Below are 72,089 nucleotides of genomic sequence, written 5' to 3'. Positions count from 1 at the left end.
TTCACATTGTCATTATGGGGTATTGTTTGTAGAATTTTGAGGAAAATAATTAATTTAATCCATTTTGGAATAAGGTTGTAACATAACAAAATGTGGAAAAAGTGAAGGGCTGTGAATACTTTCCGGATGCACTGTAAGCTGACTTGTCAAAAAAGCAGAAGTAAAGTTAATAAAAATGTCAAATTTGTGGGTCAAATAACCTTGAACAGGGCCACCCTCAAAGTACCCTGACAGCCCATTCATGAAGGGTGAATTCACTGAGCTGACAGTGGAGTCATGGCCAGGAGCCCCAGCACTCAGCTCAAAAACAGACATCAACAGCGGAGGCCTGAGTGGCAGAGCAGAACACTGGTCCTGACGGAGTCTCCCTCTGGATACAGCATTTCTCCTGGTCTTAGGCAAGACGTGTGCTGACTGCTGTCACTCAAACACTGATTACATAGATAAGTGCACATAGTCTGCATGGCCATATTCATATTGAAGAACACTGTTGCATTTCAGTAACTGAAAAGACTTGAAATACCATTTGAGCAAAAGTGATAAAGATAATTGAAATAAAACCTACAACAGTCCAATAAACGTTTTCCAATGTCAGTGAGATATGAAAATACAAATGCACCTTTGACATAGTGATTATATCCATATCTGTCACAGGAAAGGTCTTGTTGGTTCCTTTGAATTGAGATACTGATTGAGTCTCATTGAACTCCAAATCATTTCAATCTTGAGATTTACTAGTTTTTTTAATTTACTGCCTCAGTAGTAAATACATCTTTCACTGGGTGTTTTTTCACTGGCTTTTTTTTTCTGCCCCATTTCCTCCACCAATTTGGTCAACTGCTAGTTCAATTCTCAACCACGAGCCAGCTCTCCACTGTCATACAACAAACAGGGAATGATAAAGGCTAACATGTGCTTCCACTGAGACATGTGGACCCAGCCAACTGCATCCTTTAAAATGCTACAGATGACTGCTGCAGGGTCAGGATTCAAACACACGGTCTCTTGACAACAGGGCGAATGCTTTCCTGTTGCGTCACCAGGCAATACCTTCTTTTTAAAAGTCCACTTTGTAATGTTTTAAAAGCATTTCTAGGAATTTATTAGTCATATAAATGGTATGCACTTATATGGCGGTTCTACAAAGTACTTTACACTGGTTCTCATTCACCCACACACCAATGGTAGCAGAGCTGCCATGCAAGGCACGAGCTTGCCATTGGGAGCAACTTGGGGTTCAGTGTCTTGCCCAAGGACACTTCGGCATGTGGAGTCACCCTACAATTAGTGGACAAACCGCTCTACGACCTGAGCAACAACCGTCACACATATAAATTCAGAGGCATCTTAGAATGAGAACAATAATGAACTTGAGTGATTGAGCTGAGGTTGAGGAACTGTCAGAGACAGAATTCACTATCTCTGGGTTTTTCCCCAGTGTTAAACACAACAACAACATCAACAACAACAACAGCAACAACAGCAACAAGACAAACACCCTTCCAGTTTTGGCCACAACCAACTTTTTCAAGTTAAAAGTCTAAAGTATACAAAAAGTACTACACACATACAGTATACACAACAACAGGGTACATACAACTAAGTGTGCAAGGTATATCAGGGAATTGAGTATCCAAATTATTGAAAGTTTTACAGTGCAATTCCACAGGTGTGACAGAGTCATCCTATACTGAGCTGTTAATGAGAGCTACTGCCTGTGGGAAGAAGCTCTGAAGAGCTGACGCCTGATTATTCAAGCAGGTGGTGACCAGGATGGAAATGTTCTGAAATACAAAGTGATCCTGTGAATTTACTTTAAATTGTTTATGTGCCAAAGGTTTTCACAAAGCCAAACAATATACTGTATTAAAATGCCATTGTGATGATTTAAGCATGACGCTTTACTCGCACCTATGATATTTCATTCCTTTTAACTCCAGTACTAATAAAAAAAAACAAACCTGCCTCACTCTGAAGAGCTGCATCACTCTGCATGTTACACATGTTAGTCATAGTGAGCATGCCATTATATCAGTCATGCGCTTGTCTGAGGTAGATAAGAGACTGATATATTACTTTCTCTCTCTTTGCATGTCATCGAAACAAACTTTATTGAAAATAAAGACGACACTGCTGATGTGATCAGCGTCACTGCGAGCCGCTGATAAGTGATCATTAACGAAAGGAGATGAAAATAACTCCTGCTGATTATTTTGCTTGTTACTCATCCACTATGGAATGTTCAAGTTACATCAAACACCCACCTCCACAGCAGCTGTTTCTAAGTCATTTTATAAGTCATATATTACATGGCCATGCAGCTGCAACACTAATGAACACAGTTTATTCACATTTCTTATTACATAAATGCACATTTCTGTGAGTAGGGGATGGTATTCACAGGCATGGTATTCTAGTAGTCAGATAAAAGAGAATGTTATGTGTTTAACAATTGCAGCCCACCAGACTGATGGGAGTCTATGGTCTGGTGAATAGGGTAAGTGTGTGGTGCATACTGATCTGTACTTGACTCAAGAATACTGTAGAAGCAAAACAGCTATGGAGGGACACTAAAACAGCATAATTACTAGCAATGTCTGGCAATGTGTTTATGCTAGCACCACTTAATAAAAGGTCCATTTCTAAAATATAATGAGCCAATAATCAGTGATTGCTGGTCATAATATTATGATTGACCATGGTTGACCCTGCGCTCTGACCCCAGCTTCCTAACATGCTGGGATATGCGAAAAGAAGAATTTCACTGTGTTGTAATGTATATGTGACTAATAAAAGACTCATTATCATTATGATTAGTCCTGATCATTTATTTTATCTTATTAGATGGGATAACTAACAGCTATTAACGGCTCAGCAATGATACTATTAGGGTTGAGCAATACATAATAACACGAGATCTCATTGCTGGCATAATACAAATGATGTGGAGCACATTATTATACACACAAATACTCAAAGGCAGTAATGCTCATGATTTCTATAATTTTTAATGGTTTTAGGGGTTCATGTCCATAAAAATTTACTGGGTTCATGACATGTTTTTCTCCAAATACCAAACACAGAAAAGTTGTAACTCACTGTTACATGAAATTCATGATTCTGTTGTCTTTTTGAGTAATTTGTGCTTTCATTGGATAGTGCATGCTTAGTCAATCTACTTTTAGTTTCTTTTCCAAAGCAGGCATGTTGGGAGAAAAAGGATGATAGAGTAAATAAAATACCTTGATCATGTTCATTACACCCATTAATGTATTTCACATGTACATTCTCAATCACTGCTGATGATGTGTTACCGTTGGATCAGTGACATGGTGTGGGGAGATCAAATATAGAGGGTCCAACTCTAGAGCCCTGTGTAATCATCTGAAAGCTGATAGGCTGCATAAATCTACAGTCTCGGTTAGAAAGAAATCAGCCCCAGCCCCACGTCTTCATACCACTCTGTGTATGACCATTGGTGGTGATTTTGGCTTGGACCTCCAAAAGTTCAAAATGATCTAAAATTAATTGTGATTTTGATGCCTTGTAGCTCTGAAAGATGTGGGCTTAACCCTTCTAGCAGATTTATATGATGGACTTCTGATGAAGGTTGTGAGTTCAAATCCCAGCACTGCCAAGCTGCCACTGCTGGGCCCTTGAGCAAGGCCCTTAACCCTCAACTGCTGAACTATATTAATGAGTTAAATGTAAGTTGCTCTGGATAAGGGTGTTTTCCATATGCCATACAAGTAAATGTAAATTATAGCAACCGCCCCTGCTGATAATAAAGTGTCAGCTTGTAACTAATTTAATGTCAAATCACTGATACCTGGGTATTTACAGATACATATTATTTGGTCGATTTCTCCCCTTATATATGTATGCTCAAAATAAAGTAGACAAAACAACTCAAAATGTGACCTTCCAAAACCATGCATTAAACTCCAAATTCATGCCAAACCCCAAATTCAAGTAACAACATACCAACATCTTTAATGGACCAGTATTGAAACAGGCTGGTTTTCATAAACACTTCTTTACCTATGAAAATAAGTAAATCAATTAACAACCGACTCATGCAAAAAATAAGTATAGAAGTTTTATCTAATATATATTTACCATACTGAAAAATTATTATTTATTACGTTCTTATTTATAAAGTAATTGTTTATTACATATTTATACTGATACACCAAGACCATTTCACAATTTAATGTACTACATGTCATATTAACATCCCACACACACATACATTTAGGTACATGTTTTCTGTCATATAAACTATACGAATATAAAAATATTTTGGTATAGTTTTATTAAGTTCCAACAAGTAAAAAAAAAAAAAAGTGCTCAGTTCCCATTTGCTATTAAGATATGCATAAACATTGAGACTAAAAGTTAATGATAGCGTGTTAGTCAACCAAGCTAGCATTGATAGCTAGTATAACAGACCACAGTTTCAGTGATATGATGGCTAGATGAAGCAAGCTTGCATGTTCATAGCTAGCAAAAAACTGTCAGCTTGTTAGCTAGGTTGTTAAAAACATAGCTTGTTAACAAGCTAGCTAAAAACTGTTAGCAAGGTAGCTAAAAAAATCATTATAATGTTATGTTATGTTGTAGTCATTTCAAATAATAGCTATTAACAGCTATTAATAAATTAGTTAGCTACCATATGCTGTGGCATTTCAATAAAGAAGTGGTTCAGAAAAGAGGCTGCAAATGTCTGTTACTGTGCTAAACATAGACACACTGTCAAATTACGTCAACCTACGTCAACGTTCTAAAAAATCAAAAAGATTAAAAAAAAAAAAAAAAAACAAGTCCGCTTATCTTAATTCATGAATTAATCACCTGATAGCAGAAACATTTCTAAATTTAGTTATCTGTGAGGTAGGGAAGTGTGAAGACACTTTTCACAGCATGTTCGTTGTCATTTGCTACTTAAGTCATCCAAAATAATTGGATGCTGAGCGGCCTGTAATTCAGTTAAGGCTCCATTAAAATCCTCCCTTCAAACTTGATTAATAGGATGGCAACATATTAATGTCAGAATGAGAAGAAGTTCACGCATCACGAACCAGTCACTTTTTACACACATACAGTAGATAAGATCAGGTAGTGCCACCGTTCTGCACTCTGTGAAAAGTAAACATGAGCTGGCCGCAGTGGTTAGAAGGACTGACTGTTTTTAAATAAGTCAGTGTGAAAGTTACAATTAATTATAATTTACAGCTCTCAAATAAGCCACAATCAAGGCCACTAATTTTAACTAATTATTAACTTTGTGCTTGTTCTGTATTAGATTGCCTGGCAACATAATCGCTTATAATCAAGAACTATGTATCTTTGATACAGAACTGTCAGTGATTATGCCTAGAATTTCTTTTTCTTTCGATTCAAGTGAAAATATACAGGAAATGTGGACCTTTTTTTAATTTTTCTGAAAACAGAAGTGCTCAAATAAATCATGGACCCTGTGAAAAGCTTTAAGAAGAGCAATAATGAAGCTTTCAATCACTGCATGGTGTCTGTTGCATCAGTGTGGTTCACTGACTACAGATTGCTATGTTTCTTACAGCATCAGCTATCTAGCAGCTCTGAGATTAGGGTTTTGCCATGACTGCAATGTAATCCTTGCAGGGACTTCTATCACGGATCCATTCTCATTTTCTCAATGGGAACCGAATGATAAATCAGAGAAGTGCATGCCTCATTCCCACTGCTAATGTTTTATAGTGGTGCTCAAGCTTAATTACTAGAATGGCATAGCTGAGTGGTCATCTTACTCCTGAAGCTCTCCTCAGCAGAGAGCTTATAGGTAGCTGCACTTAAAGGCCTCAGTGCTGGCCTTTATGTACATTTTATTCAGATCCATGCAATAAGGTGATATTACATTCTTTACATTCTGTGGAGCAAATACAATGGATATAAAAAGTATACACACCCCTTTTCCACAGGGCATCTGATTGAGACCAATTATGAACTCAGGGGAAGTAGCTGAGGTTGAGGAACTGTAGAAGTTCAGAAAATGAATCAATATGATTTTTGAATGAAAAATGACTTCTTTTCTTCAGTGTTTTCAAGGGTTTCTGCCCATGTTCAGTTTAAATACAGATGTGAATATTTGGAGATACTGTATGTATAGTGGCATTGTGTTGCACCCCTAATACCTTTTCTGTCATAACATTGAATTATTCTCAAACCTGCCTTTTTAAACTTAAAATTCTGAGCCGCCTAATATTTCAAGATATTAATGAACAGCAAAGAAGAGATCATATAACATGTCTCCATTGTACCATATATTACAAACATCCAGCGGTCACTTGATTAGGAACACCTGTACACGTGCTCATGTATGCAGTTATCCAATCAGCCAATCATTTGTCAGCAGTGCAATACATAAAATCATGCAGATACAGGTCAAGAGCTTCATTTAATGTTCACGTTAAATATCAGAAAAGGAAACAAAATTGTGATCCATAGCATGTTTGCTGGTGCCAGATGGGCTAGTGTGAGCATTTCAAAAACCGCTGATCTCCTGGGATTTTCACACACATTTACATTTACATTTACATTTATTCATTTAGCAGATGCTTTTATCCAAAGTGACGTACAAATGAGAAAATACAAGCAAAGCGATATCAAGCAGAGAACACTACAAGTAGTGCTACCATACAAGATCCATTAACTGAGTTCCAGAAGAAGCAATTCTGTGGTCCGGATTGAGGTTGGAAGTTCATTCCACCACTGAGGAACAGTTAGTTTGAAGGTTATTGAAAGGGACCTTGAGCCACGTTGAGTAGGTACTACTAAGAGTTGGTTGTTGATTGATCACAGATTGTGTGAGGGAACGTAAGCCTTCAGGAGAGAGGGTGCTGTTCCAGACAAGGTCTTGTAGGTGAGCATCAAGGCCTTGAATTTGATGCAGGTGGCCACAGGAAGCCATTGGAGGGACATGAAGAGGGGTGTGACATGGGTTCTCTTGGGCTGGTTGAAGACAAGGCGTGATGCTGCATTCTGAATCATTTGAAGTGGTTTGATGTAGCTAGCTTTACACATAAGTAAAAAAATATATAAATCCCATGACTGAAACACTTTATTGCTGAAAGAGATCAGAGGAGAATGACCAGACAGGTTTGAGTTGACAGGAAGTCTATAGTAATTCACATAAACACTCTTTACAATTGTGGTGAACAGAAAAGGATCTCATCAGGTTCCATTCCTGTCAGAACAAGAATCTGAGAAGAACAAGAATCCGAGGCTATCACTGGCACAGACTCGACCAAACTGGACAGTCGAAGACTGGAAAAATCTTCTTTTGTCCAACTTGGATGAGCATCTGCCCAGGATAGCCTCAGAATCTTGTTCTTAACTGACACTATGTATCCTTCTGAGAAAGAGTGATTACTGAGTTACTATATCCTTCCTGCCAGCTGGAACCAATGTGGCCATTTTCCTCTGACCTCTCTTATCAGCAAGGCATTTCTACCCACAGAAATTTTGCTCACTCAATATTGTGTGTGAAAATCCCAGGAGAGTCCCAGTTTATGAAATCCCAGTTTATGAAATATTCAAACCAGCCCATCTGATACCGACATCCATGCACTGATCAAAGTTACGGAGATCACAATTTTCCTTCATTTTGCTCTTCACATGTATCTGCATGATTTTATGCAGTAAACTGCTGCCACATGATTGGCTGATTAGATAACGGCATGAATGTGCAGGTGTACAGGTGCTCCTCATAAAGTGGACGGTAATTGTATATTAATGTGTTTGGTACTAGACACCTTAATCAAGGCAGTTCATGTACAAACCAGGAGAAGAAAGAGACTGAGAAAAATATTAGACACATGAGTCGATTCCCACTGAGATTCAAAGAGGAAGAGGCAGTTAACAATATGGAGAACACTAAGAGGCTGAAGGTGAGTCAAAGCTCACTACCATCAGAGACAGAGTACCATCACTCTGTTTAATTAGGCAGAAAACAAGCAGTACTTAAAGGATTATCCTAAGACACAACAAGCCTCCATTAAGATATCTGACTCCACTATGGCCCATATGTCCAGCCATAGGTGATGGCTTTGGTCCAAGCAAACCAAACAAATGATACAAGAGAGGCTGTCGTACATCTAATGAAAATGAAAACAGCATACAGTAGCTATAACAAGCAGGTCAGAATGTAATGCATTCAAAACATGCACAGGCATAATGCTGACAATATGGCATGCTTAAAATTAATTATGTAATGTGTGCCACTATACACCTATTGGCAGGGGCAGACATAGGCTGTTTGGAGGGGGGCCTACACACAGTGTGCTTAAAAAAAAACAGTGTCACCTGGAGAACATCAACTCATGTTTTTTCTACTATCAAGGCACATAGGAGCACCTAGCAGGCCCTCCACCTAATTTTCTCACATGTAGGAGAACCCTATAGGGTACTACATCTCATTTTCCCCACTGTAAGGGCACCCAAGAGGGCATTTCATCATATTTCTTGCATGTAGGGGAACTGTGTAGGGCACTGATTCACATATTCTCCACTCGAAGGGCACCCTAGAGGACAATACAACATGTATCCTCTCCTGGAAGGGAACCTTAGAAGACACTTCATCATATTTCCCACATGTAGTGGCATGCTTGAGGGCACGTCATCAAATATTCTCGCACATAGCAGCACCCTTTTTCCATTTGAAGAGCATCATTAGGGTACTTAATCACATTTACTCTACTGTAAGGGCATCCTAGAGGGCACGTTATCATCTTTTATCTACATCATTCTTATTATGGAGTTAAGACTTTGTGAAATAATGCATTGCTAAACCCTAGTTTCATTTATCATTCCTGCTGATTGATATTATATTTTAGCTCTCCTAACCTGTATCACCACTAGCTGTCACTGTCATCATATATACAGTATAACTTTGTATATACTGTATACAGTTACTGATTGTATGAGTTTGTCCTCCACCCTTTACTCCACCTATCAATGGAAAGAGACCACCATAGAATCACCACTGACTAGATATTATTTGGGTAGCAGTTAATTCTCGGCACAGCAATGACACTGACATGGTACTGAGTCTATCAGGCACATCGGTGTTGATTGGATTTTTAAGCACGTAAATGTCAATGACTTTTCTGTGAGGTGCTTGGTTAAAAACAATAACCCAGAGATCAGTCTCTGCCAAACATGGCATTAAAAAAGACCCTGCTACCTGAATGGGAAGAAAATCTGGAGACGTGAGAAGTTCCTATTTTAAATTTCCATCTTCTAACCATAAAGTGTTCCAGTGACATTTTTGGCCTTGACCATATCTATTAAAACAAAAACTTATCTTTGATCCCTCAAAAAATCGGTCAAAAAAAAAGCAGACAGACCACACAGATAAAATGCAGTAAGCTAATTATTGCATAATAGAAATCAAGTTTTTTTTAAAAAAATGAGTCCAAACATTAAGAATGTTTGAGTTAATATGATGATATAAAGAGAACAAGAAGGAAAAGATTTCCTTTTTTTTTTTTTTAAATCCAACACAACACAACTCAAATATATTGAGAATATATTAAGGCTGATTGTCATAAATAGTCCTAGTCGTGATCACATTCATTTGTCTTAATTTAGCAATCTGGATTCTACCCACAATAATTTGGCTGCCAGCCTATAAAACTAAAGTTGACAAGACAGAAGAATACAGCATATCCTAATCCTAACAATGACAGATTTATTTATTTATTTATTTATTTATTTATTTGTAGATGATCTGAAAGTGCTCCAGTGAGAATGCACCACTATCAGGTACAAACAACACCAAACAGCATACAGCTGAGAGAGATTAGTTGTACTAGATGTTTGCCTGACAGGCCATGAAAAGATGTTTTTGTAAGCAGCACTATATGTGGCCAAGATATTAAATCAATTCAATCAACTTGTAACATTTGCACCCAAAGTATCCTGCAAAAAAAATAAATAAATAAATCTTAGAAGAGAGGGTATCTGGATATTAAACCTATTTGTACTAATTTCAAACTTGGAATAGTCTTGTTCTATTGGCAGATAATTTGTAATAATTTTAAGCATTTCTTTCGGGAAAAAACAAAAATCATCTGCCAATAGAAGAAGACAATTTTGAAGCAAGAAATTAGCTTTAAAAATGTCAAGAAACTAGTTTATTAATCTTTGTTTAACCATATAATAGGAAATACTATAACCCCAATTCCAAAACAAAGTTGGGATAGTATGGGAAATGCAAAAAAAAACACACAAAAATAGTCATTTGAAAATTCAATTCACCCTGTACTATATTGAAAACACATTATTAACTAATTATTTGATGTTTTACTTTGTGAATATAATTTATTTTTGAAAATATACACTCATTTCAAATCTGATGACTGCAACACACTCCAAAAAAGTTGATGGATTACCACTGTGTAACATCACCTTTTCTTTTAATAACACTTATTAAGCATTGGGGTGATGAAGACACCAGTTGGTTAAGTTTAGCAAGTGGAATTTCCCCCCATTCATCCATTATGCATTCTTTAGCTGCGCAACTGTACAGAGCTTTTGTTGCCTTATTTTGCGCTTCATAATGCACCACACATTCTCAATCGGAGACAGGTCAGGACTGCAGGCAGGCCATGCTAGCACCCGCACTCTCTGCTTATCCGGGCAGTATGTGGTTTGACGTTGTCCTGCTCTGGATGGCAGCATATGTATCTTGGACCTGACGCTGATAACAGCTTGGATGGTCCTTTTCCTCTTTGACCTGGAGAATATGACGGCTGTTTTATCCAAAAACTATTTGAAATGTTGACTCGCCAGACCACAAAACACGATTCCACTGTGCTACTGTTCATCTCAGATGAGGCCGAGCCCAGAGAAGTCGGGGGCACTTCTGGACAGTGTTGATGTATGGCTTCTGCTTTGCATAGTATGGCCTTAACTTGCATCTGTGGATGCAGCGGCGAATGGTGTTGACTAACAAAGGTTTACCACAGTATTCCTGAAGTATTCCCACGATCAGAGATCACACGCATTCAGAAGTGGTTTTCGGCCTTGCCCGAGATTTGAATAAACTTTTTTAATCTTTTAATGATATTGTGCACTGTAGAAGGTGAAAAGCCCAAAATCCTACCGATTTGTCTTTGGGGAATGTTGTTCTCAAAGTGTTGGATTATTCGCTGATGCATCTGTTGGCAGATTGGCGAGCCTCGACCCATCATTGCTCTTGAAGGACTAGGCCTTTTTTGGAGGCTCCTTATATACTATGATTAGACGATTGCCTCACCTGTTTCACATCACCTTCTTATTTCAGCTTGTCACATCACTATTAGACCTAAATTACCCCTATCCAAACTTTTATGGAACATGTTGCAAGCATCAATTTCAAAATAAACATTTATCTTCAAAAAACGATGCAGTTTATTAGGTAAAACATCAAATACCTTGTCTTTATACATTTTTATTTTTAAATACAAGTCAAAGTACATTTACAAACCACTCCTCTTTGTTTTTATTAGCATTTTCCACACTGTCCCAGCTTTTTCGGAATTGGAGTTGTAGATAAATGTGACTATATTCAAGACTAAGATATTAACTTTACAGTGCACATTTTGAGCGTTAATTTTTTCATGTTCTGGTTAATTTGTTCTCTCCACTAAAACATGCATAGGTTCTAAAAAATAAGATTTTATGGAAGTTTCTGAATAAAATTGTATCTGAATCCAGTACAGTTTGTAGATGGAAATCATTAAAGATGGCTTCAGGACTTTTCTTCTTGTTGAGTACATTGAGTACATCTTGCTTTGGTTCAACATAAAGCCAAATCATTGCTTTATAAATAGCCATGTTGTGTGCCTTATGCTTATTACAATCAGAAACTAAAATTATTATCAAATTATTCCACATTTACTTGTGTAACTGAACCATGAGATGATAAATGTTTTCGAAGCAGTCCTCTGACCCACTTCACAAACAGCCATTTCTACTTCTCACACAGTGATTGCCTTCATATGCCTAATTGCTCCTGTTTGTTCAGGCTTGTTTGAGCTCTGCGTGTTTCTTAATTGCTCTTTCTGTGTCTGATAATTACGCATGATTGGCCAAATGATAGTCGTCTTATAAAGCTAACAGACCTCTTAAGAAAAGTCAAATGAAAAGAAATCGCTTCTATTGGCAACCTGATCAGTGTTTGTGAGGTTGCTGAACATCCCGTCCAGTGTAAATTTGCAAAAAAGGGGTCAGTACAAGCTCCACTTCAGATGGAACACAATGGAGAAAGTAGGGGGAATTAGCACTGCAGATTAATTCCAAAGTAAACACAAGGCTGCTTTTGCAGATGAGACAATGAGAATAGGCACAGTTTGAAAGCTCTGTTGTCATGACTTGTCTTTGGTATACAAGGGGAAAAAATTAGACCAAAAATATGGCTGCCTGGTAGGGTGGTACATCCCTGGACAGTGTTTACCTTTATCTCTGTATCGGGGATTGTGTCCTTTACAAGCTTTTCACTTTCCCTTAATTTTCTTTTCTTAATGCAGTTACCTTAATAACGATTCTGCATCATCTGTTCAAACTTCTTGGATGAGTGTCAACTACTTGACCAGCTGACTATTTTCTTCACCGGCCTTATTTTCTGAAACAGATGCGCCTCACCCTCATAGCCAAATTGCCCACTTGGTCATTACACCATGGCCTGCTTCATCTCCCATGATCCTCACGCAAATCTAAATCACAGCTCTGAATATAAACAAGGCTGCTTGATACCTCCCTAAGGGCTCCGCCGGCTCCAGTAAGCAAGCCGCAAATATTACTCTGTCAGTTGTGCAAAATGAGCTATTGTGGTTATGCATCAGAGAAAGGATTATACACTCGGAGTGGAGAGTCAGTCCATAGTAGGAAATAGAATATGCGCTACAACTCTGATTAGTGCTAAGAATGTAATCATAAACCTGCCCACATGGATTACAGTCGCTGGATGCAGGAGGAAAGATCAGGTGATAAAAGAGAAACTGCTGAATATTGTAGATGATGAATATGAAACTAGGAGATGGATTACAGATGCAGATCACATTTATGCTAATGTCTTCTGAGTGCTACTGCCAAATTGCGTTGGAACTAAACTCTTTACTATATACATATAAATCAGCACTAACCGAAAACGTCATAGAGGAATAGATCAGACAATAATGAAAATATAATTTACCCTAAAAGCCAAAGCCAAAGTTTGGTGAATGAAGGTAAATGAGGTTTATAGAGTGATATGAACACCGCTGGTCTGGACACAGCCAGGGGGTCTTTGTGACTCACTGACTGACCGTAGTGGGTATGTTCATATTGCTTCTCGCAGTGGTGAGCCATCAGGAAGAGCACATCAACACACTGACCCCTGCTATGTAGTCCAGTGAAACTTAGATGGCATGCTGGTCATAAACAATGATATGAATGAGAACATTATAATGTACTTTGAGTGTTTATTGATTCATAACTGAGGAGCATAGACACATGAGACAGACTGATATGAATATACTAATATTGAAGGAAATTACTTTACTTACTTTTAAAACACATACAGTAACATGCAACATTCTAGATAGAAATAAGTCAGTTGACACATTACTACATGTTTAATTCCCTGTTGAGTCCATCAGACGTTTGCAAACTGCTAAATTTTTCATTTTTAAATTAAATGTTCATAAAGGACAATTTGTGCCAGGTATCCTAGATACAGTAACTTATCATTTAAAATGATGCCTGCTCTAAATTTTTCAGAAAATGTCTGTTATTATACTGCAAATACAACAACAACATCAACAACAATAACGACAACACATTGTTGGGGTGGGGGGTCGAATCCTGCCTCCACCCTGTATGAGTTTACATGTTCTCCCTGTGCTTCGGGGGTTTCTCCAAAGTCCAAAGACATACGTTGTAGGGTGATTTGCATTACCAAATTGTCCGTAGTGTGTCAATGTGTGTGCTATTGTGCCCTGCAATGGATTGGCACCCCATCCAGGGTGTCCTCCGCCTTGTGCCCTGAGTTCCCTGGGATACACTAAGTGGTATGGAAGATGGATGGATAATAATAATAATAATGAGGTTGGTAAACATGTATTAAAAGTACAATACTGTAAATATAATAATATAAAGGTAATATAAAAGTCAAATGGCAATGAAAGTAAGGCAAGTAAAAAAAATAAAAGCGAGTGTTTTGTTGTTGTTGATGTTGTTGTTGTTGTTGTTGTTGTTGTATTTACGTGATAGATGAAGCCTGACGAAGGTTTATCAGTAATGTGTAAAGGTTAATTGATCCATAAAAATGAACTATGCATTCCCTGAGAGTGTAATATACTTATCATGGATCCATTGGTTTCACTTACTGAAAGTCGTGGGGAAGAATTGTCTTTAGCATGTTATACTGTAATCTTATCTGCAAAAGGCCAGTGTGGGTGCAGGTTTTCATTTCAACCAAGCAGGAGCTACACCTGATTCCACCTGTTTAAATCAATTGATCTTCTGGACTATCAGGTGTATTTTGGATCACTCACTTCCATAATTTTCATAGGAGGGACACTTTTGTGCCACAAGACATACCTCTCCGGCATAGCATAGAACCACTGCCTTGTATATTTTTAACATGGGCGGTTAAATTCTAATTATGTTCTACTATGAGTTTCTCAGCAGGAATAATTAAAGCAAATTCAATTGCATATTGAGATAAATTATACATTATTTTACCACAAATTGCAACTTTGTGAACACATATCATAAATACTGCCCGTTCATGAAAGCACACAACCTCCAACTCTTTATGCTGTGAAGTAATCATAGTCAAGCACACTCTGAAAGTAATAAAATAAAGTTAAGGCATAGAGCATGGGGAAAAGCCCAAAATTAAGGCTCTACTGTCTTGGAATGCGGTCTTCGGGGGATAATAGAGATCGGAATGGGAACAAGCAGACATCACCAATGACCTTTAAAGTTTGTCCAAATAACATAAAGCAGAACACTTTGCTCCTCAAAGCTGTCACTGAACATGACATGTTCCTCTCAGTTGCCACCCACATCCCAGCCCACACCACACCCACATGCTGATTCCTCATCTCATGCATAGGCCTGCCGTCTCATCACTGTTTAAATCAGCCTTCGAGGGAAGGTACAGCCTGGGAACAATTCGTACTACACTCCACGTAGTGAGTCACAACTTGTCACTCTTTCGTGGGGAGAGAGGTGGAGTACTGTACTTTTCTTTATGGCCCTCTCCCAGGCTGGCGTGAGTCACCACAAGGCCCTCCTCATGTCAAGAGGAGGTGCTGGAATCAAGAGCCTGCTGGACATGAATCACAGCCATGAATCAATCTGGCCGTCATTGTGCACGCACATCTGAATTACGGCAGCTTGCTCCTGCCACGCAGTTGCCATGGTTTCCAGCTTGTTCGTCACAGCCAGTGTGAGCTAATAAATGAAACAGGATAGTCTTGTGCTATCTGGCCTAGTTAAAAGAACATGAGGTATTAGGGAAAATCAGATCTGTGGGTATTTGATAGCCTAGTTAGTCATGATTCAATATTTAGTTTAGGAAAAGGAAAAAACTTTTGAAGGAAAAGTTCAGGAAAAAATCCATCATACTTCTCCCCTTACCATGAACTGACACCTGCAGCAATAAAAGAGACACCTGATAAAGACATTTAGCTACTTTTTCATTACATTTTACATTTTTCAAGTGGTCAGACCAAATGTAATGCCCCTTTGGACATTGTTAGCCTGGTTTTTGGTTGTCATATATTTTGTAAGTGCTACTTGTATGTTTTGTTTTTGTTTTGTTTTCTATTCCTTCAGTTTAGTACAACCAGGAGTAGGATGTGACTGGCATTTATGCTGGAGGTTTGGGGTTTGTCTATGTTGTTGGGTTAGTTAGGGAGATTGGTAAGACTGATTGGTAATGATTCTTTTGCTTTTATAAGGAATTTACTTCTGCAAAGGTTCTGGTAAAGTTTGCCTGTGATTTTGTTTATTATTTTGCTCTTGGTCACACCTGAAGTCCCACCCATTTATTACACAACAGTTAGTTCTGGTCCAATAATTTTATTAGTCAAGTGGCATTCCAAGAGTATTTATATTTCCTACACACTGGGATGTTTCCTACACACTGGGATGTGGGCTGCTGTGGCTCAGATGGTAGAGCGGGTTGTCCACTAATCGTAGGGTTGGCGGTTTGATTCCCAGCCCACATGACTCCATATACTGAAGTGTACTTGGGCAAGACACTGAACCCAAGTTGTTCCTGATGGCAAGGTAGCGCCTTGCATGGCAGCTCTGCTACCATCGGTGTGGGAAAGGGTGAATGAGACACAGTGTAAAGCGCTTTGGATAAAAGCGCTATATAAGTGCAGACCATTTACCATGTTTCATTGTGTGCATCGCTCCATTTGTCCGTGTTCACCACATTAAATTCCACTTTCTAGTTCAAAACGGTTACTACAGTAGTGTTAGCAACATCATCAGAATTCAATGCAAATGATCATTTTCATGAATATAATCTACCACCCGAGCCACAGCCGCCCACAAAGTTATTCTGAAGAACAAAAAATCATCATGTGGTAAATGCCTCGGCTTTATTCTTTACCACACTGTAGTAACCATGGGCTTAATGCAGTTTGTAAGATATGCTGTCCTTGGGGATGTCCCTGCATGTTGGTCCTCATAATAGCAACTCGTGGGAATGAATCACCTGGCAACGTGTGTTAGTTCTGCTAAGGAAGACCCCTCTGTTTCAGCAGATCACTGCATCATTCAGAACACAACCTTTATCTCTTGATATGCTTTTGACACTGTTTAAGTATTAGACAAGCTGTGATCATATTGAAACTGTAGGCTATAATAAATATTTAGCAGTCACAAAATACATTTAGTCTGATTTTCTTGGACTTATGGTTGTAAAGAGTTGTTATTTGAGTTACTGTAGCCTTCCTGTTATTCCTTAAGCCTTCCCCTTACCTCTCTCATCAACACGGTGTTTCTGCTAGAACAACAGCCACTTTCTGCATGTTTTTTTGTTTTTCACACCATTCTGTGCAAACTTTAGAGACTGTTATGTGTGAAAATCCCAGGACCACTAGTTTCTGAAATACTCAAACCAGCCTGCCTGGCACCAACAACCATGTCACTGTCAAAGTCACTGCGTAATTTTATGCATTGTGCAGATAATTGGAGCAATAAACAGGTATCCATGTGTTCTGGTGAGTGTATAAGTATAATGACTGATCTTAAGACAACATGTTAATGGTTAATTTGTATATGGCGTTATATGGTTACTTTTGTATATGGTCAATCGAACGGGATCTTTTGCTAAAATGGGTAGAAATCAAACAGCCATAGATACTAGCCAAAGCCTTTCACTTTCAGAATGAATACACGAGCTTCAAACAAAGGAGTTCAGGTTTTCTTGCATGTAAATAAAGCTCATTACACCTCTCGTAACACCAGAGAAAAATGTGACACACTGACGTCATGGCAATCTGTGTGCTGTTCTCACACATCATCTTCAATTCTAGTCACATAGAAATGTGACTTTGCACCAATTTCATTAGCACTGATTATTTTTACACGCTCCAATAGATGCACAGCACGGTGATGCAATCTCTTATCCTAAAGCTGATGACTTCTGGAGCCTTCACATCCTTGATATCCCTTTATATCTGTAGAAGTCAAACCCACACATCTGTCCTCTAGGGTCTCAGACACGTCTTTTCTCACCTCACTCTAAAGATTTTTAAGCCAGTGCCTAAAGGGGTTAATGCAGTGTATCTAGTGGGCCTTTGGAGTAATGATTGCTAATGAATTTGAAGATAAAATAGTGTTTTCTGCCTGAGTCTTTTTAGGTCAGTGCTTTCTAAGGAGCTTCTTACCTGCTTATAACTCATTATGAGTAGACAAAAAGTGGCACTGGTTAGAAATTTTTCATCGACAGTGCAGTTTACTTTCCACAATAAAACAGAGCTGGGTAAAGATTTCCACTACTGAATATTCACCACTTCTTCCTCTGAAGTATACTCTTGAAGCTTAAAGCCTTCTTTTTTGCATTGTGCCATCAAACACTTGTCCCTTAATGCAGTAATACTGTTGTAAAATAAAAGAGCAAATTCATCCTCACCTCCAACCTGAGCCTGATACTTGTGTGTACTGATACCAAACTATGTCCTGACAAAGAAAGGCTGTAAAACAGCTGTTACTGCTGTATTTTTTTGTTTGTTTGTTTTTAAATTATTATTTATGTGAAGTCTGTCCATCTTTATAGGTAACATTGTGATATACAGTCTAAGCAAAAATGTTTAACTTAAATAAATTTGAGGTGAGTGTGTGATTCCTTGTGAATGAATGATTCATGTGAGCGAATGATTGATGGTAAACCACTAAGCTGGAGGCCATGAGCTTTCTTTACCTGTAAGCAACATTACTTCCATAGCTCCAGTGCAGAAAATAATATATGTAGCTGATCAGCTACATATATTTTGGGGTGGGGAATTCTTTAAATCCATCATCACTATTCAGCCAGCTTGCTGGCCAATGACAAAAACGTTTCAATTGTGTGGTAACAATAATATTGATGAAGCCAATCTAGAAAAATCTGTTTTAGAGTGCCAGCTGCTTTTTGGATGATATTTAATTTTGTTATTATAAACACACAGCTCAGTGCATATCAGCCTTTAACAGTCTGAGGATCACACACACACACACACACACACACACACACACACACACACACACATATATATAGTACTGTGTAATGTGTACTGATTTTTTTTAATGTACATTTATTTTTGTACAGAATTTTTTCTTTTCTTTCCTTATTTTTTATTTATTTTTTTACATCGTTGCCATGTAAATGATTTGGCAACACTTTAACTGCTATAACAGTCATGCCATTGAATTGAACCGAACTAAATTGAATTGAAGTGAGTTGAATTGAATAATGAAATAAATTATATGATATTTTCTGAGGAAAAAAATTGCTAATATTATAAGCAAGCTGTAGTATATGCAGTATATAAGTATATGCAGAATTGTCAGTTCTAGTCCTGCTCCAGCTCAGGAATTAATTATGAAGCTCTCTATGAGCTGGATAAGGTATTTTGTGAGAAAGGAAATCTTGAAATGTTTTCTATTAGTGGGTATACAGGAGTTGAGAACCATTGTCTTGAGTGGTGTTGAAAATCCCTCTTACTCAGCCTAATTTGAGAACCTTAGGAGCCATAACTACCACTAGATGGCACTGATTGACCAGGTTTGAGAGACCTCCATCTGCGGGACAAACTATATATATGGGTATTTATTGGAGTCATAGAGCTTTTTAATGACAGAAATTTCCAGCAGTTAGTTTCAAAGTTTGGATTAAACCCATTCAATTTAAGTTACATACAAGTGAATAGTTATAAAAACTGAATAATAGATACAGTGATTTTGATAATGGGTCATGGGGTCATGTGGCACAGTGGGTAGCACCACATAGCTCCAGGTTCAACGGTTTGATCCTTAACTCGGCTTACTGTCTGTGTTGAATTTCAAATGATCTCCCAGCGTCTGTGTGGGTTTCCGTTGGTTTCTGCAGTTTCTTTTCACCTCCCAAAAAGATGCCATGCAGGTATGTGGACTGGCTAAAATAAACTGCCCCTAGGTGTGAATGACGGCGTGAATGTGTGTGTATGATGCCTTACGATGGACTGGCATCCCATCCACGTCACATTGCCTCCTGCCACCCTGTGTTCCCAGTATAGACTCCGGATCCACCGTGACCCCTCTCCTGGCCCCCATAGTCTGATAAGTAATCCGTTCTGGAGTTATTTATCTCTTCAGACAACAATATCTACACAAAATTATAAAGTACTGAAACTTATATGTAATAAATACTATTTTTGTAAGAATTCTGTTACAGTCAGAGGCAACTGTCACAGCTAGTTATGTTACAAAGCTTTTAAATCATAAAGCACTGCAAGAAAATGATACACATTATCACACGGAGCAGCACAGGCTAGTAGACGATTGAAAGTGCAAATCAGTGTGTTTTGCCCAAATTCCACTGCTGTCAGAATGATTTGTTCAGAGTGTGCCTGCCGGCAGTAGAGAAGCAGCTCTTTGGTTGAGTACTGACGTTAAAGGAAAATTCTGCCCTAAAACCCATTAATAGGGTTTATATTGGAGTATTTGTATAATGTTTTAAGTGATTCTGCTGCTAATTTGTTGGTTGTTGCTATATATTCATCATTCCATTGAGAAGTTATTGGTCTTATGTCACACTATGTAAGACACAGGTAGACTGTATGATCACAAATCCAGCCTCCTTAAATTCCTCCTCCTGATGGGAGCCAATTGTCATTGTCATAAATGCACGGTGATAGAACTGTCAGTGTTGTCTTGGCTTCATATTGTGCCACAGGATTATATAAGATACTGTGATGTTGGTTATTCAGTGGAAAGACTTTTCCTCTAAGGAGAACAGTAAATCAGTACAACACCTGTAGTTTACAAATATCGAAATAAGAAACTCAGATTTGTCATGGCGAGAAATACCAGAGCCAAAATATCTAAAACATTTAAAATTTTCATGGCCATGGTGTATGAATGCTCTTTTATCGCAATAAAAACATGAGCAATGCAGCAGTGTATCAATTTGTCTTTTATGGATTTATACTGTAGTTTTATGATGGAAGGACAAGGTCACATTGACAAACTGGGGGTTGCTAACAAGCCAGATATTTGTCGAGTAATGGAAAAAATGGAAATTTCTCTTATGAAACAACCAATGTTGTGGACTCATCACAAATTTTCTTGCTTTCGACTCAACTTGACATTTGTAACTGATCGTTGACTTTGATGTCACGGACTTCACTTGGACTGACTTACATTTTCAAAACCAAAAACGAAATATAATTCACTTAAAAGCGTGCAGTAAAACAACTACTTTTTTTTTTTTTTTTACCCAACAAACACTTACATTTCGGCAAATCAGAATCAATCTACATTTCCAAGATCAACATTTAACCAGTCAGACAACCAATAAGCTTAGACTAGACAATGACAAAGTTGAAAGACCGCTCATTCACAAATGACAGAGGCACTTTGTGGTAGCCATGCTCCCAAAGATGGCAGCTTTCACCTACAATAATTGTATCATTTGCAACAACAAAATTGCAACAACATGTAGAACCTGTGGTTCAAGAAAATCAGATGCAAAAGCAATAACTTCAAATTGTGTTCTGCATTTGATGTTGCACAAAACAAATCCAAAGGCAAAGCCAAATTCAACTGAGACAGATGCGTAAACATAATGGGAATAGTCTACACCTCATCTCTCATATATTTCCATTGCATTATAAAGTTTATCTAGAAAGTGATGGACACCAATTTTAAAAGGCCTACATACTTTGTGAAATTTTAATATAACAATTATTACTCTGGCATTAAATTTGATAAACGGCACATTATGACTTGTTTAGGACTTGAAACTTGAAGTTAAGGACTTGTAACTTGACTTGGACTTATCAGTCTTGACTTCAGACTTGACTTGGAAGTTGCCTGTCTTGACTTGGGACTTGACTTGGAACTTACTTGGAACTTGCAAAACAGTTACATGGTTGCACCTCTGCAAAGAACTGAAAGGCATCCATGATCTACGTGTCACTGTTCTGGTACTCTGGGACAGTCGTGTAAAGAGACAGTCATGGCACTATAACCAACTTTGGATTGGAATTTACTCAAGACAAGTGTGAGTATTAGATATTAGAGACTAATATCTTCTTAATGCTATGTGCATTATCAGATTGTGAAATGGGGAGCTAAAATCATAATCACACCATCCACACTTGCTCAACAGACAGTGAAAGATTCAGTTCTGTCTAGCACTGTTCTCACACATTGAACTATCTGTCATAAATTTGCACATGAACTTTATCTAAACTTGTTCTTTGCAGGGAAAAGAAGAAAGGAGAAAGATTTTAAAAGAGCACATCATACTGCATGCACCAAAAGATGACATTCATAATCAAAGAGACATTAAAGCACCATACATGTTACTCTAACTCTAAGAGTGGGCTGAAGAAAATATGGGATGATTTAAGTATTCATGAAAAAGGATTAAGACTTTGTACATGTGAAAGACTTAAATGTGCATAATATGCATTCTTTTTGAGCTTTTGTAAAACATTTGAATCATTATGAGTTGAGAGGGATTACACTGTAGCAGATTTCTCATAAACTGACAATTCCCTTAATTCCCTGTCTGAATGACGACATTTTCTCGCAATAGATGAACATTATAAATAATCCAATAGCCTTAGCCATAAAACTTTTACTTGTCTCCTGGTTGCGTCTTGATTTTTAAGCACATTTCTATATTCACATGCAATATTCACATTAAATATGACTGTTTGGCTCTCTGCCTTTGAAGCTTCCTGCTTTGCATGTATTATGTTTGTATTTGTTTTTGTCTCTTAAACCAAGAGCTAAAAAAAAAAACATAAAAGAATATTAAAAGGACAGTGGAATATCATTATGGTCATGCGTTTAGCAATTGCATATTATGGGACCTGGGCCAAAATGGTGCTAACTTCAGGAATGTGTTTGATTCTTCTAAAGTACTGAATTACTTTAGAATTCATTGTTTAAAGTTGATAATGATAAGCTTTATTTGTTGGAAACGCAATATATGTGTGAACATTAAGTCAAAAACATATGGCCTTTTATAGAATAGAATAGAATGAATTATTAAAATTATTAGAATATTACTATTAGAGAAGAATAGAACTGAATAGATAAAAGAATAAAAGCAGAACAGAATAAAATAAAATGGAACAGAATGGAATATAATAGAACAGGTCAAAGTAGAATAGAATAGAATGCATTAGAAAAGAATAGAAATGAATAGAAAAAAGAATAAGGCAAAACAAAGCAGATCAAAATAGAACAGAATAGAACAGAACAGAGCAGAAGGGAATAGAATAGAGTAAACAGAACAACATAGAATACAATAGATCAAAAGCAAACAGACCAGAGCAAAAATTAATAGAATAGAATAGAATATGTAAAATAGAATAGAACAGGATAGAACAGAGCAGAATAGAATACAATACAATAAAAAAGTATAGAACATAACAGAGCAAAATAGAATAGAATATGTAAGCTAGAACAGAATGGAATAGAATAGAACAAAAAAGAATAAAGAAGTATAGAACAGAACAGAGCAAAAAAGAATAGAATAGAAGTGAATTCCATGTTTTTGGTTTTTTTAAAAATTAAATTTCTCACACAAATTTCACTTCATGACTTATTAAATGGTAAATGGCACACTTATATAGCGCTTTTATCCAAAGCACTTTACACTGTGTCTCATTCACCCATTCACACACCAATGGTAGCAGAGCTGCCATGCAAGGCGCTAACTTGCCATCGGGAGCAACTTGGGGTTCAGTGTCTTGCCCAAGGACACTTCGGCATGTGGAGTCATGCTGGCCGGGAATTGAACATAACAGTGAATATGGTGGATGGTGCTGCGTCCCAATTCACCTACCTATACTATGCACTTAAAGTATGTACTGTTTTTGTAGCAAAAGAGTACGCAAGTACTGGGACATACTAACACGTCACGTAACGAAAGATAACGTCGTTGCCTAGTTACGCACACTGTCACCTTAAACAAACTCTTCTTCGCATTTCAGCTTTCCGTCATTCATGATTCCTTATATAATTTATACTATATCATTTAATCCAGCATTCACTTGATTTATTTTTCCATATTTCATTTACGCCTCTCTAAAATACACATCAATGACGTTACACTCATCTGCCATGTTTGCAGGTTGAATTCGATGAAGCTAACCTTCACAAACTCTCCCTGCCTCATGCAAGGAGTTGTACGCAATATTAGCTGAAAAAGTGTCCATGGATACACACTTCATGAATCTACCGGAAATAGTAGACCATCCAGGTACCTTTGGGATACTCGTTTTAACATACTACGATTTGGGACACACTAATTCTAATCTTGGATACTATTTAGGATTGATAATAGGCGTATTGGGATGCAGCATTGGTGTTCTCTGGTGTGGTGGCCATGTTTGTAGGCTGCAAAGCATTCTTGGAACTGGTGTCTGACGTCATTTCTGGTGCTGACATGACAATGAGTAGAAAATATAGAATTTCTTTTGAAATGCAAGTAAAAATCAAAAGTATTAGGTGAAAGCAAAACTCAAATAATGTGCAGATACTTAAAAGGCAGATGTAACTGTCCATTATTATGTCCCACATTGGCTTTTTGGCATTACTATTAATGTGTAAAATCCATCTTGACAGAGTTGTGCTCTTTTGGGGGTTTTGGGGGGTCTTTTTTGGAGATGTTTATGTTTTCTGTTGTTTTTTTCTACATTTTATGAGCATACTATTAAAGTTACTTGTTTGTGCTCACTTTGAAAGACAGGTGTGGAATCTTTCCCCATCTGTTGAGCAGGTCTGAACTACAGTTCTGAGAATTTCATTCTGTTGAGGAAACATGGCGCAGACCCAAGCTTGGGGTGCTGGCAGGGTCTTAAAGGCCTCGCTACCTGGACAACATGCCTGGAATGCTATTAGGAGCTCAAGAACAATGGATAAGAGGCGTTCATGGCAATGCATTATTCGGGCACGAACACAGATGCCTTCTTTCTGTTTTTACTAATGCATATAGTAAATACTTTTTATTTACTAATGCTCACGCAAAATCCACTGACGGAATAGGACATCTTCTCAGTTTTAACACTCTGCCTATGTACATATAAAAGATACACAATACTTTAAGGCATGTTATTGAATGGGGGGTTTTATTAGGTAACCAGCAGTCAAGGACATTTACAGAAACACAGAAAAAGCTTTGTGAATACTTGAGCCAACAGGCTTTACTGCTCAGCACAGTTGCCATGCAACTCAGGTGTATGAATTCTCCCTGCAATGAAAAATAGAGAGCTATAAATACAATTTAGGATAATTATCATTGTTGTAGCAGGGTTACAGCACTGTATCCTTTTTAGCTGTGGCTAATAATGGGGTTTAATGATTGCACCAGGCTCAGGTGCCACAATATGAAGCATCTGTATGCATGGCAGCCATCCAGGAAACCTTTCTCTCTCTCTCTCTCTCTTTCTCTCTCTTTCTCACTCTCGCTTTCTTATTCTTTATGCTCTGCAGATGTTAACTTGCACATAAGGATTAGAATCGGGTTGGGTGGCATGAGATGCCATGTCAGACACTCATCTCAGTGTGTCTGCCAGAATGCCCTGCCCTGCTCAGCTGACCCAGTGAATGCTTGGTATGTCAGGGGTCTGTGGCAGCTGTGAATGTGTGAGCGGTGTCTATGCCAGGGTCTTGGCAGGCAGAGGGGAACATGTGGGTGAGGCTGAGCTACGCAGGCCTGATAGTGCTGAAGTCGCTGAGACCACATGGTTATGGGCACACCTTTATATCACGTGCCAGAAATTCCCAGGCATCTGTGGGATCTGTCTGTTTATCTGTTAATCCATTTGACAGTAATACATGAAAGCAAGTAAACACAGGACCCAGGAAAGCCATGAGAGGGATGTGTTATAGGACAAAGGCTATTTGGGCTCACATTTATACAGAGGCAAGGCATACTATTCTGTTTTATTAAATTCTGTAAGCAGTCTCCAGTGTCAGCACCTTGAAACAGTCAGCATGTTCAGTGTGTGTGTGTGTGTGTGTGTGTGTGTGTGTGTGTTTGTGTTTTCAAAAGAGAGAAAACCAGATGCTGGTGAAGAAATGGCTGTTTATTCAGTCCATACAGGATTTCGCAGAGTTTTTCTGTGATTGTTGCGGTCAAAAATGCATGATTTTGCTGCAGCTTTTTTTCATTTATTCATTTGCGATGCAACTCACGGAGTTGTTTGCGCTTTCTATGAGGAAAACTATGTGAATTGGCGAATTTGCAGTTGCACAAAATTGTTTTGCATGGCCTGTCACAGTGATGTTTGTTGGTAAATGAGATCTATAGCCGTGATCGTGTCTGAACACACATGAACTGAAGAGGGCTTTGGCTGAATGCACGTCGTGATGACGTCACATGATGCATCTTGGCCCAAATCTGTGGAAAATCTGCAGTAATTTTGAAAAATTGCAAGCTCCTCCGAATATTGCAGAGTTTGATTGGTTTTGCGTTCATTTCTGCGATCGCAAAATCCTGGAGCGACTGGTTTATTGCTGCTATAATAAAAGCGATAACAGGAACTGGTTTCATGGACATTCCATAACATTTCATGTAAATATAAACTGATTTTCAAAAGTATGACTTTTTGAAAAAGAATTGCCATACAGCTTTACTATAAAAGGAATAAAACTCTTCACGATGTGCTGTTATAGAAAAATAATCAACTTCAGGGTGCTAAAAATAACTCCACTTTGTATCTGAGTTATAAAGTGGCAGAATAAAGTAAAGCAGTTGATCAATTTCCTATAACAGCAGCACATCCCAAAGTGTTCTATTCCTCATATACCATCATACTTTTTTGTCCATTTATAGTTGCATTTAATGCTGTGGAAGATTCACAAAACAAGTTAATTCCTGTAATCATTTACATTACAGCAGCCATAAACACCCTTTCTCTCACCAGACTCTCTTTTGTCTCCTCACAGAAAACGTATTAAATCTGTTTACAGTATGTGGAGCGTCCACCACTCAAGACCCTGCAAATTATCTGTTACTATAGAAACCATAATGTCTTAAAATGAGGGAATTAATATAAACCTGTCTGAGCTGTTTTTTTTTTTTTAAATAATGAAGTAATACTTTTTGACCAAGTAGATTTGATAATTGAACAGTGCTGTGATATAAAATTGGATGAATGTCCTTTTAATACAAATCTTTACTGACTTCCCTTACTAATAGATCATTCTGTTTTTGTTTACTTTTATGACAGAGTCCCAGAATAATTTCAATTTATAGGGCTTTAAAAGGAAATTGTGTAAGAGCTTTAGGGGTTTAATTCTGTTTAAAAACCCATTTTATTTCACCGTATTACTCCCTAATAGCTTTTCTGGATCTGTTACAACTTAGAGCTTTACTCCTGATTGATTCAGCCACGCTCAATCCCTCTTAAGAGCACAAACTACAAATGCTTACTATACCTACAATCCTGCCACTCCAAATCATTTTGGGAATTGACTTCCCGGTACAAATCAAGCTGGGGATTTATAGAATGTCACTGTAGCTTCTTCAGTCCTGGGTGGTACATGAACGGAGGCAAAAGCAGAAAGTTCTGTGTCCTGGAAGGAACAGCAAGTGCGCTGTGACCCGCTTCACTCCTACGACTCTGAGCCTGTCAGATCTTGTTACCTAATTGGAACTGAGATGCATCTGGTCTGCGTTTCTGCCGAAACGACACAAACAGCCCAGGACTCATCTTTACACACCTGACCATCTAAGTTTGATACAGTGACGGATGATGAGGTGATGGACAATCTCCTTTGTAATAAATGTGAGTTAAGATAATATACAACTTCAACAAATAACCAACAATCAATATTGTACAATCGTCATAACAGTTCTAAATATAATCTTTATTCATTTTTTTGTAGCCTTTCCCAAGTTGGCTGTATGACGAAGTAAAATTAGAAAAAGACAACATTACAGCTATGCAGAAAAATTAGTGTATGACATGAAGTGAAATTACAAAATGGTTTGTGACATGTAGATCAGTTAGAAATGTTATGAACATGAAGTGAAATTACAAATTTCTGTGCAATATAAAGTGAAATTACAAATTCATGCATGAAACAAAGTGAAATTACAAATGACTATGCAACATGAAATGGAATTACGAATTGCTTTGTGACATCAAGCGAAATAACCAATTGATGTACTGTACATAATTTCTCTGCAACATGAAGTGAAATTTAAAAAATCATGTATGACATGAAGCAAAATTACAAACTGCTGTGTGACATGAAATGAAATTTCATGTAACATTAAACCAAAATGACAAATTGATGTGCAGGAAGCAAAACGACTAATTTCTCAGCAAGATGAATAGAAATTGCAAAATGCTTTATGACATGAAGAAAAGTTCCAAATTCATATACATGAAGCGTACCACAGACCATTTAAACATTTAAGGAAGGAGTCTTTAGTGTCAGTGCCTTTTTAGCAATCAATAAGTTTGCTGCCACAGGAGAGTCTTCAGGAAGAGGAGTTTCTTGTTTCTTGTTAATACAACAAGCTATTACATTAATAGCTGCTGTAATGTACAGGAATTGTGTAATAGGAAGAAAAACATGACATTTCTATGCAACATGAAGCAAAATTGCAAACTGATATGCAACATGAATAAAGCAGAATTACTTAAAGCGGAATTACAAATATCATTTCGTTTATGATAGTTTCAGTAAGTAGATGACCTGAAGAACAGTGCTTGATTATTAAATGAGAATCTGTGAGAGACTACACAGAGAAACTCATCTTGAAATATTCTGTTCAGCTAGGTTCAGCTCTTTAGAAGACTGAAGCAAAATCTGTCACTAAAACAACATTCAAGACAGTTAAATGAAATAAACTACACTTTATTTCAATATTTAACTTGAAATTGTGTTCATTGTGTTATTCAGCTGGACCATGTGTTTATGGATATAAATACTGTATGTACCTTCATTTGTATTGCAGTAAAATGGATGCATTCCTAGATCACAATCAAGTGAAATCCATCCATCCATCTTGTATACTGCTTATCCTTCCTTCAAAAGGAAACTTGGAGCCTATCCCAGGGAGCATGGGGCACAAGGCGGGGAATCGAATGAAATATCAACTGAAATTGCCTACATGTGTAGATTTATACACTCTGTTGGCAGTTTATCAACCTTAGCTATATATCTAAAATACCTATGCCCACTGGCTCTTTTATACAGTACATCTACTGGATAGGTGGTTGTTGTAGTATTAGTAGTAGTATTTGTTGTGGGTGTAGTATTAGTAGTAGTAGTATTAGATGTGGTATTAGTATTAGTAGTAGTAGTAGTAGTAGTAGTAGTAGTTGTAGTAGTAGTAATAGTAGTAGTTGTTTTAGTATTAGTTTTAGTATTAGTATTAGTAGATGCAGTAGTAGTAATAGTAGTAGTAGTAGTAGTAGTAAAGGATTCATGTCAAAGGATTCTTGTTACAAGGTTTGGTGAAATTAGTGTATTTTGAGATGTGTTTGCAGAATTTTGTAGAGCATTTTAAGAATACATTGAAGTGTTGTGCCAAATTGTGTGGTTCTGCAGAGAGGTTCTGAGAAAATTCTGATTAAGTGAACATCTAAAAAAATGCTTGTTAGCAGTTGTATAAAAAAGAAAAAACCCAACAACAACAAACTATAATGAGTTAGAACCATGGCAGCACAATTTGTGATCTATGTGTGGAAATATTTCTGGTATCAATAGTATTATTTTTGTTTGTTTATTTGTTTGTTTGTTTGTTTGTTTTTAAGCAGAGTTGCAGTATTGCAAATAACAGGCAACATGAAGAAACCATTCCTAATCATAATGGAAGAATGTATTTGGAACCCCCAATGTGTAGTATAACACATTTAATTAATCAAATGATCTTTTATTCAAGCATATTGAATATAACACTCTTTGATTACAACAGATCTGCACAAGATGTCACCAGTACAAATAACAAGGGCTTCATCTTCATCTGTTCTTTCCGTTGGATGGTGATTATAAAGCCATTACTTAGACCAACAGTAGTTCTGCTGAAATACTGCAGCTGTCTAGAGAGGCAATTCATTATACAAAAAATGTTTTATTATACAATAAATTCATTATACAATATAATGTGAAAAATCTAAACAAAAAGAAAACTCAAGATAAATTTTTGCTATCATAGGCTAACAAATATTGTTTCCTTGAGACCAAGAAGTTGTTTTATTGATATGGTTAACTGGCTTGTAGATGCAAACTGGGAAAAGGAACAATATATATGCCATGATGACTTGCTAATTGGGGAAAAAATGAGATACCATAATAAAAATTAGCTTCACTTGGTAATTGCCTAAAATGTAGTGTGCTGTGTACAGTTTTACTCAGAGGTGAACTCGGAATAATGTCATTTTCAAACTCAAAACATTTGAGCTACAAAGTGGGGGGAAATGACACCTCCATGATCTTGTGTGATTAGTTAGCAAGCTAGCCAGCTGATCATAAGTTTATAATGTAAATATTTTCTCAAAACAGAGAACTGTGTGGTCAGTATTATAGGTTTAACCAACTAAGGTATCTACTGTATGTTGATTGATCTAAAGTGAATACTGTTATAAAATCATTTACTGTTCATGGTGTGAGCAGCTATGTTGACCCGATGTCATATGCTGAACTTTATTCTCAAGTAGGCAACACAATACATTAAGAGCCAAGGGCACATAAAATTTTTAACATGATGATCAGTCTAAATTGTTGTTATATTGTCTTCTTGGAAACATGTAAAAATCATGGAGAGCAGATCTTTTTTTAAAAAAACAAACAAACAAACAAAAAAAACAACAATTTACACCCAACATCCTGTTCAAAAGTTTAGACTCCCTGGCTTTTAATGTATCGTGTTGCCTTCTTGTGAATGTTTGCAGCTTTTTTAATTGTGTATGAGTCCCTAAATCGTCCTCAGTGTGAAAAAATGGATTAAATTATTATTAACATTTAGCAGATTCTGTAAGACATATACAGTATAAACTTGTGACCTCAACTGTATGGTGAAAATGATTTGTTTGTTTGTTTTTTTCAATCAAAGGAAACGACATGTTCATTTTTTTTCAGTGATTGACATGGTTGTCACTTCCTCGAGAGACTTTGTCCCTCCAGTAAATAACTCAATATCTAAACGTCAGGAAATCCATAGTTTTCTCTTAGACTTGATAAAAAAAGCCCAAAGAATCCTACAGCATGTAAGCTTTAGAGACAGAGAAAAGAAACCACTTTGATTAGCACACTAAATGAATTTTGAGCAAGCCTCTTACAGAAAGAATCAATTGCATTTGCATGTACAAGACATCTGTACTGACAATGCAATCGTATTCATTAAGCAATCAGTAGATCATTATACAGATGGACAGTGCAAGCAACATTTCTGTAAGGAATTTTCAGTTAAAAAAATAGCCACGACTGGTTCTGCATCTTTGTGCCTATGACACTATATCACACTCTTCTGGTAGCAGGCTAATTGTCTAATGCTTTTCTGTGAAACTTGGCTATTAATTAATACTGCTAAGAACTTGTTTGCTTTATTTTATTTATTTATTTATTTATTTAAAATCTCCTACACAGTTTTAAGATGTCTGATAAGATTACAAAAATTGTTGTTTTGTTTTGGTTTTTTTTGTTTTGTTTTGTTTTGTTTTTTAATCAGATTTGGGGTGACATATCTATAAGAAATGTCAGGTAAGAAAGGTATGTTAACATCTACTAATTTTGCCATGTAATTTTTTAAAAATAATTTTTTAGGCTTGAGAAATTTTGCATATGACTTCATGTCAACATGGCTGCTCACACCATCAGCAGTAAATGATTTTATAGTAGTATTTACTTTCTATCAGTCGTCATAGACACATTACTTAAATTTATAACATTGACTATATGTAAATTGGAAATCTAGCAAATCTCCACCCTCTGCTCTGGTTAACTGGCCTTCATTGCATACTGGAATATGATTGGCTGTAATCATTTATGATGCAATAACAATTTCCTGTTTAATACTAACTCACATTTTCCTATCTTGTCTGAAGAAAATGACCAGCTAATAACCCAACGGCTGGGTTACACAAAACTACCCAAAAACTGGGTAGTGACTGAGAAAATAGCCCAATTAAATGACCCAAAAGGCTCATCCCAACGTTTGGGTAGTGAATTAACCTAGCATTTTTTTTAGTGTAAGTAGATTCGTTTATAAATCTAGAGGTAACCAGGGAGCCTTTCAAAGGAATAGGGAAATGTTTAATTGTCTCTCTTTTCACTTTTTGCAGTAACGAGAATTAAAATGTTATAACTTAGTTACATTTAAAAAAAGAAATAAAAAAAGAAACATATTTCAGTTCAGAAAATAATCCAAATGTGATCGTGTGAACAGTTTCCCAGGCGGCCACACATTCACATGTACAGTGTCGTTGCGTGGATATCTCGACATCAGCGATGCACGCGGTAGCCATGGGAACTACAACGTGACTGGCCTTCTTTCAGGCGCGAGCCGCTTTATAGGGAAAACAGTAGCCTACTGCCCTACTAAATAGTATGTGAAAGTACTACGTGACGACAGGATTCTATAGTTACCATATGATTGCACAGAGTACTCTTTTTGCCATACTAGGTACTACAGAAGTGCGCTCTCTCTCTCTCTCACTCTCTCTCTCTCTCTCTCTCATCCTCCCCACAGCGCTTCACTTTGCGCATGTACGGCTCACACTTCACATTACATCCACACCAAGATGGCGTTAACGCGGCTATATTGTCTTCTGGCTCTCCTCACCATACAATGTGAGTCATGTTTTTTTTTTCTAACAGTCTTATTATTATTCTTATTCTCCACAAAAGTGTTGGTGGAATTTGTTGCAAGTTGTTTTTGTTTCTGGTCATGTTTTTTTTTTTCACTCATATACACGGAAAACGTAAAGTAGTCGACGTGTTTGTGAAGCGGCTGCTTCATACTCTTAAGCCAACTAAAGTAGAGAATAAAGCCGAGCATCTAGAGCTCTGTGTGGAAATACAGGCATAACGTTTGAAATATAAAGTATGAAGCGAATAAAAGTAGCTCAAGCTACAATGTTTGACAGTATTTTTTATTTATTTTTTTTTTTTTGTAACTTGTGTTTGGCATCGTTTCTTGGACTCGCGTCCCGCTCAGATTTGCTTTTCAAAGAACAACAACAACAAAAAAAATCCTGTTTTCTTTTCCTTTATCTTGTTTGTGTAGCAGTTATTTAGATGTACATTGATTTTGGCGAAGCATTGTGTTTGTGTAGGTTGAAAGTCTATACTTCTCGCTCGAAACGTTGTTCCAGTCCTCAAGTAATCTCTGCTTTAAAAGTTTTAACACCCCAGTCAGAGAAAGCGGCGTCTAAATCCGCGTTAGATCTGCGTGTTTCAATGTAACACTCATTGGTTAGCTGGTTTCCAGAACGTTCGACTTGAGCGCGTGAGGAAAAGTCTTTAACGGTTTACTGATGCGGAATAACGGTTTTGTCTGATGCTGGCTGTACAGGCGAGTCTGAACCTCCCTCAGTCGGACATGTATTATATGAGGAAGGTCACTTTTTCCAGTTAACTTTTCATTTCAGGGATATATTAACGTTTTCGCTCGTTTTTTTTCCAGTCAGTGCTACTTTTTCGAGATTAGAAGAGTATGTCAAAGTTAATGTCAGTTTCAGGAAACGGCACTTAAGTTCTCTTATCTTATCTGGTTCTTATCTTATGACCAGATAGTTGTGCACTCTTAGGAAATAAAAAAGTACTAAATTGTACCTTTAGATGTTCATTCACGCTCAGAAAAGGGGGTACTAAACTGTAATGTTCCTTTTTCCCTCGCTCTCAGAAGAAGGGTATATACGTCACCATTCCTTGTCTCTCTAGTTTGCTTTCATGGTCATGTAGGCTACACAGAGGATACAATGTCCCTTAACTCAAGGAATACAGTTTATAATGTATAATAAATCAGAATGAAACTGCATTACTTCATCACTGTCAATCTGTTTGACATTCTATGTCGATTTATATACCCTTGCCAATTTAACCCTTGACCGAAAATGTATTATCTTTTCTTTTTTTTTTTTTTTTTCCGGAAAAAATAACAAACTCCTTAAAATCACAAGACTTTAGGCTATTAGTCAATACACATTTCCCAATTTATTAGTCACTGAGTAATTTGTAGTGTGAGTAATAAACTGAGATCTAGACGTATACATGTATACAGTACCTATGTGGAAGAAAGACACAAAGGGGATTTCAGTATCGAAAAATTAATAAACGGAAGGAATATTCTCGATAATACGCCAGAGATTCATTTGTTCCTTAATTGTGAGTCATTTTAAATATTGGATGTGACTTGAGTTTTGCACTTTAGAAATGCTCTTAACCTTGATGAGATAAACGGAGAAGAGAACAAGTGAATATTCGTGCATATTTTTAAATAAATGTTTACATAAAATTTACAGCCTTTAAGGCATTTCACCATTTTTTACGACCCTGTAAATTCTTTAAAACTAGTATAATCAGTTGTATCAGTCCGTACAGGATTTTGCTGATTTTTTAATTTATTGTTGCGGCTAAAATGCTTGATTTTGCTTCAGTGTTTTTCAAAGTTTGCATTCAATTCGTTGAGATTTTTGTCCCTTTTTTTGCAGAAAACTACTTGAATTGCCAAAATTGCACGCGCTTCAGAATATTACGGAGTTTGCTTGACTTTGTATCATAAAATCTCGAAATCCTAGAGGGAGTAATATTTGAATTTGTTTGTTTAGGGTGTGACCCCAACCTTTTATGTTGCAATGTAGTGACTGATTGATTGCTTGCTCGATTGATTGATTAAGGGCCACTTACTGGTAGAGCTTTTAGTGCTATGACGTGAAGGGAGTAAGTAGACCTGGAGGAAGTGCTCACTCTCTGTGATCACTCGAGCGTGAGGACTGGCTTAAATCACCCAACATATAATTAGCCTTACTGTAAATCTGTGCCTTTTATCTTGTTTAGGGTCTTTCTCTAGCTGCTTTTTTAATCCAAATAATTAAAGTTTTGCCCCTACTGTGACTTAAAAAGAAAATAAAAATTCGTATGCTGCAAAGTGTGGTTATTCACATAGAGACAGAAAAATATGCCCAATCCTTATCCTCCCAAATCCATAGATCATATCAATTCTAAGGTTTCTGTAATATCTGAATGAGGGTGATGCTTGTAAGTCATGTCAGAACCAAATGTTCGGACAAAAAGGCTGAGATTCAGAGCACTTTGTTATTGTCTGCATGTTTGAAAGCCGTGTCTTTAAGAAGAGCAGCGGTGCTCTGGATGTTATCGAGTGTTCTATGCCAAATTCAAGCAATGCCAGGATTTGCTGGAGTTGGACAAGTGTAATGTAATGAAACAGTTTCAGCTTAGGCTAAACATCGAACATTACTCTCTGTCATTTAAGATTAAGTGCAAGTGGGAGACGGCCATTTTCTGCAGGCATATGAGTATTAAAACATTGGAAAAAATTGTGAGAGGCTGATTCAGACACGTCACATTTGTAGGTAGATTTTCTACAATTATTATACCAACATTCCATTTAATATACATTGAAATACATTTCGCAACATAATTTTCCCATATGTCTGATAAACCGATATATGTACATGAATATTTAACTTTTAAACATTGTCCTGTGTTCTGTGGAAGGGCATGTGAGCAGATATGCAAATGGTCTCACTTGTGCAGTAAATCAGACACTCTGCAAGTTATGTGTTCAAATATTGCATCCAATATGTGTGGAATTGTTCTTTTAAGTTTCCTCACTTTATAGTGTAAGTGTCAGGAAGCCTGTAATATAAGAGTCACAGGTAGGTTGTGTTGCATTGTTTTGATAAGCTTCATCATTTGGTAATAAATCAGCAGTTAGAGAAAAGAGAAAGTGTTGAAAGTATTTTCCCCAAGAGGTGCCGTGTGTCAGCTGCTTTCCCTCCCACGGTTTCAGAGCAAATGTGCTTCAAGGCTGTGTGAAAAGCTCGCTGGTCCTCCTGGATTACTCCATTGCCTGCCTGAAGACTCTGATTTTAGTAAGTGTTAGAGATAAATGAATGTCATGCGTGAAACCTCTCCCCTCACATCAGTGTCTGTGCGAATCTTTTGTGGTTGTTTTTCAGTGCCACCGTTTTGATGTGAAAAAAGGCATGCATGTCTCCACAGCAGGACGCTTTTAAAAAAGCCGAAAGCCAGCACAGTCGTAGCAGAACAATGAGATCTAATTTAGATCATACAAACGGCAGGTATGAGGAAATTCCCATCATGCCATCCCCATAGTCTAGAGGAACTTCCCAGACATGGGGCACCAAAGTAATCCACATGGGTACCACAACAGTCAGTACATGATGAAACGTGCTGAGTCTAGGAGCAACAGGAGACCAGCGCGTCTGGTGGTTCATCCGCAGCGTAATGGCCTGAAACAGCTGAGCGCCTGTGGGCTGGAGTGGCTGGAGGATGGCACTCACACGGAGGTCAGAGAAATATCCGAGGCAGCTCACCACACCACACACAATCAGCTTTGGGAACAAATGTGGAATGTGGCCTCACAGGATCACAGAGCAAATGGAAGCCTACAAATATGTGCAGGATCAAAAACACTGCACCGAGAGCATTATACTGGCTTTTCTGTGTCTGGAAAAGATAAGAAGGTGTAGATGAAAGTGAGAAACTCATCATTCATATAGAAAGAATAAATATATTAGATTAAATATTTAATTATATTGGAGTCCCGAGAGGCCATTATTATGAAATTAATAGTCAAAAATTCTCTTATTTATTTCCCCTGTTTTCTGAATTTTTTTAAAATTTATTTTGACACAGCAGTGAAATACTTCTTGTCTGTAAGTATCCATTTAAAATGTGTCTGTATTTTGAGAAAACCGAAAAGCACACTGTTTGCAAACATTGTCAAGGGGGGAAAAAAATCTGTTTTCAGGTTGCTCTATGAAGTTGAAAAGTTGCCCCTTTCTGTGTCTCCGATTCTTAAATAATGCAGCAGGGAACAGCAACAAGTGTGTGCTATTCTGGGCCGGAAATAAGCCAAAACATTTTAACCTGAAGATATCACAAATGAGATCATGGCTGCTGTATAGAATAGGTCACCTGTTGATCTAACAAAAGTCGCAATAAATTTGTCCAAGTTACCAGCCGCCATGTAGAAAGTCAGTATTAAGTTTTTGCTAAGTAAGAAAGCTGTGACTGATGAGCTCCTAAATTAAAGCAAAAAGGATAAATCTACACTACACGTTTGTGTAAACCTGTATTTACACCTGTGTTTTACACCTGTGTGTAAACCACACTCATCTGAGCTTTTTGAGCACAGCAACCGGCACCCTGGAGCTTGATGAATTTACGATTTGTCAATGCTTGATGCTTGATACTACTAAAATGAATACGGTTGAGTAAACAGGTCTGGATATATATTGATAATTTTTCTTCTGTGTTTCTTTTATCTTCTATTTTCCTGAAATTCCTCTGGCATGAATGAAAACTGCCCTAGATATCGTGATATACCGGTGAAAGGAGGAAGATGACTGTGGCAACTGTCAGATAATTGCCTCGTAATTAGAACAGTTGTTTAAAAAATAATCCATTAAATTATCAGACATTCACCGAGTTGTGGAATAAAACATCAAGAAACTATGTTAGCTGATGAATATGAACAAGGGCAGAAAACAATAATGCCCAGCTCTCTGGATTTTTGTAGGAGAGCTGTAATTTGGTCCATATTTTAAAGTAGAATTTATATGAACTCCTAGCTGGAGACATGAAAAGGCTTCTCTCTGAAGCGATCCTCTTTTCATTTCTATATTTCTTGTATTATTTTCACTTGGTAAGCAGGAGCAGATGGAGCGGAAAGCTTAGAACGTACACATTCATGCTTTAGGAATTCCAAACATGTGCATTGCCCAAATGTCAATAAGATGTCCATGCGTAGGTGGCCATTGATCAAAATAGTGCCTGACTGCTGCGCGGAAATTACTAATGCATTTTCAAAACAAGTGCAGCTCGGCTCTTACTGTCAGAACAACATGCATTATTCTTTCCCCCTCCCTTTCTATGATTGCTGTCCCAACACTGGCACTGAGTTGTAGGTGATATTGTTTTAACTGAGTTGTTAATTAGATGAAGTTTATTTATGTAGGTGAAGTTGTTTTTGTTTGGGTGTTTGAGGTTCTGCTCACTGAGGTGAAAGTGCCAGGAACAGCATTCCTAGAGTGTGCGCAGCCTTGCCAGCGGCCTCTCACAAACACCACCACACACACACCAGCAAGTCCACGGCCTCTTTCGTTCAGCAGGACTCTTTTAGTTCACACAGGGATTTTTAATTACAGATCAGCCTGACTTACAGTGGAACTGTATCAGGTACACACATTTTTATTTAGAGAGCAGAGATAACAGTAAATTTTCCTCTTTTTTTTCCCCACTGAATTATAGCCAGACGATTGTGTTGAATTCAGTCCTGTATTTACAGCCTATACTGAAAGGGACAGATCATCTGACCACCCCTGACATCAGAACAGTTCAGAGCTTTAATATGAAACATAATTTGATTGAAATTGCAGTAATAACCTGAATGCATTACACTTCATGCGATGTCAAAGACAAATAAAATGATATGCGAATATGAGACTCATCAGGCCCTTCAGTCATACAGTTGGTAATATCAGGAGCATCAGCGCTGCAGCTTTCCTCCCTGAAGAGATGTCTGGCATTTTTCTTTTCAGCTGTATATCCTATAACAATTTACCAGTACACAAAATTAGGGAAAAAACAACAAAACAAAACAGACTCATGTTCAGGAGCTGCTGAAGTGGGGATTAAAGTGACTTCTCTTCTGTTGTACTAATTTAAGGGCACTGTGCCGTGAACTGCAAAATGTAAATCCATTAATCATTGCTCGTTTCACCCACAGGGAAAGAGGGGTTGGAATTTTTTGACGTGTTGTGTCTAAGTGAGGTAAGGCGAAGTGTTTCCAGAGCTAGAAATCTGATTTATCTTGTCAAAGCTGGCAGACTGGCGAAGGGGGTGTTAGAGTTGTTTTTATACTCAGTAGAATGATCAAACAAATGGAAAAATTACTGACTTTTGAGTTAAGCATTATTTCAATCAGCCAGTGACCCCACAAACATTCCCTGTAATTCTGTTCTTCTACAGAGTTTCAACAGAACTTACATATTTGCTGGGTTATTAATTCAGGAATTGCTAGGATGTGTTTGGAGCAAAAAATAAAAAATGGACTCAACTGTTTGATGATCTAATTACATAAACTGGAGCTTTTCAGATGGATTCTGCTTATCATATAAAGACTAATATTCAGCTACATCTCATGGTGTTTCAGATGACAGGAATTTCCTTAACAGGACAGACATCGATTACTCTCAATGGGGGCAGAAATTGTTTTGCCACAGAATTTGAATAAGGTGGTCACTTGGCTCTAAATTCTCTATGTGTTTCAAACATTCAGAGGCCAGCATTCATATAATATACTGTATTTTCTAGTTGTCCTGCTCTGGATGGCAGCATATGTTGCTCCAAACTGTGTACATATCTTTCTGCATTAATGGTGCCCTCACAGATAGTTACCCATGCCATGGGCACTGACACACCCCCATACCATGACAGACGCTGGTCTTGGACCTGACGCTGATAACAGCTTGGATGGTTGTTTTGTCCAAAAACTATTTGAAATGTTGACTCGTCGGACCACAAAACACGATTCCACTGTGCTGCTGTCCATCTCAGATGAGGCCGAGCCCAGAGACTTCGACGGCGCTGTGGATCTGTGGATGCAGCGGAGAATGGTGTTGACTGTCAAAGGTTTACCGGAGTATTCCCGAGCCCATGTCAGGATATCCATTAGAGACTCATGACGGTTTTTAAGACAGTGGCGTCTGAGGGAACTGAGATCACGCGCATTCAGAAGTGGTTTTCAGCCTTGCCCTTTACGCGCCAAGATTTGACCGGATTCCTTGAATCTTTCAGTTATATTGTGCACTGTAGAAGGTGAAATGCCCAAAATCCTACCGATTTGTCTTTGGGGAATGTTGTTCTCAAAGTGTTGGATTATTTGCTGATGCATCTGTTGGCAGATTGGCGAGCCTCGACCCATCCTTGCTCTTGAAGGACTAGGCCTTTTTTGGAGGCTCCTTATCTACTATGATTAGACGATTGCCTCACCTGTCACATTACTATTAGTCCTAGATTGCCCCATCACAACTTTTTTGGAATGTGTTGCATGCATCAATTTCAAAATAAACATTTATCTTCAAAAAACTATGCAGTTGATTAGGTAAAACATCAAATACCTTGTTTTATATGTTTTTTGTTTAAATACAAGTCAAAGTACATTTACAAATCACTCCTCTTTGTTTTTATTAGCATTTTCCATGCTGGCCCAATTTTTTTCGGAATTGGGGTTGTAAATCTTAATAAATAAATTGCAACACAAAGCACACTGAGGCCAGTTGAGGGACTAATTATGCCTGTGTGTATATATTTAGTTTCCATAGGCTTACGTGATTAGACAGTACCTTACCTAATATAGTGCCTTTCTCTCTGTGATTAGACTCCTCACTGAGAGATAAGTGGTTGATAAGTCAACAGAAACGGAGCAACCAGAGAACCTTATTTTCATCCTTGACGCAATCAGTCACTCCTCCATGAAGAGAAATCCACATTAGCACCATATTTACTGCGTGTATTTAACTGACTGGTCAGATTGCACTGACAGATTGTAACTGGACCATCTGGTGTGTCTGTGATAAAGCTAACACTTCTTATTTTTATCACTTGACCAAAAATGAAGACGTCTTTGGAAACAGAATGTAAACATGCTTAAAATGAATTCCGTCTCGTGACTTCGTTTTTCTTTTTCAGTGTGACACCTGACCAGAAAATGTCAAATAAGGCCACAATAAATGCTGCATAAATAGACAGGTTTCATGAAATAGCTTTAGCCGAGGAGGATAACATTTAGTCTTGTGTAAAGATGGAGACAGGGTTCAGTTTGTGCTGTGACTCAACTGTGTTACAGTATGTACTCAGAACCGTTGCTAGTCATGAGACTGCATATTCTTAGGTCAGTAAGTGCTTTAGATACTTGTCAGAATGCTTGACATTAGTGGGGTGCTTGTTATCCACTGTCCCTGAAATGTACAACACTTACAGCTTGATTCCTATAACTCACTTGCAGAGACTGGAGGATGAAAGTCTTCAAGTATCGTGATATGATTTTTTTTTCATATCGCCCACTCCTAATGGGGCATCCTGTTAGAGGAAAATAATCAACAACCAGGTGGTGTGATGTGGCCCGATACAAAGCAGGGCTACTGTTACCACTCTGATGTTTTCCATAATATCATGTCCTGAATTTAAATTTTTTATTTTTATATTATTTTACGTGACAATACATCACAGCATTTATCCATTTATAGTTACATTTATTGTTGTGGAACATTTGAGAAACAAGTTAGTTCCTGTTATCACTTATGTTATAGCAGCTATAAACGGTTGTTCCCTTATTACCCTTTCTTTTTTCTCTCTTGAATTTAATAAGATAAAAAAAAATTGCATCTTGTGATATTACCAAGAAAATGCAAAGCTCTCCTTCCGGGAAGACTTTACCTTGTCAGAAAATATACCAATCAAAACTTTCCTTCTGACCAGTCCAGAACCAAGAATTCAACAGTGCTGAGGTATAAATGTATTTGTGTAATAATATGCTAGTAGCACCCTTACGTGTGACATGGGGGTGGGAACCATCATCTACAAAGTTCACAGTGACTTGTTACAAATGAATAATTTCTAATTAAAGTATAATAATTAATTGTACCTTAAAAGTCCTTAGTATTTAATATACAGCAATATATTTTTGACAGGGCACAATTATTTTTCCAAGCAAAAGAGTTGTGATGTAATCACAGGAATCTGTGTGTGTTGGACACGAGTCTGGAAAGGTGGAAGGTAAAGACCATCTAGTTAATTTGGTTAAACTTAAACTATACGATTGATTTCCCAGTAAGGCGATTCCAGCAAGCGTGGTGTATCGGTGAGGGAAGTCCGCATTGAAAGAACAGAGCCATGTGAATATTCATCACCGGTGTGCTTAGTGTTCTTTCTTTAAGCAGATACACTCTGGAGTCAGTTAGTGTCGGGACAATACAGTAACCTTAGACCTGTAGGTGAGATGCATTCTGGCCTGAAGCTTCTGTACATCACAGCTTTTCTGTTATCTGCATGTTGTACATGTTTGCTAGCATGTCCTAAAGTAACTACATTATCTCAGAGTCATTGAGTTAAGGAAGTTTATGCAATAGATGTTATCAGGCTTTATAGTTAACCTTAAAAGGAGTTATTAAGAACAACAGTTTTCGGGGTTTCCTGTAGGAAATGACTTGGGGTTTTTTTTACATTAAAAAAACCCAAGATTTGACCAAACCAAAGAAATTCCCGCAACATATATTGAAGTCTGCCAGATGACTAAATGTAAAAGCAAACGTAAATGAGTTACAGTTCAGAGTAGTATACAGCTTTACAAGCCAGTGTCAACAGATGGGTAAGCTGGGTAAATAGATAAGTCCTTTCTGGAGAGGAAGATATAAGAAAAACAAGATGAGTAAAGCAAATGTAGAAGAGGAAATGTAAGATTACATAACTGCAGGCAATTCCATGCAAATGTCAACTTCACAATAGAGATATAAAAGCATGAGCACCGGATAAAACACCCTGCAGCTTAACTCTGTTCATCTTTGTTTGTTCTCACTTTATTCAACTCTTCTAGTTTCAGTTGTTTTATAACACAGCTGTGATTTCTCTATAGTCCGAAATGGAATGTTTCTGATATGTCACATCTGTAATGCAAAAACACTGCATTCATGCTGCCAGATTTTCTTTGGTAATGTATAAACTAAAAAAAAAAATCCAAAGACACATACCTGTACTTTGTGTTAATTAAGCACTTTTCATGTACAGTATACATTTTTCATAAAGGAATTATAATCCACAGCATTTGTTGGGAATGTGTAAACTGTAAAATACATAACACTATGAAATTTCTGTTATTAATAGGCAAATTAAAATTTTACTTTTTAAAATTTGTCTGTTTTCCATAAAAGGTCACATGACCCAGTATTACATCTATAGAGGAGTTCTATGAGAAGATGCTATCAGATCAATTAATGTATAAGAGCCACTTTCCTATATTAAAAAGTAAGTCACATATCAGGTTTTTAGTTGTGTCTCCGGTGTGTGCGATATTTAAAAGTAGAATCACAACACATTATAAAGAACGATCTCATACCAAACTAGATAGCCTCCGAAAATCAGCTGGAAAATAGTCATTCTTCTGCAGGTGTCTTGTCATGCAGCACAAATGCAGGATTTGCCACATTTGTGTCATAAAGACACACAGTACTGAATAAGCAAGAGTTGCCTGCCACCTTAGACATACAACTTACATTCTGCACTTATTGCTCTGTGGATGTTACAAGAACAAGAACACAGATGTGTAGCTCGTGAAATATTCACAACAGGACATATTGGAGAGAGAATGGAACTGAGCAATAATTAATGGAGAAAAATAGAGAAGAATGGAAGACTGCACATGAACAATGCCTTTTAGCACTGTCCTGAAGAGATTTCACCCCGGAGTGGGGAAGTACAATATGTCCAAAAACATATATATCATGATACTTAAAGCAGGGCTTGACATTAAGCGTTGTCATGTGGTTGTCCTTCCGACAAGTATCCTGAAAACCACAAAAACAAGCAGTCGTGTCAAAGATGTTTCCCAAATATCTCCTCTCCCCTCCTTAAAAATGGTTTAGTTCGATGGTATGCACTCCCAAGGCCCCCCCTGCCGATACGGTAACACTTTTCATAGTACTGTACTGACGCACACTGACCGAGCAATTACGCGGTCAAAGGCCGTAATCTGTTTGCATTATTATGTCATTAGAGTCGGTTTGCATAACACGAGGTTTGTATAACAATACTGTCAAGAAAATGTGAATACAACTCACTTCTCTTGGATGGATACATTTATTAGATTTTATTTATTTTTTTATTTTTATTTTTATTTTTTTACATTTTTTTAGATTTTACATTTATTAGACTTTATTAAATAATATATTATGGAGTAGCATATTGTCTAAATCATGTTTGCCTTCATGTTGTGCTGGTGGCGTTTGTTTTTGTCATGGTACAGAAGTGTATCCTGCCTGAAGGCACTTGTCCCCTTGACTAATGAACATGAGCAGTAATAGAGAAAGACTTCTCACTTCCTTAAAATCACAATATAAAAATATTAACGACTTTTCTAGTTGTAAAATCAATTGCTTTAAATTCAGTAGGAGTTACAGTATATGCTCAAGCGACATGTCAAAGTTTCTGTTATGTTGTCTTAAATGACGAACGACAACTTTTTAGTACATATACACTTAACTTGATTCTCTGTGGCAGAAAAGTAAACTTACACTGGGTAGCATTGTAGGTAGCTATAGTGTTTATGGTAACATTACAGCAAGTGTACGGAGTTGTGAACATGACCTGTCAAATTCATCTCTCCAGGTAGGGATAGAGTTCCTCTCACTTTGATTTTCATAATCTGTGTTAGACTCCGTGGTCCTTTCTGTTAGTTCGATGCTTTACCAGGCGCTTGGCCGGGTTGCGGAGGCTTGAGAAACATTGCGCTTCGCTGCTGTTGCCTGAGGTAAAGTCAAATCAAATTCTGATTGGTCAAGCTTGTTTCTAAGCAACTGCTTGTGTAAACCTGCACTTTCCTGGTTAGCGCTGTATGCGTGCTCAAGATTACTGTATTTTCAGCAACAGAAGAATTTAAACCTGGCTATAATTGACTATATCACAAAGGCTATATCACAAATACAGCCAATAGTAGTGTGACATTTAATAAACCATGCAGGAAGTAATTGTCTTGATGTTCCACAACATTTTATGTAACTTTAGGGTAGTAGCAGCAACTCATGTTGTCACTCTGTCGCTGATCATTTCCTGGAAAATTTGATATTAAATTTTGTTCCGTGGTAAAGAGGTGTCATCATAAACGTGTATTCAAATATTTGTCAGTTTCAAATACAAATGTTTCCTTAAAGAGGATGAAGTAGAGCTTTAGTGTGAACTAGAACATTCATCATATGTTGTTTGCATATTAATTGAGTCTTCACTTTCAGTTTATGTTTTTGAGTAGAGGAATCCTTCCAAACCGCCCTGAGCACTTTGTGCAATGAATTACAAACAGTGAGGTCATTCATGTGCAACTGGCCAAGCTTTATTTCAGATCACCAACACTTAATATCATCCCTTTTTTTGTTTGTCTGGAGAGGGAATATTCTCGCTAGTTAGAGTCTCTGTGTGCTGGAATGACAAGCTACAATCCCCAGACATGCAGATAGCATGCTGTACTTTATGTAGGTTAAATAAAAAAACAAATGAATACTGGGATCATTTTGGGTGGTCGCAGAAGCAGAGAGTCATCATTTGGCTTGCACTTATCTTGGGTGGAGTTAATTGCTATGTGCTGTTAAAATGATTCAGCTCAAAATTGGACTGAATTGGTATTACTGGGCTTGGGAATACCACTGACTTCCGTCTAGTTAGTTTACATTTTGTTCTCCTTGACTGGCAAACAAACAAGATACTGCATCAGGAGATCGGTTGCATTATCACGTAAGGCATGATTATGATATAGTTACTTGGAAAACAGCAATCGCGTAAGAATTTCAACAGTTCACACGGAAAACAGATTTGCAGTTTTTTAATGCATACTAGTCAAATAGAGAGAATAATCCCCTGTTGTTGTAGGTTAAATATGCAGGATTATCATGTTAGGCCTCAATATAGCAATGACAGAAGGGATTAAAGTGGTTCCTTAGTTCCTTAGATTGATTCTGGGAATAAAAACATCAGATGTATCTGTAAAATGCTGTGGAAATCAGTGCAGCTTCCCAGGCACAGATACACCACTGGGAATTGTTACAGTAAATGACTTGGGCAAGATCTGTCAGCCATCAAATGTCACTTTTTCTTAGAGATAGAATATAAAATGAAGTGGCGCCTCAAATGTAGGGAAATAGTTTACGCATTAGACCTGAAATGGCTTTATGAATCCCTGATTATGAAGTTAAGCAATTGTTTTACTAATCGTGTAATGAGCTTGTTAATGGGAAACAGGCTCAAAATTAAAGACTAAAGAATGCTGCTTTTGCTTGGCGTGTCCCACACCACAGGTCGCTCCGCTCCCCCCACCCCAGCCCTGTGGAATGTCCACATTTGTTTTAGATGCCCGTAGGACTGATGGCATCAACCTCTCAGCATCTTAGTCAACTAAGAAAATGCGCCAAGCATTTCCCATACGACAGGGGATCCTCCCGAGCAGGTGATGGAGGGCTTCCTCTTCCCCCACTACCCCACATAACTCCTCACCTGTTTCACAACATTCCCTCCCAGGCCTCTCATACCGCCTACGCTAACTATTCCAGTCTGCAGTCTGCATTTGTGAACATGTTTTTAAGCTCGACTCATACCTTTTACACTTTGGGTTATTTTTAAAATGAAGTTTGAAAAAAAAACATGTTCAGTTCATGATGTTTTCTTTGCAAACACTTCAAACAAGCACTCAACACTTGTTTGTTATTTAGAAGTTCATGGACTTGACAAGGGCTATGATATGCTGTATGCTGCAGTGATCATGACTATGCTGTACTCCCTTTCACAGTGAGATCTGCCACTATATAGTGGTCAAAAGTGACCATCATTTAATCAAAACCCAATTTCAGGTAATTTTATAAAAGCAGAAGCCTTTACGAACTAGGACTCAAAACAGGAAGTAAGCGCAGGAGTGACGTTTAGACTTTATTTAGATTTAAGCTAAGGACATGAAACTGAAACACTTATCCCTTAACTTGGAATGAGGCATGAAGCACAAAGAACAGGACTATGACCTGAAACACTTGCTTAACTCAGGCATGAAACATTCATTTAACTTGGGCATGAAACGTTCATTTAACTCAGGCATGAACACTCAATTAACTCAGGCATTAACACTCCTTAAACTAAGACATGAACACTCTTAACACCGGCATGAACACTCTTTAAACTAAGACATGAACGCTCTTAACTACAGCACGAACACTCTTTAAACTAAGACATGAACACTCTTAACTACGGCATGACATGAACACTCTTAACTATGGCATGGCATGAACACTCTTAACTATGGCATGGCATGAACACTCTTAACTATGGCATGGCATGAACACTCTTAACTATGGTATGGTATGAACTAAGGAACAAGACAGAACATGGAACTTTACCGCGTGGCATCATTACACCCATCAGTCTCTAATAGTCTCTGTTTTACTTTAATACCGCGCGATGTGCACAGCAGCGAGGGGTTTAAATAACCAGTCACAATTACACCTGAATACAGACAGCTGGGACCAATCATGACACACCCTTGAATATCAACCAATACCCGAACTGGAAGAGAACCAAACCAAAACAAAAGGCATGTGTCCGTAGGAAACAGTCTTATCGTCCATGTGCACTTCGAGCACGTGCACACGCTTTCCCGGTGCTCGTGCACGTTGTCTCCACAGCGACCTCTGCCGGTGAGATCGTGACAGAAGCTGCTGTCCATTAGGAAAACAATCAAATAAATGACCTACACTACCGGTCAAAAGTTTAGAAACACTCATTCTTTATTTTTATAATTTTTTTTCCACATTTTAGAATAATAATAACATCCTTAAAGTAGACACCCTTCTTGCCTAGAATTTCCAGAAATGTATTCTTGGCATTTTCTCAACCGTTTTCTTGAGGAATCCCCCTGAGATGCTTTTTAAACAGTATTAAAGGAGTTCCCACCTACGCTGGACACTTATTGGCTGCTTTCCGGAATATTTCGCTCCAAGTCATCCGTTGAAAAAAAAATTTTTTGTAAATAAAATGTTAGTTTTCTAATGAAAGAAATGAATACGTTGGCACAATTATATTTTTGTCTACAACACCGATTTCAAACATTTAATCATACACCTTCAGATCAAAAGATTTTTAAGATCATGAGAAACATTTCAGTCAAGTGTCTCCAAACTTTTGACCGGTAGTGTATAGGGTGTTACAGAGTAGTAATAAAAACTAAAACCGCATCATAGAGCTTATTTATTGCATCACTTCTAACTGTTTTATTTTGATTTAAGTCACTAGTATACTAAATACTAAATGTAAATATACTAAATGTAATGTTTTGTGCTTAGACCTTCAGTACTTTAATCAAGTAATTGATTGTGGCGGTTGTGGTCGCAATATTTGGGACAGACTTTCTGGCTTGTAGGTCATTTGCATAGAATTGTAGTTCTGCTTGTACTACAGAAGACAATAAAGAAAAACTTCAACAAAGTCGATTGCGAATCTTATTTACTTTTCCCAGAACTGCTGATTTCACTTAAACTGGCAGAACACATAGCACATTTGTGTTTTCATCATATATTGATCATATACACAACCCCTTTACCTATTCTGAAGTGCCTCAAGGAATTTAAGACAACAGAAACCTATGACTCTTTACATCATCCAGACAGGTAAAGGATCCCAGGATTTTTCATCAGAAAGAGAAAAATCTCTGGGAAGAAAATTCGATATTAGCTAACTACGTAACTGATGTTAGCAATACATGCTGCTGAGATAAAAATTTTCCAGTTGTCCCATAACGTAACTAGCTAGCTACATAGGACACATGACAGGGCAGATCTGCTCGACTGCTGTTTGTTGATGATGTACATAGGGAAGTGTATTTGTGTAATCAATTATCAGTATAAATGAAAAGTACTCATTTTTAATGAATCACAGACGTTTTCATGAATCACAAGTGTTGCTGCAAGAAAAGTGTCCAACTTTTCTACAAGGTGATTTTGAAAACTGTCCTCTTAACGGGCCCTTTGACGTTATACTATATTGGACATCATACTACATTGTTATTTTTTACCTCTGTGCGTTTGAGCTGTAAAGTGGTGCGGAAAACCACAGGCACCTCCACGTTCATCTTTTGTTAGCAACAAATTAGCCAGTTAACTGTAATGTATGTTTTTCTAGCCAAGACATAGACACTCCTCAGCAGCAGAAAGTGAAAGTTGCCACAGTTCAGGTAAGCCAATCTCACCCTGCTGTGTAGATCATGCTGGTGAAAGCAGGGGGGAAGCAGGTCACTGTTTGGGCTCTGACCTTTCACCTTAGTTCAAGCACCGAATAACCTGTTGCTCTGTGTGTCACCAGCTTTGACTCATACTTCACTCAGCTGTGAACACAATGGGGATCAGTAAATCATCATAAAGTCAGAATGGCTAATAACCCACTTGTACAAAGAACATCACACACACTGATTACATTTTATTATTTAATCAAAGCCATAAACTGGAACTTCACTGCTTGCTATTTATCTTATCGCTCATGAATTTTTTTTTCTTTGCTTGTTTTTTTCGGTTTTCAAAATGAACGTGTTGCATAATCAGAGATTGTTTACAGCAGATCTGAAATAAATCACATGGAAGATATTTTATTTTGTTGCTTCAGAGCCTGGACTGAAGCTGAGCCTGCGTGTTTCACATTTGCAAATAAAAAGAATTGCATAAACGTAGGCCTCTTTTGTTGGCTTCAGCTATAGGAAGTCATTCAGCAAAGGATTATAGTTCTTAAAGGATTAAAATCAATGCATGCTGCTATATTTACATTACCAGATCATGTAAATGTAAATGCAAATGCTGGCATTAAGCAGAAAGATGGAAGCTACCAAACAACATGCACATTGTGTGTTAGTATTTGCCAACAGTAAATTAATAAACTCATGTTTTATTGAAATTTCAGCCACAGTTTTCACATATTAAGTGCGCCAGCTTTACTCTGTGACTGACCAAAAAGTATACCGACACATTCAGCGGTCTAACTGTTGAGGAGCGTTTCACCACACAAGACAGCTTCTATTCAGACTAGCAAACAAAAGGCAATTAACTGGAGCTGCTACTGGGGGCCTCTGCTGCACAAAACACAAGGCGAGCTGACGGATTTGTGCTTGGTCTGCTGTTTTAGGCCCGATAGCATCTCCAAGAGCACACTGAATGCCTCCACTCATCTTATTAGGCCGTGTTTATGAGCTTCCTGCTGCTGGCTCAGTTACAGTCCAGTGAAGACAACAGAGTTACTCAAGAATCGGAGCTGAAAGCTTTACTCTTGATCAGTTGAGTTCAGTATTATTTACGTGAAACTACATTTTATATTGCTTTCAAAGTGTACGTGATGTTAGCGAAATGCAATTTCTGTGCAACAAAATATTCTGAGAACAGTGTTGACCCTTGCTTTGTGTATTTCACATTTATCCATTTCAATAGAACACAATGCACCATTATCAGACATTTTAAATATTGTTTAAAAAAAACCCATCATGTTTTATCTTTATTTCTAATCAACTTTAATATCGTTGATAAATTCATTACATCTCTGTGTCACGTGTTATGTACACACTGGGTATTCTGTGCACTCTGCTATTACAGTGCATTGTGGGATTTTATGAGTGCACTGGAGATTCCCTGCTAAGCAAAACACCCAAAATAGTGCACTAGATAGCGGATAGGGGTTAGGGTGCGGTTTTGGATATACATATTCTCTTATCTCTCTCTCTCTCTCTCTCTCTATCATATCAGTGTTTTAAATAAACAAAACTCAGATCTAGCATTTTTATTAACGATGAACTAAATTAAATTAACCACCTTGAATATGTTTAATGTGTAAGCTCTCATTAGTATAACTTTCTGTTGTGGGGTAACAAATGTGGATAATAAAATCTCCACAGTTGTGTTGATACCCTTGTTGTTGTTTTTTTTCATACATCACCCAGTTTACTGGGAGAGAAACAGGGTTTCTCATTTCACACATTGCATTCCGCGGTGTCCGTTTTAGGCAGGAAGTGGAGGGGATTATAGATAGACCCCCACTAAATCAACAGGTCTCCACCAGCCGTGTGAGGCTTTTATTCAGCTGAATACATTCTGCCAGTGCTGGGGTTTGCAGCTGTTGTAAAAAACAAAAACAAGTCGCTGACCAATCAGTAAACAATACAAGGCTTCTAGAACAGCCATACATCAACCCTGCACTGCACAGTTTAGTTCTCGAACGATAATACCGGATTTATCTAATGAAGAGTTTAGAGAACTGAATACGTTGTATTAGAGCAGAGAAAAAAAACATATTCTCTCGTGTAGTTAATAAGACAAAAAAATGCAGCTTGTTACTGAGAAAGCACAAAGCGCAACACCCACTGTCTTGAAGACTATAAAACTTTACCATATTAACAATTACACACATTTTTTATCAGTTTATGTGGAGACATCTTTATAATACAGGATATTCAGTAAGTATCACTATGTATAAGTTTGCTGAAGCATTTCTAAGAAAGCTCCAACTAGGGTTCAGAAACGTTTGTCCAGCATTTATATAAACATTACGATATTTCACAAAGAAAAGAACTGAAAATGAAACAGTTGTTACAAAATAGTTTTTAATGTTTAATCAGGTACATTTTACACTCAGTGCCAAAAGTTAGAAAAGCACTGACACATGACTATAATAATGATACTTGGAAAAGTGCATCGTGTTGATATGCTATCGTGATGTAATAATGTCATGTTGTCTTGTCATGTTAGTCTCTTTGGTGTTATTTCTTATTTTTCTGGTCTGTATTATTTTTTGTGCACTTTCATAAACCATAATTCGTCCCTAGTCTTTCAGATTCTCGAACGAGCTTTTTGTAGATCTGAGCATGTGCCAAATAGCTAGATGTAAATGAAATGAAAATGTTTAATACAGTTCCTACAGTGAAAGAATATTTATATCCATCTACAAGAGATGCAGGATATGAGCTAGTGTTTTTGTCCCTTTATTTTCCCAAGCTGAGCCACTACATTTGTGTTTTATCATGACCCATTGAGAGGTGCACTTTGTCCTGAACTGTGTTGTGATGACACCACTGTATTAGCATCTCATCAGAAACACAGAATCATTTCTGTCTCATGCTGCTGCAAGCTGTAATTGCGAACCAAAGAAGGAAATATGTATTTGTTTCTGCAGTTATTTATTTTCCACGGCATTTGCAGAAGGCCCCGGTGCAAATTGCATTCCTAATTAGGATTAAGGAAGAGGTCAGTCTGCTTGGATGAGAATGCAAGGCATTTGCAGCTAGCCCGGCTGATGCCATCTGTGCAGAGAGCAGCGAGCGGCTAATTCTGGCAACGGCAGCGACGCGATTTACAGATCACTGTGGTGACGGCTTCCTGGTGAATACACGATTCTTGCCTCCGAAAAACAACATGCTCAGCTGAATTCAGCCCTGAGTTATTAACAGAGAAGTCAACTGTCTGAGTCAACAACTCAAGGCTGAATTCAGGTGAGCATGTTGTCTTCGAAGGCGTGAAACGTCTTTATTTCCTCAGACAAATTGTCTTGAAGCACTTTCTTTGCCAAGTTGTTCTGTCTGTGTCCTCCCCAGGCCAGGAGGTTGAAAAATGAGCCATAATTAGATCTTATTAAGGGGGATGGTCTCAGCTTCCTGAAAATGGCACCGTACCACTCAGACTTACCTGCAAATGCAACAAATTAGTCGGCCGTGCGCTCTCTGCCTGGCATCGACAGCAGCTATAAATAGCCGAGGCTTCCCGAACGCTAACTTGTTCTCAAACCCCTGAAGAATAACTCACAGACTCGCTGCCTCAGATTGTCTACTAAATCATGACTAACTCACTCTGACAAAGGATTCAATTACAGTATTTTTTTTTTATGATTTCCAAAGCCCTATGTGCGACCTCATGGTTGTGTAAGTTCCCCATGACAGCATTCCCCTATTCCCAGCATCTTCATCATTTTTCAACATAATAAAATAACATAAGTAACAATAACTACTTTCAACTGTAATATTTCAAATCCAGAAATGTAGTCATTGGGTCGAAAAACTAAGATTCACAGTATCCTGTCTTTGGCATAACCGCCACTGCTTTTCCCGCTCTCCGCTGAACCACAGGATGCTTTAACACCTATTAGTCAGTATTCCAGGTTCAAAGCAGCAGGAAATTGATACTTTTGATCTGTTGCTCTTTGGTTTGATATTATACATAATTAAACAAAAAAAAAAGTGGGGGTGGGGGGGTGGATCTACCTGTAGGGCTGGAAACATACAGCACAGAGAACATGTTACTTGATTTTCCCCCCAGATATTCAGGGCACTTGGTATTTCTACTCTGTTCTTTGGCTACATAGTTATGCTGCACTTAACCCAAAATACAGCATGTTTGCTACATTTCGTTCAGTTTGGTCAATTCAGAGTCAAATCACTTTGTCACTGCAATCAAACTGCACAAGAGTTCGCTTGGAATCAGACCGAGACAACCGTGCTCAGACACTCTCAGACCAGACAGGACCCATACCTAAGTAAACATAACTACAGGGGATGTAGCACCAGGGTACCCTTCAAACTGACTAAATTAAGCACCTGTAATAAACCACACAGCTTGCTGGTTGTAGCACTGTTTTCATTAGGGCCAGCAACTACATGTCACACAATAACAGCAGCTTGTAGTTGGTCAGTTCGAATGTCAATGAAATGGCCTTTTGTAATAATAGGCTGTTATTGGCTACATTGTGTAATGAAAACTATCGGACGGAGGCTTGTGAGTCTAGTAGGCCAGCGATGGTGAATATGTTTTAAAAATTACAAGGGGGATCAGCTAAGGGTGTGATAAGCTGGGTCTTTCCCAGTCTAAATTCAATTTAGAATTCTCTTTTTCTCACAGAGTTGGAGTTGTGTGAGCTTTTGTTCAAATCTGGAATGGTGTCATTCATTCGCAGTCGTCATCAAACACTGCCTTGAAGAATTTAGCATTCATATAGTGCCACTGTGTCACAAAACAAAGCCATTTGCAGTCCTGGGAATTAACATGACACCAAAGTGACACCAAACAAGCAGTCTATATTTTAACTCAGAAATAGAGCAGTCTTGCTAAGACAGGGTCATTTAGTGTGCCTGGAATGTGGGTGTTTGGGGGCGATAACCATAGCGTAGTGGCTTTCTGGTGCGTTCATCAAGAGAGACCACTGTCGGTTTGTGCCGTAAATCACAAGCGATCTGCCTGTTCCAGTCCGGCAAGTCAACCAGGATATGCAGAACTTGTGAACATAAGCTTGTTCACACTCTGCTCAAGTTAACCAGAGGACAAGCAGAAAGTGATCCTGCACATTCGAACGCTGACATGAAATGACATGCTTCCAGACACCCAGTGAGACACTGCGCCCCCTCTCACTGCCACAGATCAAGAGTAGTCTTTGATCTGTGTACATTAGAGGCTCCTGTTGGATCAGCAGTCAGAGGATTCAACACAGAGCCAATTCAGTTAATATCAAACAGAACAAGTGCTTGAACAAGTGGTTACTCCATGTCTTGGTCCACCTATGAAATAAGACTCACATACATTTACTGTTGCTTATTGTACCTGCAACGTTTGCAGCACTTACACTTAAAAAAGCTTAGTGGCATTTGCACAACAACTAACGGAATATCTGAGGTGTGCTCTTTGCAGAGATTTTCTTATCTCTGTACTAATTTTAGTCTGGAATGAGAAAGAACAACAAGCTCAAATCATTCACTCACAAACTTGGCTTTGTGGTCTATGTAGGCTGTAAAGGGGGGGAAAAACACAATTTCCTTTGTTTAAAGTGAATTTCATGGCACACGGAATATTTTCCTCAGTGGTTGTGAAATTGATCTCATCATATTAATGAAACTCAACCAACTTATAAAAGGATTACAATCAGAGCTATCCATGAGTCAAAGGTGCCTTATGTTTAGCAGTGCTTCCATTATCCTGCGTCTCCTCCAGAGATTCTTGCCGGTCATTTAAATCGAGTGTGGGAGGTGAGCAGATGGTGTGAGATTAATCTCCAAACAGGAGGTCATTCTTGTTGTTAAAAGAAATGGAGAATGGAACTTCCTGCCCTTCCTGAGCATATAAATAGTGTTAGCGGTATGGGAGAAGTGCGTATCCAGTCAGGTGCACAGGATGAGATGTTTCAAGCTTGGAGAAGGTCCTCAGTTGTGAAAACCCAGCTCGAGCACACTCGGGCAATCTGAGAAAGCTGTAACTTTCTTCCCGCCAACATTTTTTTTGTGCCTCTAAAGTGGCTGGGCTTCTTTTCTTCTTTGCCTCTCAACAGGTGGCCTCTCAGAACGGGAGATTATTTGTTTAGGGTGTAGCCAGGACTCTCACACTACTGTCAGTTACTGGAGCAGATGGCTCTTCAAAGAGTCCTTGAAATAGTATGCAAGTTTGAAAAATTATACTTCTCTTGCATTGTCTGGTTGTACATTCCAGACTCATTTTCTCTACTGAAAGTGCTACAAAGTCAAGAACAAAATTTAAGCTGTGTGATAACATTAATTAATTAGGGTAATGTTTTGTTAAGTGTGAAATGAATTCCGTTGGCTTGCTTGTTCTTCTCAGCTCACAGGCTTGCCATGTGCAGTTTTTCATACACTGTCAAACAACTGCTCTACAGTAAAATAATCAAAAGCACAAGCTGATCTGCTGTTGATGGTCCGGTTATTTCCGAATGGTTGAGAGATTTAACTCTGAGGAAACATTTACCCCTTGAACAGACGCATTTGTTGTGACGTACGCTGTATTCTGATAGCTCTGTACAATAAAGCAGCCTTCCAACTGAGTCACAGTGAGCAGGCAGGAGTTTCAAAAGTGTCACCGGAGGAGGATATGTGACTTCTCGTATTGTTCAGTGTAACATCCGTGCAGATCTTTTGTAAAGCAGCAGGGGTGAGCAGGATTTAAAGAAAGGTGCTCTCCACGAGCTCAGACAAGAAGAGTTGCAGAGCTTCATCGCATCCAGTGCAGGGGACGATGGCTGGAGCATATAATGAATGGCTCCGTGGATTTTTATTATTTTTTTCAGCAAGGGCACAGCCTCGGGCCAGCAGACTCGAATCAATGCAGCGGTTTAAAAATAACAAGAATATTATCCACTTCATGCATTGCTGAGTGAACTGGATGTGTCGAATGCTTCCTGACAAGCTGCATGGAGGCGGAATCTGCCTCAGCTCTTTCACTCACCTCTCTCTCTCTCTCTCTGTATATATCTCTCTCTCTTTCCCTGCTGATTACAGATCTCATGTTAATCTAGGGTGTGGTGCCTTTAAGCTCTGTGCTGTGGGGACTGCCAAAAAGCCATTTTTCACTACACAAAGTACTACATTTTTTGGCACCTGCAACCATACTTTTTCCATAGACCACTGGTCCAGTACCAAAGATTCCATCTGTATCTGCTCAAGACAAAGTAATGGAATTCAGGTGTGGAAACAGCAGCACTGTTTGTTGCTGAATGGTTATACATATCCTGTCAAAAAACGCACAAACCCAGCTGCCATTTTCAAAAGAATACTGAAGAAGATTTGTATGCCGAGTAAACGCAGACCCAAATTTCACCCCAGCCGGTGCGAGTTAGTTAAACAAACAATTAAAGCACAAGTGCGCACTTCTTACGTGTTGTTAAAATTGTAAACATTGCACATTGCGATGTCACTGTTGGGGGCCAAAATGATCATAGAGTAGTTTGAAATGTCGTCATTGTTGTGTCTATTCCAGACATCTTTAAAGTTAGGAAATGAACTTTCTGACATTGTAAATTTTATATAAATTATTTCTCACTTCCACACAAGCAGTTATGTTGAATGTGCACATTTGTATTGTAAATGAATGAGTAATTTGATCAGAATTTGACTATGAGGAAAATAACTTGTACCTAGCGATATATATCTCGTAAAGAAAAGGGTTTTTTTTGGGGCAATTTTTGGTCAATCGTTGATGTCAAAACAAACAGAAAAAGTTTTTTTTTTTTTTTAAAGTGCTAAGTAAGCTTAATAATTATGAGGGAAATTAGTAAATGAATCACATGTAAATGAATCATACGTAAATTAATCACATGAAAATGAACCACTTGAATATGAATCACATGTAAATGATTCACATGTTAATGAATCACATGAATATGAATCACATGAAAATGAAACACATGTAAATGAATAAATAAATTAAAGACAGAAGTAAAAAATAATTATGAGGGTGAGGGAAATACTTTAAATGAAAAAGATAATTGGGGTTTAAATGTTTTTGAATAAATATATATGTAAATTTCTAAGGACACTTTAGAACACTTTAAGCACAGTTCACAGTTCATTAATTTGTTTATCAGACTTACAGTACAGTTTTTGCTGAAAAATTATGCATTTGGGGTAAAAACAAAAAACGTTAAACAAGGGAAAAAGTAAATGTACAAAAAAAGAGACAAAAATCAATGTATGCTTCAAATACGTTATTGGAGTCCTGGCTTGCGGTTTGATCTATTGTTGCTAAATGTGCTGTGGAAAAATGCCCATATACCCCGATGAATCACGATTAAAGCATAGTAATGTTTTGCTAAGCCAGGCATTTGCTGTAGACCATCCTTTTAAGCCAAGGGTTTCCATTAAATGACTCTCTGGGTAGTGTTGATCTGTTTTGCCTTGCCAATTTTCTCTGACCTGTTCCTCCCAAGAGCCGTATATGTATCATTCATTGTGTTGTGATTTAGCTCAGCAATAAGATTTTTAACTCCAGGTGTAACCTAGATTGTATCCAAGCATTACACTAAGATTACTAATGGAACACCGGTCATTCTTGTAAGGAATAGAAGATTAAAACTTGGTCCAGATTGTCAGATCTGGGCTCCAGCTGCACAGCTCAGCGCTTAGCGAAGCCTATGTAGGTCACACAGCACCTGGCTTGTTTGAGGGCTCAATTATCCTATGACTGGCGTCAGACCTCAGAGTTCTTACACAGTACGACTGTCGCTGATTATGTATCAACGTGAGATGTGCGCACAGACATCCTGCAGGAGAGTGCGAAGTCTTGAATTCGGGATTCGGGTGTCTGGTATCGGTGGTGGTGTCAAAAAGCAGAATGTAGCAGACGCGGAAAGGAAAGCAGACAAGAGACACCTACCCCACACCAAACACTGCACAGGATTTTATTGTTAATAGGATGTGGGGTAAGCCCTCAGCGTCTTCCTTCTGAGATCTGTAGTATTCAGGTACACATTTTTCCTCCAGACATCTGAGTATTGAAAAAGCCATTTTTGCTTCCTATTCCCAAATGGTTCAGTGTGATAGACTCCAAGATGTGATGCGTTCTGACTTGCGTTCACACTTTCCTGGAGTTCTTCTGTTTTTAGACGGTCCTTGTAACCTTTTAACTGGATGTCAACATCATTTAAGCACCATCTTCTGCACTGAAACTGACAAAAAAGAGCTCAGAGAAAGGACATTGCAAACAAGTGCTGTGCCCTTGTATTTCACATGATGCTTTTTCCAAGGCAGTTTTTGTTTCGGCTGAAAGATATCACTTGTGTTGTTATGCCGGACAGTTTGCTTATGAACATTTGATTGAAAAAAATGGGGAACAACAAAGAATCAAAGAATACAACAAATATTTACTTATTCTTGAAGGTTTTTCTCTTTGAAGTCCTAACAATGCATGTTGTTTTGTCTGGTTTCATGGCTTCAGTTTTGTTTGTACTGGCTCAGTGTGAAAAGGATGAAACCTCAAGAGTCTTGGCCCAAAAGCCTGTCATCAAAGATTCATAGAAATTATCCTTAGCCATTATTTTTTCAGTGTCCTGATTAGATTTCTAAAACAAAGCACTGTGTGCCACATGTTTGAGGCTGGATGAGGAATTCCAGAGCGAAATCACCTTCCTGGAGCTTCACCATCCTGGCGAAGAGTTTCAGGCCGTGTACTCCAGGATGCTGGGAAGTATGAGACACCAGCTGTTAACCTATTGCAGTTTAGAACATCTTCAAAGTGGATCGCGTATTTTGTAAAGGTTACAGAGACCAGATGTTGGAGAAAGCATGCATAAACAGAACTGAGGCTTGGCCTTGTGCCTTAGTGTTAGCCTCAACTACTGCTAACACTCCTTGGAAACACAGGCTCCGTCTGCTGAAATGCTTTAAACACACTGGTTTCTTTTTAATGGACCTCACACTACAGCTTTTTTATTGTAGATACTAGCCAAAGAGTTGAGGTGATACGGGATATCAGGACTTGTTCTTGTGACTGGCGTTCATGTCATAGTTTAAGAGGAAATGGAGACGAGGACATGGCGCCATTCATTTCCTTACCTTAACATACACATGGATAGGCCTCTATGATTGGCTTTAAAGAGGCCAGGTCAGGATTTGGCTCTTTGTTTTTCTCATCCTGTTTTGGACATCCATTTCTGCTAGCTGTCATACTACTGACAGCCTGGTGATAACATAACACTGAAAATCCCATAGCCATGTTAGTGTTATCATAGCAGGAGCAGTTGGACCAAAAAGCTACACGTGAAGTAATTTACAAAGTGTGAGCTTTAAACAAAGCATAAAGACTGCGATTCACAACATTGACATACAGTGGATCTGGCTAAGTTTGCATTTTTCTCCTTCTTTCCCATTTCAGGCTTCTGTTTGCAACACTCAACAGGACAGTGACCAAATAGTGGATCCGTAGCGTACATTAATTTGATTTAAAAACAACAACAAAGTGATGCGTTGATTTTCTTTCTTTACACAGGCAGATTTTACATTTGAATTTTGGAGATGACATGATCAGGTCGTGTCACCTCTAATACAGTTCACATGGTTTGAACCAAAAGGTGACGTGTTTGTCAGAGTTAAACTAAAAATGGCAGATCTGCCATTTTTAGCTCTGCCAGCAGGATACAGAGATGTAAAGAATGTGTGAGGGTGGGGTGCAGGCTCTAAGCACTGGGGGCTGAGTGTTAATTGAGTTTCAGGAATTTTCTGGAAGAGTCCACTAGTACAGGCATCTCCAGTAGCTCTAAGCTCCAATGATGGCAGCCTGAATGATTTCACCTCACATGAACACATGACCCGGTGTTACTGCGTTAAGGGGAAAACTTGGCAAGCATTACAGTGCTGTTAATTCTCTCTTTCGCTTCTTCATTACAGGCTATGTCAGCATCTTGGCAGTGGTACTGAAAACTGCAAATTCTTCACCACAGGCCAATGAGTTTGAATGTAAGTACAAGGGGTTTTCTTGCGAGCCAAACTGAGGAACAGCAATTAAATGGTTTTCTGATGTTAAGACTTTTTGGTCAAATGCACATGCTTTCTTTCTTTTCTGTTTTTTCCTTGCGCAGCAATTGAACTGTCCTGTCTGATAGAATCTATCTCCACGACCGGTCCCAGAATTGAATGGAAGAAGATTAAGAATGGGAAAACAAGCTATGTCTATTTTGAAAACAAAATATCAGGTGATTCATTGGTCTTTCGATATCATTTTGAACGTTATATGTGAAAGTAACATACATGGCTTTGCTTAGGTTACATTCCTCTCCTAAATCTGGTCAAGTTAATATTCGATCACTAGTAGGACATTTAAAAATGGCTTTTGTTTCCTTTAGGTGACTTGGAGAACAGAGCAAAGATTCGAGAGCCTGCAACTTTAGTCATTCTTAATGCAACAAGATTAGACACTGCATCGTACCGCTGTGAGGTCACAGCCACTTTTGACGCTAAAATCTTTGATGAGATTGTGATAAACCTCTCGATCAGAGGTGAGAGACGCTTCACAATCACAATCATTCACACACTGTGCATGCAAGTTAGGATAATCAGATCAGACAGTACTGTGTGTTGAAAGGATGTTTATCATAAGCATATTGTGAATATGAGTCCTGGATTGAGAACAGGATGGTCCTTATGATTACAGCAGCAGTTACAAATTTACAGTATCCAAGTGAGATTATCCACTGAACAGTGATGAGACTTGGCATAAACTGCTTTTTGGGAAGTGTAAATCTTTGCTGTATCCATGTGGAACCATCCACAACAGGACAAAGCGAATATGAATATGAGTATGAATCCATAGGATGAGAAGAGCCACAGCAAAAGAAGTAGTGTGTCAGGATCAGGCACCAGCATCACATCAAACAGTACACATATAGCTCAACAGAGAAATAGAGCAGATTAGATATATTCTTATACTACAGTGGTTTAAAAGGGTGTACATTGCGATCAGAGTGCAAGTGGGAACTTCTTCAGGTTTAGCTTTGACAGCATAACCGAAAGGGAGAGCCAGCCAGCTTTGAGGGCACCCTGAGACATAAAATGTCCGGCACTCCACCTCACAGCATCAAAACATTTCAGTTTACCAAAACTCTCCTGCCCATAAATCCCCATGATATTTTACAAAATGCCTGACTAAACAAATAGGTTTTCAAACTCGACTTAAATACTGAGGTTGTGTCCGAATCCCAAACACTAACTGGAAGGCTATCTCAAAGCTGGGGGGCTTTGTAGTAAAAAGCTCTGCCTCCTGCTGTCATCTTCAGTATTATACTGATAAAGAACCTGCATCTTTTGATCGAAGCAAGCAGGTGAGGAGGATCATAACAGACTAAATGTTGTCTCAGGTACCCTGGGGTGAACTTTAGAATATTAGGAATATTATGATGTGTAAATGACTAATTCAGAATAGAAACCCATCCGACCTATATATATATATATATATATATATATATATATATATATATATATATATTTTTTTTTTTCCCCCTTGCTGATGCACTTTATCGTAACACCCATCAGTACTCCACAGTAGAGTTTCTATATTAATTGTAGTTGCCTGAATTTCTGGCAGACACCACTAGCAATTAGTAGTACGCTGTTTGTTTTCTCAGAAATGGTGTTGTTCGTGTTGTCCAAGCTGCGTCGCTGTAAGCTGAGCTCGGGCACACTACCCTTCCTGCCCTTGGCGGGGATGCTTTCCGGCCTGCCTCAGGCTCGGGCGTGTCCGCGGCTAAATGGGGAAAATTCTGAAACTGCATCTGAGATTAATCAGGCAGCTAAAAGGGGAAAGCGCACCATGCATGGCCTTAATGCGTACGGATTTGACCGCCTGCACTTTTCATTTGATTTAAAGATGCGGGGATGCTGTTTTCTACGTGACTCTCACTTGGGTTATCTGGGTTCTGTTTTGCAGTAAAGCCAGTGACTCCTCGGTGCTCTGTGCCTACGTCTGTGCCGGTGGGGAAGTCAGCTGAGCTGACGTGTATGGAGGATGAGGGCTTCCCCAAGTCCCACTACCAGTGGTTTCGCAACAAAGAGGAGATCCCCGTGGACCCCAAGAGCAGCCCTAAGTTCTTCAACTCGTCCTACATGCTGAACGGGAAAACAGGCGTGCTGGTGAGCACCGGGAGGAATGAGAGAAGGGATATTTTAGGGAGCCAGTTGATGTGTGATGGCTCCAGCCATGAAGGGAATCTGCTGCACTCACTTGCACTTTCCGCAGTGCCACACTCTGCCATTCACACTCAGTGGCCCACCCTGGTCGCTCAACCTTCACACACAGTGCCCTTTAAATCCTGTCCTGGCTGTCGAAATCTCACAGTGTCCGTTGGAGAACAGTGAGCATGCTGGGCATGATCTGTGTGCAGTATTTAGTCTGTTTAAATTGAACCCTGGTGCATTTGTTTTTTGCCTCATTTCAATTTATTCGGGAAGGTGTCACACTCAAGTGTAGACCAAAACAGCTGGTCTGAGACCATCTATCTGCAGGAGAGGAACTCAAATGTGCAAGGCATTATGGGTTGTGGATGACAGTTCTTGATACGGGAGCTGCTAATCTGACATATGAGATGAGCCAGACGGAACCGGAGTGCTGTAGACGTACAATGTGTTATGAAGATCTCAGTGTAATAACACAAAAACAACTCTGGATACAGTTCACAAAATGTTTTGAATCTTATTTATTTATTTATTTATTTATTTATTTGCCAGCTCAGTATTCTTGTACTTATTGAGGATGCTAAAGATTTTCATACATTTGCATAGCTTTGTCCTGTGTGTGGGAGAGGTTTACAAGTACTCTTCCATATGCCTCTTCCCATATGGCGCTTTTTTTTGTTTTCCATGTAAATTTGTCCGGGATAAAAGCAAATAAAACCACATAGAAACTCGACAAAGTTGCTGAAGGAAGAGTCAAAGCTAAACAGAGTTGCAAATGTTTCATTTTTTGTATAGAAACCGAAATCAGCTGCGCTCTGAGAAAACATTAGGAATACATTAGGGCTGCAATTAACGATTATTTTTATAATCTATTAGTTGGCCGATTATTTTTTCGATTAATCGGATGGGGCGGGGAAAACTTTTGGTGCCTTTTTTTTGTTGTTTATTTAAAATAAAATCCTCAAACTGAGTGTTACAAATATAAAATTCAGACTAAAACTTCACCCAACTGTTTGTCCAAAACAGAAAGGACCCAATACACACACACCAAAATATATATTATTAATTTAGGACTGTGGTTTAATTCAGTGCTTTTTGTGCATCCATAAAAATAATGCATGAATACTATAAAATAAATTGTGTGTGTGTGTGTGTGTATATATATATATATATATATATATATATATACACACACATACACACACACACATAATTTTATAGTATTTATGCATTATTTTTTATGGATGCACAAAAAGCACCAAATTAAACTACAGTCCTAAATTAATAATAAAAACTCAGTTTCACTGCACCTTGTGGTTTCTGTTACTCACTGCCTTTAGGAATATTATTTTACTTGTGTTTACTTTTGATCATAATATTTTAATTAGACATTACAGGTCTTACTCGCGCTACACTGTGTATCAGCGCGTTTACACTACGCGTGATCAGCAACGCGGCCTCTTTACTAACACATCACTTCCATTATAATAAACGACAGAATTTACACTGCAAATGCAGCATATACTGACAATAAACTTAAATTAAACTAAACCTTTTAAGCAGCTTGCACCCGTTTCCCCTGCCCCTTACACACAGTGGAGTATTTTGGATATAAAGATAAGTTTGTCTTCGTGCATCAGTTTAATTTCCACGATGTTTAAAATGCTCCCTGCCTTAGAGGACTTGGAGGTTACACTTTCTTCCTCAGTCATGAGACGATTTCACCTCCGTCTGATGGTGACTGGGGTCATATTAGGAATAAATGGTAACGCTGACAGAAAGTAAACTGAAGAAAGTAATTGTCGGTGACTCGGGTGTCTGCTAATGCTAGCGTGCGTATGACGTCATGCGTCGTCGCCTAGGAAGCGGTTTATACTTCCAGTTAGTAAAAAAACCGCTAGTGTTATATTTGAGATCCACACACTAGACTGTAGTGCAGAGTGCATAGTGTAAGTGTACAGTACTTCATTTGGGACAAAGCTTTAGTATTTATTCTCTGAAGCGTGTTTTCGGAACAGAAGTAAAGTAATGAGTGAATCTCCCCCGTGCCGCACGCAGACCAACTAATCAATAATGAGATTCATTGACAATAATTTTCATAATCGATTATTACCGATTTTATCGATTAATTGTTGTAGCTCTAGAATAAATTTAAATGTAAATACGTAAAAACAAACATTTTTGTGAACTGCATACTTTTTTTTTTTTAATAGACCTCCACTTTTGTCCTCTGGCTTATTTAGCGTCTCACATGTCAGATTAGCAGCTCACCTGTCAAAAAAACACCATATATGTATAACCAACAGTTCTACAGCACTTTATGCACTCCAGTCGAATCAGGATCGAATTTGCACTGCATGAGGAAAAAAGCGTCTCCTCTCAGGTACCTCGGCTGGGAAACGGTTCTAGATTTCTAAAAAGAATCTAATTCAAACCTTTTCTGAAACCCTGTTTGTCTACAAAGAAACTTTTAAAGGTTTCCCTAGAGCTGAAAACCACTTTCAGGTGCTAGATTGAACCTTTTTTCACCTCTCTCATTCAGATTCGGTAGGGGTTTGTTTGGGGGTTTTTTTTCCCCCTGTGGTCTATTGCAGTTGCTGTTTTTTACACCTTCCCAAGCTAAGACTGTTGAAAGATTACAGGCACAATGGTTTGATTTTGAACACAACTATATGTGTGAAAGCACCCTACAGTCAGGTATCTTCAAGTTGTGTGATCAGCAAGTCAATGTTTTGATTTAAATCAGCCAACAATATAGTTAAATCCTATGCCTTCTTCACTGGGAGAAGTATGAAGGACAGTGAGAGAGAACAACACAGGAACAAGGATAATGTTTCTATGTAATTGTATTGAAAAAAGAGCAATGTGATTTTTAAAAAAAAATATATATATATATATATATAATATATTAATATAGATCCATTCAGTCAGCTTTGCTTCTCAACTTTAGCAATCATCTCAGTCAGTGCAGCTGCCTCTTAAATATTGAGACCTTTACACTGATTCGAATATGTGAATCTTTATACCCCATAAATAACCAGGTAACGAGAGATGTGTTATTTATTGTCCTGCAGAAATTCAATGCAGTAAGGAAAGAGGACTCCGGACATTACTACTGCAGAGCCAAGAATGAGGCAGGAGTCGCCGAGTGCAGCCCGCAGATGATGGAAGTCTGTAAGTCATTGTCTTACCAGACAAAAACATTCCCTTATCTTCACATCATAACAACATTATAATTAGTGTGAATCAAGTGCACATCCTCGTCTTATCTCCCTTAAACACAATCATGCTTTTTTTCCTCTTATTTCCAGATGACCTGAACATTGTTGCCATCGTTCTGGGTGTGCTGGTGGTAGTGCTGGTGCTGTTGTGCATAATAGTGGGCATCTGCTGCGCATACAGGAGAGGTTTCTTTGCCAGCGAGAAGCAGACAGGAAGCAAGTAAGTGACAAAGGAAGAGAGCCTTTCCTGCTGATTTCATCCTGATTCACAGACACATCCCGCAGCTGTTAAGTGCTCTTTGACTCCCCTATTTTAATCAGGTCTAATTTTGTCCTGAGAGGTCTTTTTAAGGTTCGGATTTCGGTGCAGCTTTCACAGAGTCAGGCGTTTTGAAGTATTACAAAGGAGTAGTGCAGAACAGGAGGGAGAACCATAAATCCATGCACCAGTGGGATAAGCAAGTTAACTCATTCGTACTAACGTTTACATATAGAGGAATTGGCAGACTGTTAGTGATGTAAAGTGGGCAAGTTGGGCAAAGTTGGGCAACTGTGTGTGGGAATAAAAAACAGGTGGGAAAAGAAAGCATCATAGCATTGTCTGTTCCTGTCACCTATTGGTAGTATATAAATGACTTCACTTCAGATTTGCATGTTCATTTCTACTCACAGTTACTGTGCCAGTCAGTGATGTTTGGTCTCCTGCCATGAGTTTTATCCAAAAACAGATCAGCGCCGGTGTTTTCACTATTCTATCTCCATGCATCAAGCCAGACGGCTTGTTCAAGTTCAAGTTTGAAGTTTATTATAAGCCCAGAGGGAGATTTCTGGTGCAGCATAAAATTTGTAACCGTATCATACAAAACCCACAAACAGCAAATACAACATTCTGACATCTTACAAATTTAAACGCCTTACCGCAATGTGAATAAAAGAATGTCTATATCGATTTTGTTTCTTTCTGACATTTCTATATACAGTGATACAAGCATTTTCTTCAAGATTTTTTTTTAAAACATCTGATTTGTGATCAAATGAATGGTTTTATATTATGATCTTTAGTTGTGACAAGTGAAATCATGGAAACCATCAGTAAACTGAAAATAGGACTGTACGTTGAGTGAAACAAGGCAAAAATGTTTTTTTGTGGGTTTTTATTATTTGCTATATTATTTACTTGGGAAATAAAATCATGATGTTAGTGCAGAGTCTGAGGTTACCAACAAGCTGAGACATGACAAGAGACTGGTGTCAGTACTCAAAAAAAATGTTTGTACATTTATTATACATCCACAGGTTACAAGTTTTTTAAAAACTACACTGTTAAAAGTTTTTTTTTTATCCTGTACAGTTATTTACAGACTAACCTTTGGTCGTATCATTTGCATTGAAATGATATCTCCAGCGTAGGCAAAGAAATGTCATATCATACAGATTTCGAATTAAGAGCTTACTATAGCAGTGCTTTTTTACCTTGTGTTTGAGTTACTCCATGACTTGCCATTAGAAATGTTTAGAATTGAAATGCACTCATTTCTAGACTTGGAAACCTAGTACTACAGATAACATTTAATGCTTTCTCTTTTGTTTATACGGTTAATGACCCGTAAAACACAGCAAGAAACCACATGAAAGAATGTTTGGACAATAAATTAATTCGCCAAAGTGCTGAAAAAGGACTGGAACTATGTATAACAGGCCATGAAGCCTCCTTACATACCACACCGACCCCTGTGAGACACAGTTTGCCAAGATACACATGGACTCCAGCTGTCAGTAGTGGATTGTTTTAATAGGCGTTAGACACAGTAGTGTACCACTCAACTACAGAGCCATCATCCCCTCCTAAACCCCTTTCAGCACACTATGAGATGAGTCCTCCTACTGAAACGCAGAAACTCTGTGAACGGAGAAGCATATGATAGAAAAATAACTACAATTCCATAGACGTTTTAAATAATAATTGATGCAGCATGGTTATTCAAATGAACCTGTGTATTAAAGTTAAACCCTATCTGTGTTTTTCTTTTTTTTTGTCTTCTTTTTTTTCTAGTTACAAAGCACCAGGAAAGGCTGAGGGAGTGGATTACATCCGAACAGATGATGAGGTGAACCGGTTAATTCATTCCTCACAGATTTTTCTATAAAACGAAGAATCCCTCTTGCACCATTTGCTCACTGTGACTTCCTCTCTTTCAGGGCGATTTCAAACACAAATCATCATTTGTCATCTAAAATCGGGGAGAGACGACGAAACACCCTGAAATACATTAATGGAGTCATTAGCGCAATACCTTGCAGATAATGAGGGACAAACACACACAAACACACTGAGGAAAAAGACTCTTAGCTGTGCCAGGACATGGTTTACATCACAGCACATTTGCTACAACACAATTCATATTTGCCAAAGCGGACAAAAAAAGTCCCATTTCCACCTAGAAGCATTAATCTCCATAAATCCACTGAAGTTTTTCCTCTTTAAACCAACTTTTTTTGACTCATTTCTTCACTTTGCTTTCTTTTTAGTCAGAATTCTGTAGAATTGCGTAACTTTTTTTTTGCTTTAAATTGCTTGTCGTTTTTCGATCATTTTTGTTTTGTACCAGTTAAATGTGTCAGAATATTTTTTTGATAGAATATATTTTGAAATGTTTAGAGGTTTACTTTTCTAAGAAAAATTTTTGTTTTTGTTTTTTTTTGTACGTTACTAACATGGAAGCCAGTATATTTTATAGACCAATTTGGTGTTTGAAAGAAGATAATCATTTTGACCACTCTGTAGTTTTTCTAAATAAATCACTTCTAAATTATTGACATCTGTTGATGCTCTCACTTGAGCTTGAAATCAGGGCCAGGTTTAGGGGGGCAGGTGCTGGATCGGGCTATTTTTTAAATCCTTTTTTTTTTTTAATGCATTAATTAAAAACATAATACATTATATTAATTCAATGTAAATATTAATATTAATTCATATTAAATATGGGACAAATGCAGCCTGCTGCCTCGTTTCGTTCAGGCCAGGTGAACTACTTAACTTTTTTTTTCCTTTTTTTTTCTTTTTTTTTTACTTGGGAAAAAAAGTGTGAAAAAGTAATAATGAAATGATTGTTTTCATGATCGTGTAAGACACAATCTACCGTCAAACAATCTTGGCATTTTGACTGTACCCCCAAGCAAGACCGGTTAAATCCAGCCCTGTTTGAAATTCAATGTCATATCCAGTGATAACATTTTCAAATGTCTTACCTACTTAGTTTACTGTTGCAGGCGGAATAGTTTTAGCATAGGGTTCCATGTTAATTTTTGTAGATAGTCTTAGACTGTAAGAATATTTTTTTTTTCCTTTTTTAATCCAGCAGAAAACACCTTAAACAGCCCAAGCTGTGTATCCTTGAGTTTAAGTGTCCTTGTTGATCATGTATATAGTGAATATACTGTCCAGATAGTGGGGTTTATTTCTTTTTCGTTTCCTTACTGGTCTTTTACTTCTTGAGAAGTAGTTTCAATATTTTAAAAAAAGAATAATAAAACAGGGTTTTTATGTTTGGCTAATAAAAATCTGCGATGGTTGTATGTTGATTCATATGTACCTTCCCTCATGTGGGAATAAAATACATTTAGTTCAGTTTTAGATATGAAGAGGAAAAGAAGAGGCAAATATGACACTCTTCACAATTTCAGGTGAACTAATCATGTGAGAGAGAGGATCTGCCTTACAGGCTGCATTTGATTCCTGTATCAGAATGAACTACAATTCACACAAAATGTCAGATACAATTTATGATTTTCAAAGTACAATCCCCACGAATACAGTTCATAAATAATGAAAACCATTTGGGGTTTGTTTTGTTTTAATTGTCTTGTCTTTTTCTTTTCCATATTTGAGTTGATTACTTACTCTAAGAATCATTAATCATTCCTCTTGAGTGCCTTTCTGTGTGTTCCTATGATAAAGATAATGTTTATTGTGTTCTATATAAATAGTGACTCATTATATACTGTGACGTCTAATTGGACACATCACTGTTCAAACTGACTGATTTTCTAGTCAATTTTATAACATTTGTATAAATCACAACAGGTGTTTGAGAGGAATGATAGGGTATTCTGATATACAGCACATATCCAACTCTGGTTGTTTGTAAATAGATTTCAATCTTGTCGTGTGCTGATTTAATGACTACCCTTTTTTTTTTTTTTTTTTTGGCAATGAAGTAGAAATAGAGCTTGGATATTGTATTAGTGCCTAAATATAGAGTGAAGTGGTGTTCCAAGAAGACACTTTGATAATGGCAGTGTAAAAACGTGTATTACATTATACAGGTGTTTAATGGAGTGTTGAGTTAACAACAGGAATTGAGCGAGGTGAGAATATGTTGATATAGAGTACAAAGCTTTACCAAATACTGACTGAATAAAGGACATTTTTCTCTTTCTGTAATTTCCTGCACTGAAGTCTTGACAAAGGAGGTTTAATTGTCGGTTGAGGTTAAATTGACATATTGCGCCCTTTTTCAATCCTGAATCTACATTTTTCACCTTGCATTGATTTTAGGCTGGTGCAAATCCTGTGTGAATTCTTGAACAGTAGCTAATGTTTGTGATTAATAAAACTTACTTCTTAAGATTTGTTGTTGCTTTTATTTTGTAGCCTGGTGGATAAAATGACAAAAATAGAACTGTAGGTCACAGTTAATGTTCATATCAAACATGGTTTGTGTATTTCAGCAACTGCTGATCTGGAGTCTGTAGGGTTTATACAGTCTATAGGGTTTATACAGAATGGTGTGAAAGACAAAAAACCTCTTGTGAGTGGGAAATACTGCGGTCAGAAACTCCTTGTTGATGAGAGAGATCAGAGGAGAATAACCAGACTGGTTCAAGCTGACAAGAAGGCTACAGTAACTCAAATGACTGCTCTTTACAACCATTGTGAGCAGAAAAGCATCTCAAAGCACATAATCCATTAAACCTTGAAGCAGATAGGCTACAACAACAGAAGACCACATCGTGTTTCAGTCCTTTCAGCTAAGAACAGAAATCTGAGGCTACAGTGGGCGAAGTCTCCAAACACGGGTTAGTTTAGACAGGGAAAAAGATAAGCCAAGGTTTTTCCAATCTTTAAATACATTTTGGTTTTATACAGTATTTTGGCAAATATAAACAAATAAATTCAGTATGAGTGATTGCAAGCAGGTACAAACAAAAAATAATAACTAAAAAAAAAGTCCTACACACATCTCTAGTTGAGATCAACTATGACTTGAGTACATTATGAGTAATGTAGCTGAGATTGAGGAACGGTTAGAGTCAGAACCGACAAACAGTGCTGGCCTTTCTAACTCTGGATTTTGACCAGTGTGTTCCAGGTTTTTCTGGGGACATAGTGGAGGGCTTCAAATTTATTATTAATAATAAAACTTCCACTTTAGGCCATACCCACTTCTGGTTTAAATACAGAAACAGATATGAATATTTTGAACATTTAAAGTGATAAATATACAAATAGAGATAGTGGCATGTATAGACCTAGCTTTTATAGACCTAATGTTCCTCCAAATGTATGTTCTACATCACTATCAGTGTAATGAATTTGAACACCATTGTTCAGAAAAAGAGTGTAATGGAGTGATATAAAAACCTACATGCGGAGTCTATAGCAGTCTCAATGCTGCCTTGCCTTTTTGTTGCAGACAAATGCTAGCTCAAGTGTAGCAGTCATGCCTTATTTGAGCACAGGAATGCTGCTATGATTCCATCACACACTCAAACTGAAAGCATGCAAGAGCGCCTGTGTCTCTACAAATGCAATTGTTCAAATGTGGATGGGCGTGCCTTGCGGTATAACCGCTGAGAAAAGAGAAATTCAGGCAAACTACACTTCCTGGGAAAAGATCTGTTCAGCAGTTACAAAACGTCAGTTTGACCATCATCTAATAAAAATGACAGAGGAGTCAACACAACATTTGGAAGCAGTCTTCATGGTCAGGAGGGGATGAGTCACTAATTGAGGCCTGGCGGCTGCCTTATAGTTGACTCAGCTGGACGCTGCTGTCCCACTCGTAGGGTCTCTCTACTTCTTTATCAACATCTGCACGCTGGTCTCCAGGTCAAATCCCAGTTGGCTGTCCTTCCCTTTCACAGTCCCACAATTCTGTGTGCCAAACAGACCAAACGGCCAACATTCAACAGCAGTAGCCAGCTGGATTTGCTCTCTCTGGGTAATTTTATTAGCATGCTATATCCAGAGGAGCAGCACGTGCAAGAGATTTGAAGGAACCGGGAGGTCATTAACCTCTGGCATAATGACCTCCATTGTGACAAGGAATTGGGTTACTTTCAAACAACAGTGGCTCATGACCATAGATTTTGGTGGAGCGGAGGCTGTCACACTTGACTTATGGTACAGGCTATTGTCTGGTAAAATTTTACAGCAACCCAGTGAGAGGCAGTTGAGAGGAGACAACATACGGTATACAGTCTAGCAGCTCGTTTTGAACACTTTTAATTGTTCCTTTGTTCAACTGTGTTTGATACAGCAGATGTGTATTTTTCTTTGCCATTCTCACAGTGTGTGAGTCACAGACAAAAGAGGAAATATCGTCAACCTGGGTTGACAGGTTTGAGCAGAATTTCAGCAGAAAAGTTCTTCCAGGGAAAATATCTGTTCAGCAATTACGAAACTGAAAATATTATTGGTGCTTGTT

At 38.0% G+C, this 72,089-nt stretch overlaps 1 protein-coding gene across 1 annotated transcript; it reads left to right on the top strand.

Moving 5' to 3' along the window:
* The first annotated feature begins 32,363 nt into the window (after positions 1–32,363).
* On the top strand, positions 32,364–70,554 carry jam3b (junctional adhesion molecule 3b). The gene is made up of 9 exons (XM_053648720.1): positions 32,364–32,538; positions 59,879–59,947; positions 60,070–60,183; positions 60,334–60,486; positions 61,914–62,116; positions 65,233–65,332; positions 65,470–65,599; positions 67,433–67,487; positions 67,579–70,554. Exons 1-9 carry the CDS (start codon positions 32,490–32,492, stop codon positions 67,612–67,614), a joined length of 909 nt encoding a protein of 302 aa, XP_053504695.1. The 5' UTR covers positions 32,364–32,489; the 3' UTR covers positions 67,615–70,554.
* The last annotated feature ends 1,535 nt before the right edge of the window (positions 70,555–72,089 follow it).

This window comes from Ictalurus furcatus, chromosome 18 (genome assembly GCF_023375685.1).
Source record: "Ictalurus furcatus strain D&B chromosome 18, Billie_1.0, whole genome shotgun sequence".
NCBI classification, from domain to species: Eukaryota; Metazoa; Chordata; class Actinopteri; order Siluriformes; family Ictaluridae; genus Ictalurus; species Ictalurus furcatus.
Note: the sequence above shows the minus strand (reverse complement) of the source record. Positions and strands in the feature narration are given on the sequence as shown.

What these genes read in the sequence shown, in the direction of transcription:
- jam3b (XM_053648720.1), top strand. Translation starts at nt 32,490, where the DNA reads ATGGCGTTAACGCGGCTATATTGTCTTCTGGCTCTCCTCACCATACAA. An exon ending in TTTTGAAAACAAAATATCAG is followed by an intron (nt 60,184 to 60,333) that starts GTGATTCATTGG and finishes TGTTTCCTTTAG; the next exon opens with GTGACTTGGAGAACAGAGCA. An exon ending in ACATCCGAACAGATGATGAG is followed by an intron (nt 67,488 to 67,578) that starts GTGAACCGGTTA and finishes CCTCTCTTTCAG; the next exon opens with GGCGATTTCAAACACAAATC.